This window comes from Mesocricetus auratus, unplaced genomic scaffold (assembly GCF_017639785.1).
Source record: "Mesocricetus auratus isolate SY011 unplaced genomic scaffold, BCM_Maur_2.0 Super-Scaffold_100004, whole genome shotgun sequence".
Taxonomy (NCBI): domain Eukaryota; kingdom Metazoa; phylum Chordata; class Mammalia; order Rodentia; family Cricetidae; genus Mesocricetus; species Mesocricetus auratus.
Window position 1 is genome coordinate 85,872,983 of NW_024429189.1, and position 66,423 is coordinate 85,939,405.

At 48.7% G+C, this 66,423-nt stretch overlaps 3 protein-coding genes and 1 non-coding gene across 5 annotated transcripts; 3 read left to right on the forward strand and 1 right to left on the reverse strand.

The window, feature by feature from the left end:
• The first annotated feature begins 3,821 nt into the window (after positions 1 to 3,821).
• Positions 3,822 to 15,867, forward strand: Spint1 (serine peptidase inhibitor, Kunitz type 1). Of its 2 annotated transcripts, none has more exons than XM_013118172.3 (11): positions 3,822 to 3,965; positions 4,184 to 4,726; positions 11,734 to 11,861; positions 12,073 to 12,211; positions 12,301 to 12,471; positions 12,604 to 12,630; positions 12,920 to 13,045; positions 13,160 to 13,210; positions 14,453 to 14,623; positions 14,789 to 14,836; positions 15,137 to 15,867. In XM_013118172.3, exons 2-11 carry the CDS (start codon positions 4,270 to 4,272, stop codon positions 15,343 to 15,345), a joined length of 1,527 nt encoding a protein of 508 aa, XP_012973626.1. In that variant the 5' UTR covers positions 3,822 to 3,965; positions 4,184 to 4,269; the 3' UTR covers positions 15,346 to 15,867. The 2 variants fall into 2 exon arrangements, with proteins under 2 accessions (XP_012973626.1, XP_005064782.1); XM_005064725.4 differs by having other exon boundaries at positions 3,879 to 4,039.
• Positions 15,868 to 29,063: 13,196 nt separating this feature from the next.
• On the forward strand, positions 29,064 to 29,171 carry LOC121140644. Its single transcript, XR_005877561.1, has one exon. It is a non-coding gene; the product is annotated as a U6 spliceosomal RNA (small nuclear RNA).
• A 3,876-nt stretch (positions 29,172 to 33,047) lies between these two features.
• Positions 33,048 to 40,912, reverse strand: Rhov (ras homolog family member V). The gene is made up of 4 exons (XM_005064724.4): positions 40,846 to 40,912; positions 34,795 to 35,119; positions 34,557 to 34,615; positions 33,048 to 34,350 (listed from the first exon to the last, which is right to left on the reverse strand). Exons 1-4 carry the CDS (start codon positions 40,861 to 40,863, stop codon positions 33,907 to 33,909), a joined length of 846 nt encoding a protein of 281 aa, XP_005064781.2. The 5' UTR covers positions 40,864 to 40,912; the 3' UTR covers positions 33,048 to 33,906.
• An 11,186-nt stretch (positions 40,913 to 52,098) lies between these two features.
• Vps18 (VPS18 core subunit of CORVET and HOPS complexes) lies at positions 52,099 to 64,050 on the forward strand. The gene is made up of 5 exons (XM_005064723.4): positions 52,099 to 52,493; positions 53,404 to 53,545; positions 58,316 to 58,407; positions 58,524 to 60,394; positions 62,871 to 64,050. The coding sequence occupies exons 1-5, from the start codon at positions 52,403 to 52,405 to the stop codon at positions 63,594 to 63,596; spliced, it is 2,922 nt and encodes a 973-aa protein (XP_005064780.1). The 5' UTR covers positions 52,099 to 52,402; the 3' UTR covers positions 63,597 to 64,050.
• Positions 64,051 to 66,423: the final 2,373 nt, after the last annotated feature.

Here is a 66,423-nt window from a genome sequence, read left to right on the forward strand (position 1 = left end):
CAGGTGGGTGAGAGGCGGGGCTGGGTTTGCCTGGAATATAACGACTACTGCAGGGAGACCAGGAGAGATCTCAGAGAGACCAGGAGAGATCTTAAAGAGGAGAGTGACTTGAGGCTAAATAGAATAATGGCATTCTGTGTCTCTGTCTTTAGTATGGACATCATGTTCTTAAAGGGAAACCAGGAATTTATTTATTTATTTATGGTGTTTCAAGACAGGGTTTCTCTGTGACTTTGGAGCTTGACCTGGAACTAGCTCTTGTAAACCAGGCTAGTCTCAAACTCACAGAGATCCACCTGCCTCTGCCTCCTGAGTGCTGGGATTAAAAACATGCACCACCACCGCCCGGCCCAAGAAATGTTTTTAAAGCTAGGAAAGAAGATATATGCATGATGGTAGAGGCCTGTATTCTAGTACTTGGGAGATAGAGACAGAAAGATCCCTGGGGTTGCTTAGCCAGTCGAATCTGTGAGTTCCAGGTTCACTGAGAGACACTATCTCAAAGAATAATGTCAATCGATGAAGAGATGACTCAGCAGTTAAAACACTGCTAAAGTGTGAGAACCAGGATTTGGATCCCCAGAAACCCACATAAGTGACTGGTGGGCATGGCGCCTTCCCTCGAATTCCCAACTCATAAAGAGACAGAGGGAATTGATCTCCAGAGTAAGCTAGCTAGCAACGTTCCCACTTCAGTGAAAGAGTAAAGGCGGATGACACGTGATGTCAAGTTCAAGCTGCAGCCAAATAACAACAACAAGGTCAATTAGCACATGCTTCCAGAGACTCGAAGATCTGACCCTCACATCTGGCGGGGGGGCCTGACACTGGGTCACAACAATGAGGGAAAGCAGGAGGGTGTGTACAGAAGAGGAAAAACAGAAGGGGCGGCCTCACTCTATAACCTGTCCTCATGGTAACTCATCCAGTCCTTCAAGAATCAGCCCAGTTCCTTAATGATCTAATTACCACTAAACGGCCCCACCTCTGGACGCTACAGCAACAGCCGCAAATTTCACCATGAGCTCCCAAAGGGACCAAACCTTATTGAAACCACAGCAGTAGGCACCACACACACAAAAAGGCTGCTCATCATATGAAAATGATTTTTTAATTTCGGGCAAGGCGAATCTTTAGTAAGAGTGGAACTCCCAGATGAAGTCAGAATTGCAAGCATAATGAAGTCCAGGGTGTAAATATGGAAGCAATGAAGTGAGCCTGCCTGGAGTGTGGCCCCGCTTGGCCACTTAGCTGCTATAAGACCCAACACGTTAGCTCACCTGTCTGTGTCTGTTTGTTCAACACGACAATGGAAATAAAAGAGAACCTGCTTCCTTGGTTTGGTTGGATTACACTGGGTAATTTTCTGGAAGAGCTCAGGAACAAGGTTTGGACGATTTCAGTGCCCGATAAACATGCTGGCTTTGTTTTTGCAGTGCTGAAGAGCCAAACTCTAAGTTTCCGGCAAATAAAGCGTGTGTCCTACTACTGAGAGTTACATCTCCAGCCAAAATACAAGGGTCTGGTTTCGTCTTTTTCTGCAGCAGGGTCTCATATAGCACAGGCTGGTCTCAAACTTGATTTTTGATCAAGATTGGTCTTGAACTCCTGATCTTTCCCGCCTCCTCCTACCAGAAGCTAGGATTATAACCATGTGCCACCACACCCAGCTTTAAATATAGGCATTTCTAATTCCATGTACATAATGAATGTAATCATAAACTTCTGGCAATGTAGTATTATCATAAGGTGATGCTCTTCTGTGGTAGTATATTCTCTTATGTATAAACTATTAGGGAAGGTAAGAATCAAACTGTGACAAACCCTTCCTTCCCAGCAACTACACAGCCATGCTTTCCCCCTAGCATACCATTATGGGCATCACCATGCCAGGGGCTGCGGAACCCAGAGTACCCAGACAGGAGTTGACATCCACTAGTTTTTTTACTTGTTTGTTTGTTCGAGATAGGGTTTTTCTGTATTGTTTTGGAGGCTGTCCTGGAACTGGTTCTGTAGACCAGGCTGGCCTCGAATTCACAGAGATCTGCCTGCTTCTGACTCCCGAGTGCTGGGATTAAAGGTGTGCGACACCAATGCCCAGCTGACATCCACTAGTTTTTGCTCCTAGTGTCTGTGACATGCGCAGCTGGAGGATTTGCAATTGACAAAGGAAAAATGACTCTTTTTTTTGCAAGTGCTCTTTTTTTTGTTTTTGTTTATTTATTACATATATAGTGTTCTGCCTATATGCCAGAAGAGGACACCGGATTGAATTGTAGATGGTTGTGAGCCACCATGTGGTTGCTGGGAATTGAACTCAGGACCCCTGGAAGAGCAGTCAGTGCTCTTAACCTCTGAGCCATCTCTCCAGCCCCGGAAAAATGACTCTTTAGCTCCAAAGTCTTCTATGTGAAACTAATGTGGGTGAGTGATGGAAAAAAATTGTCCATGATGGGGGTAAGATAAGACAGCATGAAAAGGAGGATCTTAAGCCTGGTGGTGGCGGCGGCACATGCCTTTAATCCCAGCACTCAAGAAGGGAAAGCAGAGGCAGTTGGATCTCTGTGAGTTCGAGGCCAGCCTGGTCTACAGTGATTTCGGTTACTCCAGTTCCAGTGGATACAATACCTCTTCTGTGCTCAGTAAGCACCAGGCACATAAATGGTGCACACACAGACGAGCACTTGTACAGTTTTTAGGGGTATGTGTGTGTCTGTGTGAGTAAATATCACAAGTGCACAGGTACTTGAGGAGGCCAGAAGAGGGCTTCAGACGCCTGGAGCTGGTTGCTGGGAGTTGAATTCCAGTCCTCTGCAAGAGTAGCAACTTCTCTTAACTGCTGAGCTACCTCTCCGGACCTCCTTTTGAGGGGGAGGGGGCATAAATAGGACAAATCCTGCCAGGGTAATGATTCCTCTTTGTAATCCCAACACTAGGACTCGAGGCAGAAGATCGTGACTTTGTGTTCCGAACATGAGCATGGTCTGAGCATTTTTCCGCTTCGGACATCAAGGTGTCCACTGCTGTGTGAGAGGCCCTCCAGTGAGCTGAAGCCTCCACGTGTCCAAGCAGGGAATTCATAGGCGAGTGGTGTGTACTTACTGGGAGTTCCCCTTCTCGGGATAAAGGAAACCTGAGATTCAGGGAAGGGGCCGCTTACTAATAAAAGGTGAAGAGTTCAAAAGGAAATGTTAACACAAAACCAGGGAGAGGCCCAAACAAAAGGGAATGAACTCCTGTGGGTGACACAGGGAAGCCAGGACACCAGGAATCACCTGTTCGTCAACTACGACAGAAAGGAGGGCTGTCCAGACCATCCACTGCAGCACGCATCCCTGAGGCTGGCTTCCACAAACGCAGCCTACCCAGCTTCGGGGGTTTCTTCCAAGTGGGAAACTGGAAATGATGTCCTGAGGGCAGGCCACAGGCAGTGAAATCGTTTGCATAAGTTTTCCCCAACATTTCTCCTCCAACCCCTTTCCAAACGCCTCCAGCCATGGGCAGGGAAGGCGAGCTCTAACCGGAAAGGGAGGCCGGAGGCAGCCGCACCCTCGCCACCTCACAGTGGCGTCGCGGTCCACTTTGGACTTTTGCGATGCACTTCTGATGCTCTGGGACCCTAAGAGTGTCTGGACTCCGTGGAGCCAGCGTAGAGCCGCCTTCAGGGCATGAGAGCCTCACCCACGCCACCGGGTGTCCGAACACCACAGGTGCTGCGGTTGGGTCTGGGGTGGTGGAGCCGCCGGGCGGGTCCAGCCGGAAGTTCTGCTGGGCAGGGCGGGAGGCAGTGCAACCGGCGTGGGCGGGGCCGGCGGCGCAGGGGTTAATGTCTGTCCCGCCCGGGCCGCTCTGACTCAGTTTCACCAGAAACTAGAGGAGGAGGAGGCTGCAGTTCTTCTGCGCACCCTGAGCCGGGCGGAAGCCGGGCGGGATCTTCGGCGGCTCCACCCCGTTCACCTGCGCAGGTAGCCCAGGCGGAGGGTAGGCGGAGGCCCAGCGGACTCGGAGCATGTTTGGCTGCAGTCCGTTCCCTGTTCGGGTACGCAGTGCTCTGCCGGACCTCGGCGGTCGGGTCCTCGGCGTGTGCGTGGGCGGATTGGCCAGCGTGCGCCTCCTTGCCCCCTTGCTCCGCTCCCCTACCCGAGCTGATCAGGTGTGTCTCCTCTGTCTCCTCCCCTCTCAGGTCACAAGCACCCTGGGAACCCGGAGGCCCGCAGTGTGAAGGTGACCCCCGCCCGGGGGAGGAGGGCGACGGCCCCTGGGAGCACGATGGCGGGTCGCCGCCTGGCGCAGGCCAGCATCTCTACGGTCGCCGTGTGGCTCCTTTGCGCGCTTGGTCTCCAGGGCACCGAGACCGCGCCGCCGTCCGCACCCCCTGAGCTTCCCGGGGGAACTGCCTGCTTGACCCGCTTTACCAGCGGGGTGCCGGCTTTCGTGCTCGACACCGACGCTTCGGTCAGCAACGGGGCCACTTTCCTGGGTTCCCCGACGGTGCGCCGCAGCTGGGACTGCGTGCGTGCCTGCTGCACCACCCAGAACTGCAATCTGGCGCTGGTGGAGCTGCAGCCAGACGGCGGCGAGGACGCCATCTCTGCCTGCTTCCTCATGAACTGCCTGTATGAGCAGAACTTCGTGTGCAAGTTCGCTCCGAAGGACGGCTTCATCAACTATCTTACACAGGAGCTTTACCACTCCTACCGCGAGCTGCGGACCCGAGGCTTTGGAGGTGAGGAAGGTTGCCCGCCTGAAGACATGGGCAGGTTATGGAGTCTTGGCTAAGGGATCAACAAAAAGGAGTGGAGGAGGAGAGTCCTTTATCGACGACTGCCTTTGAAGTAGGCAGTATTTAGTAAACAAAGGGGAGGGTTGAGTGGAGAGGGGCCACAACACAGCATCAGGTTGGTTCCTGAACTCAGGATGTTCGGAGCTGATTATAGGTGGACTGAACCCCTGGCCCGGGCTGTGCAGACTGGAGAAATGAGGTGACTCTCTAGGTTTCCCTACCTCTGTCACTGATAGGCCGAGTCGGGGAATATTGATAAGGCCCAGTGATTTCTAGAAAGGAACCCTGGGCAAGGATTGTCCTAGGCACTTTGAGGCCTCGACCACAGTCTCCTCCAGTGAATGGATAGGGAACAGGCTAGTGTCTCTAACCTGGGAATAGATTGGCCATTTGCAGGTGGACCAGTGACACAGCCAGGCCCCAGAAAGTACAGAACAAGGCCGTCCTGAGGGAGAGGGACAGTGTTGTGGGTACAATCTCCTAGAAGCACTCTCTGAGGGGTGAGTCAACCTGCTGGTATGTGTATCTGGTAGGTGAGGGATATCAGCTGCACGGGACAGGTGTGTGTACCTGTCCCGGTGAACCAGGCAGGGATGTGGTAGCCTAGCTGTCCTGCCTTTTTTCTGAGCTAGTTCACCTTGTTTACTTCCAAGGATGAGGGCAAAGTGGGGAACAAGGACTCTCCTCTCTTGTCCTGGGACTGACTGAACAGTCAGCTGTGAGCAGGGTTGTAGCAGTCGGCTTCATGGCTCCCCCTGCCTGTTCTTTTTGCCAAGTGGGGCTTCGGGGCAGGAGTGAGTGGGTAACTCCTGCTACCTCTTCACATTTTACTATTGTGCCCATCTCTCGTCTCCAGTCTCTGGGAGAGGTGCTACTAGTATCTGCTTTTTAGAGGAGGAAACTGAGCCTCCTGGGTTAAATTATTTGTTCATAGCTGGCGTAGTGGTGCACACCTTTAATCCCTGCACTCTGGAGATGAAGACAGGTGGGCTCTTGACTACGAGGCCAGCCTGGTCTACAGAGTGAGTTCCAGGACATCCAAAGCAACACAGAGAAACCATGTCCTGAAAAACAAATAAAGAGGGAAAAAAAATCATTTGCCCAAGATAACATCCCTAAATGGTAGCCTAGGCCTCACCTCAGGAATGGAGTCCAAAAGTCCTGCTGTGTTTGTATGGGATCACCATTGTAGTAAAATCATAGCATTTGAGTCCACCCAGCAGCTAAAAACTGGAGTGAGGAGAGCGGGGTAGGACAGGGTCAGTGCAGCAGGGCCCGTCCCCTCCTGCCTTTTTTCTGAGCTAGTCCTATTGCAGACTAAGGTCTGCTCTTCGCTCTGACCTTCCTACAGCCTTCCTTAGTCTTTGGGGAGAACTGAGGGAGGTGGGGATTCTGGAAAATAGGAGATGCTGTCTATGGGCTAGGCTGAACCATGGAGTCTTACTTGGCCAGGCCTGGAGCCTGTTCCACAAGGAAGGGCATTAGTGTAGGTGGTGACAACTCTACTCTCCTGCTCCAGGGCCACCTGAGTCTCTGGATCTGGGCCACTTAGTCCAAGGCCAGCCTTCCTCTTTTGGAAACCACCAGAAATGGATAGGATAGAATGGGGATTCCCTGTGATGATTAAGAAGCTGGGTAGGGCTCAGGTTGTATGTACTTCAAGCCATTCTAGGCCATCTGAGTGCTATAGTACTTTGGGAAGTACGAGAGGCTAAGTATGTTAGTGGCTTCTCCGTCAGCCATGTCTGGCCGGTAGACTAGAGAGGATATGTCAGGACACTTAAACTGTTGTGTCCTGTGTCAGTGGAAGAAATCCTTCCCAGGATGGGTGTACTTGATCCTTTTTCCCAGGCTGTGACCACGCCAGGCCAGATTCCAGTCCAGTACCTTGTCCTGTCCCTTGTACCTGTCTCTCCCACCCCCCAGTGACTCAGGAGGTGGAGTCTGCTTTCTTCCCTGAATGTGTCCTGAGGCCTAGTTTTATTGCCGTGGCAGCCCTTTGCTCTTTTGAGGGTAGGAAGAAGGGAGTGGTAGGTAGGGTAGGGCATCTGCCCCTTGGTCTTGGGGCTTGGTGAGAACAGATGCAGGGATAGGGGCAGCTCCTCATTCAGTCCAGAGTCTGAGGCACCACTCATCTGCCTCCTCCACTTATGGGGTGGGGGCAGGGGGCGGGGTGGATAGTTGTAGCTTGTCTGTCCCCTCCCCCTTTCCTCCTGGCAGTGCTGCCCAGAGAGAAGGGGTTCCTCCAGGTCTGGGCTTCGCTCAGGGTCTGGTGACAGCCAAGCCCCTGGCCAGGTTTGTTTTCAGGTAACCACTCTCTGCCTTTGTGCTCCGCTACCTTTTTGTGTCCCTCGTGTCCCCCACTTCCTAGTTGCCCCTTTTTTCTTCTACCCTAAATCCAACCTCGAGCCTCATGCATGTTAAGCAAGGCTTCCACCACCAAGCCACATCCCTGGCCCTTTTGTAAAGCTTTGAGCTGGGTCTTATCAGGCCAGCATCCATCTAGCTCTGTAGCCCATAGTTCTTGGACTTACATCCATCCTCCTGCCTCTGTCTTTCCAGTAGTTGCAATCACAGACCCGTGACACTAGGCCCGGCCAAGCCTGCCTTCTTTTCCCTGAGCCCCTGGAACCCAGTTGCCATTTTCTCGGTGCTGTTTGGTATGTGTCTGTCCCATTCATTATCCTGTCACAAAGTCTTCTCTCTCTCTGTGACTCAGCCCCTGCAGCTGTCCTTATCGCTTTGCTCTTTGAGCACTCTTATGGTCTATATAACCCTCTGTAGTGCCACCCTTGACACAATTCTACTTATACGTGTTTGAGAGCTGGCCAGCTGACTTCATTTACAATAATGACGAATTGGAAGCAACATTGGTGTATGTCAGCACATCTTTTAATTGAACAGTATGATGCTGTTTTAATATTACAGGCTGGCCTCCAGCTCACAGAGATCCACCTGCCTCTGCCTCCCAAGCACTGGAATTAAAGGTGTGCGCCACCACCACTGCCCGGCTGTAATAATAAAACCAGGCTGGCGACACAGCCCTGTGGGTAAAGGTGCTTGCCACCAAGCCTGGCAACTTGAGTTTGATTGCCAGGGTCTACTTGGTAGAAGGAGGGAATTGACCCCATAGGTTGTCCTCTGAACTGAGGACCCGTGCCTTGGCATGCCCATGCCCACACACACCTACATTCTAAACAAACCAACAAATAAATGCAAGATGATAATAATAAACCCTAAGGCAATATGATTTAGGAAGGAAGAAAATGAATTTAAATACTTTCCCTCAGCCTGATGTGATAGCTCAGGTCCATAATCGTAGCTTTCAAGTATGAGAGCCAGCTTGGGCTACACAGTAAGTTTCTGACCAGCCAGAGACCCTGTCTGAATCAGAGAAGAAAAAGCACTGTCTTTTGATAGATTCTCTTCTCCCCACCCCCCTCCCCACTCTAATGAAATATATGCCTTTACTTTAAGGAACCTTGGGTTTCGTTTTGGGGTTTTTGTTTGTTTTTTGATAATTGTTTCTGTTTGTCAGGGGGTGCTCTCTACTCATGGGGATCAAAGGGTAACATACAGAAATCTGTTCCCTCTTTCTACTGTTGTGTGGGTCTTGGAGATCAAACTCAGGTCTGGTTTGCTGGCAATCACCTTCCCCTGCCTGAGTCATCTTAATGACTCAGAAGTCTTTCCGATAGAGTGTGGGCAATGGAGGCTGAGAGACCTACGTTCAAATCCCACTTCTAACATTTAAAAACTGAGTCATGGGGCTCCATTCAGTCCCCAACACCTGTGCTGGGTAAAACTGAGCCATGTCCCTCCCCCAGGTGTCAATTCTCTCATCCAGTAAGAGTGACAATGCAGGCTTAGCAGGTTGGCTATGAAGGTAAGTGGTCTAAATGTAATAGTTTAGGCTTTCTGTGCCATATACCACATAGTAGGTGTGGTGACCACTCTAATGCGGCAACGGAAAAGCAGCCATAGGCAGCATATAGGCAGCCAAGGCTTTATTCCGATTTAGAGAACATACTCCACCCCCACTCTGCTGGGAGCAAGCCCGGGGCCTTGTGCACACTAGGGAGCACTGCCACTGAACCGCACAGATCGTATTCTATATAATTTTCACATCTCACAAAAGATGGCTTTCCTCCCCCCGCTTTATTCATTAAAAATAGGACAGATAGCCTGAATTCTGCCCACCAGTGCTAACCACTGATGTAGCCTTGGCATGTGAGCACGTGTGTGTTTGTGTAACTTGCCTCAAATTCACGTTTTCTGTGAATGAACCACAAGTTCGTTCTTAATCTAGTTTCTCTTCTGCTTAGACCTGGGTCTTCCTTCCCTGTTTCCAAAGCCTTTGATGAGAAAGTGGAGTGTCTGCCCACAGGTGTTTCCTTTTTTTTTTTTTTTTTTTTTTTTTTTTGGTTTTTCAAGACAGGGCTTCTCTGTATTGCTTGGAACTTCTCTGTAAACCAGTGTAGCCTTGAACTCACAGCGATCCACCTGCCTCTGTCTCCCGAGTGCTGGGATTGAAGGCGTGCGCCACCAACGCCCAGCACCCATGGGTGGGTGTTTTTTAATCTTTCTTTACTTTCCTTGGTTGCCCTGTGACTCAGACCCCTCCTGTTACATCTTTCCTGAGCCTCTTGCTCTTGTCCGTCACTCTTCTAAACAGATAAAAGTTGATGCCCAGAACAAGAGTGCCCGAGGGCCCTCCCACAGGACTCCTGGACCTCACTGTGCATTGCGGAGGTCAAGGTCTACGGTAACTCCTCTCCACTGCTCACAGCGGCTGTCTGCCTTCTTCCTGTATCATTATTTGTTTGATGTTTGAATGTTACTCCTTGTGTCTCCAAGCAGCTGGCCTCACACCCAGGAAACTCTGAAGTTTGTGTCAGGCTGGCCATCTCCTTACTGTCCACAGAAGTAGCCTTGCAATTTCCTAATTTATTTTTAGTTAATTCCTTGTTACCTCAGTGTGTGTGTGTTATGATGTAGTGTGTGTGCACATGTGTGTGTATTTAGGTGAACGTGCGTGTAGAGGCAAAGGTAGATTTTCTTGTGTTTGTTTTGAGACAGGGTCTCACTTTGTAGACTGGCCTCAGACTGACAGCGATCCATCTGTCTCTGCCTCTGGAGTGCTGGGATTAAGGGCAGTCCTGACACTGGACTCCACCTCATTTTTTGGGACAGCTCACTGATTCTTCTGTGACTCCAGGGATCCTGTTGTCTCTGCTGAGGATTTGAACTCAGAACCTCCTGCTTACATGGCAAACGCTTTACTGACTGAGCCATCTGCTCAGCAGTGTCTCGTGTTGTGTTTTCTACCATAAATCCAAACACCCCTGTAAAGGACTCCCTGTGCTCTGAATTGATTTAATAAGTTTAGTGATTGGTGACTTTTCTCATGTGGATTATTTCACAAACATCCCCTGTTCTTCCCCATAATCAAGTTAAAAAGAAAAATTAAAAACCCTGTCTTCCTTCAGTTGGAGTTTCCTCTCTCCCCGACAGCCTGCTCTCTGCTGCCTTCTGCTTCGATAGTTCATGACTGCTTATTTATATCACAGGTTACTGGTTTTTGTTTTTGTATTCATAGCCAGTTGTGGTGGCATACACCCTTAATCCCAGCACACAGGAAATAGAGGCAGTCTATTTCTGTGAATTCAAGACCAGTCTACATAGTGGGTTCCAGGCCAGCCAGGAGACCCTGACTCAAAAATAATTCATGTCTGTATGTGTTCATGTGGGTTTGTACACATGGACAAGGTATATATATTTTTCCTCTTTGGTGTTTGGTTTTTTTTTTTTTTTTTTGAGATGGGATATAAGCTGACATGAAAACAAAACCTTCAGTTGAGGGAAGCTTCAGGCTCAAGCTGTCAGATTCAGGAAGGGTGTGGTTCCAAAACCCCTTATAGCTGATGGCAGAAGTACCTTGTCCCTGGGTCCCTTCCCTGGGAGTGCTAAGGCCATCTGTTGTCCCCAGCACTCTTCTGAAGGTTTCTATCCAGATTGGTTTCTCAGTGTGGTCTAGAGGAGTGAGCTTTTTTTTCTTGTTGTATGTGAGTGTATTTGTCACCAATGTATGTCATGTCCTACTTTGAGTGCCTGCTGCTGCTGCCCATGGAGAGCAGCAGAGTTATAGGTGGTCTTAGCTACCATGTTGGTTAAGAACCAGTCTTAACCACTGAGCCATCTGCCCAGGACCACCCCTACTCGCCATGCACCCCCTTGTTTGTTTTTCAAAACATGATCTTATACATCTGAGTTCAGACTCGCTGTGTATCCTAGGACAGCTTCCCGCTCCTCGCGCCCCCAGCTCCTGAAGGCTGGGTTATAGGCGTTTGCTACCGCTCCTGGTTTTTAGCACTAGGGAATCTGATCCAGGTGTTTGCCAATGCTAGGCAAGTAGTCTACCAATGGAACTGTATCTGCAACCCCAGAGGAACGATGACTTTTTTATCATACATTTTCTTACTTGGCTTTTAAAAAAAATTACTTTATAGCGGTGACTCACACCTTTAATCCCAACACTCAGGAGGCAGAGGTAGGCAGATCTCTGTGGGTTTGAGGCCAGCCTAGTCTACAGAGCCAGTTCCAGGATAGCCAGGGCTGTTACACAGAGAAACCCTGTCTCAAAAAAAAATTAACTTTTTAAAGTAGTCAGCAGAAGTACCTGCTTATTATAGAAACTAAGAACAGCCACTCCCCAACCCCCCGTGTATACACACACAGGTTTTTTTTTCCTAAATGAGATCAGATATTATATTCAGTTATTTGCTTTAGACAATATACTACTCATAATGTGACTACATAGAGAACAAGGTATTGGCTTTGTTGTGAGCCTTCCCTGTGCGCTGTGCAGGCTACTGAATCCAAGGTTGACCACCACCCCTCTTATACCAAGAGAGCCTACCCAGTGACTTGATTTAACTTCCTTTTCTCAGGGTCCCGGATCCCTCGTACCTGGATGGGCATAGACTTGAAGGTGCAGCTGCAGGAACCCCTGGTACTGAGAGATGCAGACAACACAGAGTGGCACCTGGTGGAGGGTGACGACGGTGTCAGAGTAGAGGTGAGACACTGGGCTGAATACCTGATCCCCCCCCTCACCGCTGGAATACCTTTTATCCGGGCTGTCAGCCAACCACTGGGTCATTTGGTGCTGGATTCATTTGATACCAAGTCCCTGTGCTCTCCCAGGGGCGGGTGTATGGCTGGGAGGACCTGGGGCAGTCCAAGAACATCAGGAAGCCTCCAAGCTTGATGAACAGTCTTGTGTATAGAGAAAGAGTCCGGACGAAGTGGAGCTGTGGGGCCTTAAGGAAGGAACCTACATGTTCCAACTGACGAGAACTGACTCAGACCAGACAGAGGACACGGCCAACCTAACTATCACTGTGCTAACCGCCAAGCAGACAGAAGGTGACTGGGAGTGGGCACGAGGTGTCTGCGGCGCCCCTCGGCCCGCTGATGACCCTTCAACCCTAATTCACAAGCTCTCCTCCATCTAGATTATTGCCTCGCATCCTACAAGGTTGGCCGCTGCCGGGGTTCTTTCCCGCGATGGTACTATGACCCCACAGAACAGATCTGCAAGAGTTTCACTTACGGAGGTTGCCTGGGCAATAAGAACAATTACCTTCGGGAAGAAGAGTGCATGCTAGCCTGCAAGGATGTGCAGGGTGGGTCTCTGAGAGGCAACTTTGGGGTCAGGAGATGTTGCCTGGGGGTGGTTGGGGAAGTGGGCTACGGGTATCCCTATCCTCATTAGAATCTGGCCTTGCTTCCTATTAGTCCTCTGTTTTCTCCCCCAGGAATCTCACCTAAAAGGCACCATCCAGGTGAGTTCTACTTGCTTTTTTTCCATTTCCTTCCTGTGTCTTGGGTTTCGGCCAATATGATGCCTGTACCCCTGACTGACCTGCCTTTGCTCGGCTTACACCACCCCAGTAGTATACAAACACATGACCCTGCCAACCCAGCAGCTCCCTGTCAGAATCTGCCTAGTTTACGTACAGGAGGAGCTGGGCCTGGTAAAGAGTGGGCTCACCATAGAGAGGGCCAGGTAAGCGAGGGCCCCTTTGGCACCCACTCTGTGCCTGATCGTCGCCTCCCCAACCCCTCATCCAGTGTGCTCCGGCAGCTGCCACGCCACCCAGTTCCGCTGCAGCAATGGCTGCTGCATTGACGGCTTCCTGGAGTGTGATGACACCCCTGATTGCCCTGATGGCTCTGATGAAGCCACCTGTGAAAAATGTGAGCTGGGGAAGAGAAGGGCTGGGGAGCGGGAGGGGAGACCCCAACAGCTCTCCTTTATGCCTGTGGGATACCCATTGTTGGGCCCTGACCTCTGACCTTTCATCTCTGCAGACACCAGTGGCTTTGATGAGCTTCAGAATATCCACTTCACCAGGGGCAAAGGTGAGAGCCTACCCCGTCCGCCTGCGTCCCCGTCACCAAGTCATGTGTTCAGGAAATTTCATAGTGCTGTCACACTTGGGAAGCCACCATGACAGTCAGGGTTACACAAAGAAATTATCTCAAAACAACAATAACAAAAAACCAACAACAACAAACAAAAAACCTTAAGCCCAGTGATTCTTAATCTTCCTAATGTTACAACCCTGTAGTGATACAGTTCCTCATATTGTGGTGAGTCTCAACTGTAAGATTATTTTCACTGTTACTTTATAACTGTAGTCTTGTTACTTGTTACATTAGTGAATCTTAATGTAAATATCTGTGTTTTCTGATGGTCTCAGGTGACCCCTGTGAAAGGGTCGTTTAGCCCTCTGCCCCAGGAATTGACACACAGGTTGAGTCACTGCTTATGCCGGATACCCACTCTTGCCTAAGGCCCGCCCCTTTGGTGGTAGAAGTCAGAGACCTTGACACAGAAAGTTATACTGAAAAGAGAAGCTCGGGGCTGGAGAGACGGGGCAGTGATTAAGAGCACTTGTTTATGCAGAAGGCCCTGTTCCATTCCCAGCAACCATGTGGTAGCTCACAACCCTCCTTAGTCCAGTTCCAGGGGACCCAACATATTCTGGCATCCGGGGCACTTCATGCATGTGGTACACAGCCATACATCCACATGAAACCCCCACCCACAAAATAATAAAATGAAATTTAAAAACAAACAAGAAAACCCACTGTGGGCCAGCCCGATGGTTCAGTGAGATTAAGGCGCTTGCTACTAAACTTGATGACTGATTTTGAGCCTTAGACTCCAGTAGTTGTCCTCCAGTCTCCTGTGTACGGTGTGCCGTGGCACACGCGTGGAAATAAATGTGATGGAGGATGTCTTCTTTTGTTTTTTTTTCCAGACAGGGTTTCTCTGTATTGTTTTGGAGGCTGTCCTAGAGCTCGCTCTGTAGACCAGGCTGTCCTCAAACTCACAGAGATCCACCTGCCTCTGTCTCCCGAGTGCTGGGATTGATGGCGTGCGCCACCAACGCCCGGCTTGGAGGATGTCTTTAAAATGTGGGTCTAAGTAGCAGTTGCCTTGTCCAGAGTACCTTCCTTACATTTGATAGCACTGCAGAGTGGTCTTTGATGCCACGCTGACCTCAGCCTGCAGGAGGGGGCGGTGGACTGTCTCTTGGGACCTGAAGGGTGGCTACGTGGGTAGCTCCATGGACTCACTTGTCCCTTTGCATGCAGGGTACTGTGCAGAACTGCCAGACACTGGGATCTGCAAAGAGAACATCCCACGCTGGTATTACAACCCATTCAGTGAACACTGTGCCCGCTTCACCTATGGTGGTTGCTATGGCAACAAGAACAACTTTGAGGAGGAACAAGAGTGTCTTGAGGCCTGTCGTGGCATCTCCAGTGAGCGGAGTGGCAGGGTGAAGGGGAAGGTTTAGCGAGGCCCGGGCCGGTCACTCCTCTACTAAATGACTTGAGTGACAGTGGGAGAGGGTGGCGGGAGGGCTGTGGGGACATCCGGGAGTCTAAGGACTTAGTGCTGACTGGTTTCTCCATGTCACTTTGCAGAGAAGGATGTGTTTGGTCTGCGGAGGGAAGTCTCCATTCCCAATGTAGGTAAGCCCTGGTCTGTCTTGTTACCAGCGTGGAGACATAGGTTCAGGGACTGCTGGTGAATGCCTAAGCTGTGTTGAGAAGGATCCTGAGGTTACCCAGAGTGCACCACTGAGTAGTGAGGTCTGACAGGTGAAGGAGGGAGGTACAGTGAATTGCCTGCCAATTATCTGCCATCAGAGCCCCTCTGGGCTTCTGGAAACAGCTGTTTTGGGAGTCTTTGTCCATTCCATAGAGTGAGGGTGGTGGGTGTCAGAACTAGACAGGCCTTGGGAGTACCTCATGCTTCCCATTGTCTCTCAGGCTCCGTGGAGGTAGCTGTTGCTGTACTCCTGGTCATCTGTATCATAGTGGTCATAGCCATCCTGGGCTACTTCTTCTTCAAGAGTAAGAAAAAGGACTTCCACAGTCACCGTCGCCACCACCCACCTCCCACACCAGCCAGCTCCACTGTTTCCACCACTGAGGACACAGAGCACCTGGTGTACAATCACACAACACGGCCCCTCTGAGCCTGGGACTCTCCAGTCTCAACCAGGTCCCGATTGCCAAGACAAAGGCTAGAACCTGGGAAAACTTGGGGACCAGACACTTCCTGCCTGTTTCCTGGGCGTACTATGTCTCAGAAGCCAGGCCTCTGGGCCCCTTGGAGGAGTCTTGGCTGCATTCAGGTCCGTTCTGGAGAAGGCCCAAGAATCTGGGAGGAGCAGAGCAGCCTTGAGCCAGGAGTACTGTACATAGGAGGACCTGCTTGCCCAGGAGCCAGAGGAAGTTGGTTTTCGTCCTGTTCAGAGCTGCCCGTCCCCATCTAATGATGCTAGGGCCTGGAGTGGTGTCAGAAGCCAGCGGTTACAACTCTGCCTTCCACAGATGCCCTTCCACTCCACAGTCCGACACTGAAGGATGTCCCTTTGTAGTTTGTGCTGTAAATAGCTGCTTTGGGGGCACCAGGGTCATAGCTCAGTGATAGAGCATGTAGCCCAAGTTCTCTCCACAGCACCACAAAATGATATTAAATTAAAAAGTAAAGTGTTTTTGTCGGGTTCCCTCTTTCCCTTTGCCCCCCTGTCCACCCCGTGAGTGCTGGGCAGGTTCTGCACCCCGAGCTATGTCTCCTCAGCCCCGCTCTGTGGGGCTGCTGGGGGAAGGGCAGTTGAACTGTCCTGTCCAACCAGTTTAGCCTTTGGCCACCCTGTTCCGCAGGTTTTCCCACCTCTCTTGAAACTGCGCTGGCTCCTCAGGGTGGAGAAAAGTGTCACCTTTGACCACCAGAGTAGAGGATCATGGAGTGTAGCTGTGCATGTTTCTTGTGGTGCCCCCACTCAGGTGGGACGAGGCTTGACTGACTGGCTGGGGCTTGAACCCTGGCCGTCACTTCATGATACCAGACACTGGCCATTGGTTACCTCCCTGCCCACCTGAGAACCCTCGACTTCTTCACAGGAATGCAGCCCCTCCCCCAGGCTCCAGGCTCCTGCCTATACTAGGTGAGGTACGCCACTCCAACTCATGCCCCCTCCAGGACTCAAACCGCTTGGGGCTACCAAAGGTCTCAGACCTCACTCAGCAGATTGTAGTGTGCCAAGCACTGCCAGTTCTAACACAGTGGCTGTCAGGGGAGGCACTGCTGAAATGCCTTATGTGACACCTGTTGGCTCGGTACGAAACCCTGTGGTCCGTGCTAAGGCATTCGAAAGCCAGGGGTTTGCCAGCAAGGCTTGAGTTACCCAGTTCCTATTGAGGTTGGTATGTTAGGACTGGATTTGAACCCTGATGGGGTGGCTCAAAGTCCCATGTCCCCGGAGAGGTTAGAGACTAGTAAGCAAGCTCAACCTCCACAGACAGATGTGAGGAAAGTGGGTTCCCCAGCTGAGCACATGCCTCCCTGTCCACCTGGAGAGCCCTCCCTTTGCTGCCTCTGTTTCGTACCTGCTTGTCCTCGACTACCCCCACCACCACCACGGACCCCCCAACCCCCCGCTTTTAATCACTCAGCTACACTTAGAGCCTTTGAGCCCCGGCCCAGGTGGCTGGCACTCCCTGCTCCACCCTGGGTTTGCCAACAGGACCCTGAGCACGTGGTATCCCTTCTTTTGTTTATGTATCTGTCTCACTGCTAGATGGTGAGCTCCTGGAGTCACAGGTGGCATCTGAGTCATCATCGCCATCTCCAGCATGTCATGTTCCCTCTGTGACCTCAGTTAATGGCAGTTACTCAGCAAAGGTTGAGTACATGGCAGGGGCGGGGCTCATTCCTTTTGTGTCACTTCACAGGCACAGGATTTTCTCACCTAACCCCCCATTCTGCCAGTCTGTTTACCACTCTGAGACTCCAAATAGACATGTTCTCTCCTTGATTCTTTATAAGGCACTTATGAGGCCTGGATGATAAACGGCTCAAAGGCTATCCCAATTCTAGGAGAATGGTCAACACAGCAAGTGCCTAGCAAGTGTTGTTCTGAAATGAGCAGCCTGTTGGAGTGGTGGAGACCAGGAGTGGACAGGTAGGCAAAACACCTTCCCTATTAATTAACCGGGCTGCCTCATTAGAGGAGATGGGATTTCACAGAGGCCGCTAGGGGGCGTGCTTACCATTTGCTCCTCAAATCTGCTCCTTAGGTCCCTAACTCCGCTCTAAATAATGCTTTGTCATGACTTCCCAACTGCGCTTGGCACAGGCAGCTGCCGTAAGCAGCTTTGAGTGCTGCTTTGCCTCCAAAAGTCACCTTTACCCCATGTAGCACTTGTTTGAAAAAACTTCACAGATTGTCCCGCTAAGGTTGCTGCGGTCCTCACTGAAGCTACTGGTCACTCTGCCACATAACAGGTAAACCGTGTCCTTGTCTCGTGTTTGCCCTCGTGTTTGGAAGTCCTCAGGGCAGGGACTGAGTCTGAGGCCAGTGCTCCATGCAAGGTTCAGTTGTGTATGCTAAGTCTTCAGCTGTGAAGATTCAAAGATTGAGATTGGCTGGAGACAGCTCAGGTGCGGTGTGCCTGCCCAGCATGTGTAGCCTTGGATTTGATTCCCAACACCAGGGCAAAAAAAGAAAGTCAGTGAGATGGTTCAGCAGGTAAAAGTGACATTCCCACAAGTCTGACGACCTGTGTTTGATCCCGGGACCCCAAAGAGGAAGAAGAGCCAGACATGGTGACACGCCTTCAATCTGGCACTTGGGAAGCAGAGGCAGGTGGTTCTACCTCGGGAGTTTCAGGCTAACCAGGGCTACATAGTAAGAACCCTGACTCAAAAACATTAAATTAAAAGAAAAATGGAGGAAGAGAATCATCTCCTTCAGGAAATCCTCTGATCCCCACAGACTCCACGGCACTCTCATGGCCACAATCATACCACACACACACGGTAATAAGACAATGCTCATGCCCATGTTCATATCACATACACATGATAAGACAACGCTCATATCACACACACAGTAATAAGAACGTTCATCTCTGAAACAATACAGAGAAACCCTGTCTCGTAAAAACCAAAAAAAAAAAAAAAAGATAACGTTCATGCCCATGTTCATATCACACATATGTAATAAGACAACACTCATACCACACACATGGTAATAAGACAATGCTCATGCCCATGTTCATATCATACACACATGATAAGACAATGCTCATATCACACACACGATAATAAGATAACACTCATGCCCATGTTCATATCATACACACATGATAAGACAACGCTCATATCACACACACAGTAATAAGATAACGTTCATGCCCATGTTTATATCACACACACATGATAAGACAATGCTCATATCACACACACGATAATAAGATAACACTCATGCCCATGTTCATATCATACACACATGATAAGACAACGCTCATACCACACACATGGTAATAAGACAATGCTCATGCCCATGTTTATATCACACACACATGATAAGACAATGCTCATATCACACACACGGTAATAAGATAATGCTCATGCCCATGTTCATATCACATATACATGATTATACAATGCTCATACCACACACACGGTAATAAGATAACACTCATGCTCATGTTCATATCACACACATGATAATACAATGCTCATATCACGCACACCACAATAAGACAATGCTCGTGCCCACACTCCTATCACACACAGTAATAAGATAATGTTGATATTTATTTTAATTATCTATAGGTGTATATGTCTGAAGGCTGGAGGCATCAGATCCCCTAGTGCTGGAATTACAGGCTGTGTGAGCTGTCTGACGTATGTGCTAGGAACTGAACTTGGGTCCTCTGGAAGAGCAGCAAGTGCTCTTAGCCACTGAGTCAACTCTCTAACCATATTTTTTAAAAAGGGGGCACATATATGGTTGCACATGCTTTTAATCCTAGCACTCAGGAGGCAGAGACAGGCAGTTCTATGAGTTTGAGGTCAGCCTGGTCTACATAGTGAGTTCCAGGCCAGCCAAAGCCATGTAGTAAGACTTTGTCTCAAATAAAAAAATTTAAAAGGCAGGGTAGAGGGAGATTGCAGTATGGCTCTGGGTAAAAGCATTCGCCACCAAGTCTGACAATCTGAGTTCTGTACCCAGGAGCCACGCAGTGAAAGGGGAGACCCAACTCCTGCAGGTTTTTCTCTGACCCCCTACATGTGTCATGGGGCTTGCACTTACACACACATGCTACATTAATGGAATATAAAATTTTTTTTTTTTGGTTTTTCGAGACAGGGTTTCTCTGTGGTTTTGGAGGCTGTCCTGGAACTCACTTGGTAGTCCAGGCTGGTCTCGAACTCACAGAGATCCGCCTGCCTCTGCCTCCCGATAGGATTGTAAGCATGCACCACAGGGCCTGATGTCCGGTCACACACATACACACACACACACACACACACACACACACACACACACTGTCTCCTCCACCCCTTCCCCCCCCTGCTCTGGGGTCAAGTTCAGTTCCTCCAACTTGTATGGCAAGTACTTTATAGATGGAGCTATTTCTCCAGCCCTGTTTTTTTTTTTTTTCTAAGGTGGGGCTCTTGTTCTGAAGCACCAGCTGGGGCAGGATGAGGTGGTTTGTGGCTTTATTTCCAGTACTAGGGAGGGCTGAGACAGGAGGATTTCTGTGAGTTCAAAACCAGACTTGTTTACAGAGTGAGTTTCAGGACAGCCAAGGCTGCATATATATCAGAGAAGGCCTGACTAAAAAATAAAAAAGAACATGATGTAAAATGCACATAGAATAAATTAAAAAATAAATAAATGAAATAAAAAGGAAAGAAGAGACCAGTCAGGACTACAGAGGGAGTTCAACTCCAGCCTGAATAAGTGAGACCCTGTCTCAAAGTAAAAGGTAAAAAAGGGACTGAGAACAGATGTAGCCAGGTGGGAAGGCACTTCCCTAGCATGATCAAGACCTTAGAATCAATCCCCAGCTCCCCAATAAACAAACAAATAAGTAAATAAATAAATGTTAAATGATGTGCTGTTAGCTGGGCCGTGGTGGTGCACACCTTTAATCCCAGCACTCAGGAGGCAGAGGCAGGTGGATCTCTGTGAGTTCGAGGCTGGGCTGGACTGACAGCCTCCAAAACAATACAGAGAAACCCTGTCTCGTAAAATCAAAAAAAAAAATGATGTGCTGTTTTGTTTTTGTCAACTTGACACAAATCAGAGTCACCCAGAGATAGGAAGCCTCGGTTGAGGAACTGTCTCCATCAGCATGGCCCCTCAACATGTCTGTGGGGGCATTTCCTTGATCAATGATTGATGGGGAGGGCTCAACTCACTGTGAGCAGTGCCATCCCTGGGCAGGCGCCTGGGGCATGGAAGAAAAGTAGCCGAGTAAGCCAGTAAATGGCTTCCTCCACGGTTCCTGCTCCTGCTCCTCTGAGTTCAGTGACGACGGACTATGACTGGGATGTATAAGGTGTTTTTGGTCATGATGTTAGATCACCACAACAGAAAGCAAAATAGGACAAATAGCAATTGTGATGTGGTACAACACAGATGAACTTTGAGATTAGGATAAGTGGGAAAAAAGCTACGTTTTAAGGCACGTTGTATGACTCCAGTCATATGAGGTATCTTCTTCTTTTTTTTTTTTTTTTACGAGACAGGGTTTCTCTGTATTGTTTTGGAGGCTGTCAGTCCAGCCTGACCTCGAACTCACAGAGATCCCCCTGCCTCTGCCTCCCGAGTGCTGGGATTAAAGGCGTGCGCCACCACCGCCCGGCCATATGAGGTATCTTAAGAGTATTCAACACCATAGAGATGCAGAATGCAGTTGTGGTTGTGGTTGTAGGGGAAGGAGTGGACAGTTAATGAGTATTCTATTTCAGTTTTGGGAGGTGAAAAGAATTCTAGGAATGGATCGTGTCATTGTGTAACGGTGTGACTGCATTTAGTACCACTGAACTAGACCCCCAAGGAAAATTAAAGCCAGGCATGAAGGTATGCTCCTAAATCCCAGTACTCAGGAGATAAAAGCAGAAAGATTGTGAATTTGAGGGCAGCCTAGGCTGCACATTAAGACCTTGTCTCAAAAAGCCTTTTGACTTTTACCATACTAAAAATAATTGGAAAAGTGGGCAGTTGCGTTTGAATGTGTATGTTGGACTGGGGCGTTCCAAGCGTTAACAATATCACAGAAAGCCGGGCGTTGGTGGCACACGCCTTTAATCCCAGCACTTGGGAGGCAGAGGCAGGTGGATCTCTGTGAGTTCGAGGCCAGCCTGGTCTACAAGAGCTAGATCCAGGACAGCCTCCAAAGCCACAGAGAAACCCTGTCTCAAAAAACAAAACAAACAAACAAACAAAAAAACAATATCACAGAAGCTTGGCGGACAGTGGCCCCACTGCTGAGCACTTGGGGATTGATTAGGGAAGGAAGTGAGCCAGACTTTAAGGAGAGGACCAAGGCCACCTACCAGGAGGACACACCACACGGAGAGGGTCAAAGAGAAGAGGCATAACCAAATAAGATAACCTGAGTGAATGGCAAGGTATCTAAGGTATCTAGCCGGAGATGGCAGACTGACAGCCTGCTCATATCCTGTCCCCAAACAATTACAGTCTGTAAATAGGGAAGTTTATTAACCACATGTGTGCCTGCCCTTGACTTGGGAATCCAAATCCTAAGCATTCAGCTTAGCCTCCAATTGTCTTCTCTTCCAGCCCGCCCTGCCTCCTCCATTCTGAGGATTGTTCACCAGAAGTTATTGGTCCTAGAAGGTCAAATAAACAATGACAAAATGGCACTGCTGTCTGGTGTGGCAGTGCCTTCCTGTAATGCCAGGACCAGAGAGGTGGAGGCAGAGGGATCAGGAATTAAAGGTCAGCTTCAGCTACGTATCAAGTTGAGGTCAACCTAGGCTATATGCGATTCTATCTGAAAACAAAGCAAAACAAAAACAAAACAACAAAAACCTAAATAAATCAATTAAGATAGAAAACCTGTTATTTCCTCCCCACAGCAGCCCTACCAATAGAGCAAACAGCCCTGAGCAAGGACTGGTTTTGCCCTGTTGCACAAGGCCACTCCTGTCCTCAACGGAGCACTGAGATGAAGGCTGAGGAGGTGAGCTCCTCAGGAGGGATTGTCAGTAGCTACGCTGGGAAGCCTTGAACCCAGAAGGTGTGACTTGAGCCCAGGGAGGTGTCTAATCCTCCAAAGTTCTGAGAGCTGCAGCCTCCCAAACTGTGTCAGTGAGCCCAGAACCAAAAAAAAATAAAAACCAAGAGAAAGACCGGGAAAGAAAGCGGCTCCTTGTCATGGAGTTAAAAAAACAAAACAAAACAGAAAATCTGAAAACTGCTCAAATGCCCACAAATTCCCTCTCACTGATAAGATGACAGACTGTGTCTGCTCCATTTGCATTTTGTTGTTTTCCTTCTTTTAAACTTTTGTGTTGTGTCTGTGCATATGTCTGTGAGCTCTAAGGCCAGAAGAGTGCACTGAATCCCCCAGACTGGAGTTACAGACAGTTGTGAGCTACCAAGTGGGTGCTGGGAATCAAACCCAGGTCCTCTAGTAGAAAATCTAATGCTTTTAACCATTGAGCCATCTCTCCAGTCCCTGTTGTTGCCTGAGACAGGGTCTCACTATGGAGCCCTGGTTGGCCTCGAACTCAGAGACACCGGCCTGCCTCTGACTTCCGTGAGTGCTGGGATTAAAGGCATTTACCGCCATGCCCAGCTGTAAATAGAGTTCCTCTGGCCTTGAATTTCGCACTCAAGCAATCTTCCTGCCTGAGCCTGCTGAGGGACTGGTCCTCTAACATAGATGTACATCGCTCTACCTGGATTCAGCTGGCATCTTCAAAGTTATCTGCAATAAATAGCTATTACTTTTGTGGGATGAGAGGCGTGAAATAGGTCTCACATAGCTCAGGCAGTCCTAAATCTCACCATGTAACTGACTCTGGATCCTTCTGCCTCTATCTTACACGTGCTTGGATTATATTCAGGGTTACACCACTACGCCAGGCTAAAAATCCATCACTTTTGTAATAAGCAAAAGTTTTTGGATAGATCAGAAACAAATCGGGATGGAGGGAATGGGAATGGAAAAGAACTTGGAGCTGGGTCAAATGACAGGGCCCTGTTTGCCCAGTTCCTCGGGAGGCTGAGGTAGAGTAGCCTGAGCTTCAGAAGAAAAGAGCTGAGCTGCTGGAGGCCTCGGGAAGGGAGCCACTCCAAGACTTGATTCTGGGTTGGGCAGAGGGACAGCATAAGCCCTAAGAGTTTTCAGATCTGCAGTCCTGGGAGCTTGGCTGTGTGGCAGTGCCACCAACAGAAATGGATGAGTGGGGGGAGGGGGAGAACCAGACAGAAGGCTCAGGCACACAGTCAGCAAATAGAGATCTGTTTCTTTGGTTTTACCTATTTACTTCTACCTGGCCTTACGGGGGGGGGTGACTCAAGGATGCTCAATAGGGTCTGTGGGTTATAAGATAGCATGGCTATGGAGTAGAAACTAGACAAAGACAAATAAACAAAACCCAAGAAGGAATACAAAGCAGGGTCAGGAGTGAGGCACAAACACCGGGAGTTTACCGTGTCTGTGGACCATGCCGAGAAGCTGAGTACAGCTCTGCTATGGTACTGCGGCCCGCTCTGAAGATAAGGGATCTGGGCTTGGCAGAGGTAGTGGAGGCCTTGGGTCTAGGGGGCGGTCAGGGGGAAACCCAGGTGTAGGAGAGATGATTGTGAGAAAAATCAGAGAGATGGGTGGAAGGGTGAGAGAGGAGCACCAAAGAGAAGAACAGTGTCTTGGGAGGAGGGAGAGGATGGAGGAGGAGGACAAGGAGGGAACGGGAGGCATGATTGGCAGGAGCAATAGCCAAAGACTAAGGAATCACAGACTTCAGACCCTGCCAGGCTGGGGACAAGGAAGTCATTGTCCATCGCAGATGGTTGGAAGCAGGACAGGGGGAGGAGTCCTGGTTGGAGGCTGTCTTTGGTGACTAAAAGGGTGTGAGGAGGCCTTTCTGGTGGCTCCAGTGAGGGGAGTCCTGGGATGGCTGTTAGGGTGAGCATCAGGTTGAGGGCAGCAGGTTAGAGGTGCAGTGAGGGCTGCAGGCAGAAGAAGCAAACGCTGGCGGAGAAGGCACACGGTTAGTCCAGACTCACTTGGGTTGTGTTCTCTGAGACCTCTCTCTGACCCATATACCTTCTTCCACACAATCCCCTTTGCAAATGATTTATGGTTTGGAGTTGGCCATGTGGACCATGTGGTTTGCCTGTGGCCCCAACAGTGAGAGAAATACAGGAAATAAAGAAGGTAGATTTAGATGACAATTTTTTTTCCTGTCCCACATCAGTGACATTAGCATTCAATTACAGGCTCTAGGGTCCTCTCCTATCTCAGTCCAGAACCAGGAGGCTGTCATCATTGAGAAGCTAAAGCCCAGAGAGGGGCAGTGACAGGTCTGTGTTTGGGATTATTGCCAGGCTAAGAAGCCAGTGTTCCAACTGAAAGCCCCAAAGTCTACACTGTGGTAGTCTCAACGTTAGACTACTGGGTTCAGCTTCAGTTTCTGTCCTTGCTCTGGAAGTGGGACAAAGAAACCAAGAGCCAAGAAGCTGTCAGGGCTGGTCCCAAGCCCCAGGAGGCTGGGAACCAAAGCTCCACACCCATGTAAACACAGACCAGCTCTGATACCTCTTACTTGGCACTGAATAGCTTCCTCCAAATCAGTTCTCGGCTATTATCTTCCTTATCCTCACTGGTCCCCTGGGAGCCAGGGAGGGGCAGAGAGTATTAGCCCCGCTTCATAACTGCTAGAAACTCAGACAACAGGGAAGGCCGTAATTTGCTCAAAGTCACCCAGCAAGTAAGGATGGGGCTGGAACTAGAGACTAAATCTCCTAGGCTGTGCATAACGCCCGCGTGCGTGCGTGCGTGCGTGCGTGCGTGTGTGTGTGTGTGTGTGTGTGTGTGTGTGTGTGTGTGTTATTGGTGAGGGTAATGATCATCAAAGAATGTAGCCCATTGCCTGGCAAAAGGATGAGTGGGTTGGGCATACAGTCTCCAGAATAAAGAGCCTCCTGTTGTACAAGGACAACAAACTCAGCACTGCCAGAGGGACAGCTACTGGGAACACGGTTAGATGATTTGGGCTGAAGAGGAAGGCAGACAGAAACAGTGGAGTCTCCTCAGGGAACACAGGCACAAAGGAGGAAGCTACAACGGACAGGTGTCCCTGTGTGGGGTCCAGTCATCTTCTTTCCAGTTCCAACAGGCCCCTGGGAATCCCTCAGCACACAGAACCCAAACACTTTCTTGATGCCCCTCGATGTTGTCTGGGGGGGGGAGGCATCCTGTTGCAGGTTAAGGGTCAAAGAGGCATGGAGATGATGATGATAATGGAGTCTATCTTCCAGAGCGGTTACAAGTAGATTATTGTACACCCAGAGTATTATCCAAGACCCTATAGTTTGAAAGTGAGTCCCACAGTCACCCTAGGTGTCGGCCCATCCTTCAGCCTTAGTTTGAAAAGAAAGCCCCCCAAATGTTCGAGCAGCAGAGTAGATAGCTCAGTGATAGCATCTGCATTCTCACCCTCTCCCCAGCTCTGTCTCCCCTCCTTTTAATCCCCAGCCTAGGACTACCAGACTCCAGAGCCCTGGACTGTTCAGCTTTGCCCTCCAAGAGACCCGTTTCTTTTTTCCTCTCTTCTCCTCCCCTCCCCTCCCTTCCCCTCCCCTCCTCTCCTCCCCTCCCCTCCCCTCCCCTCCCCTCCCTCTCCTCTCCTCTCCTCCCCTCCCTCCCTCCTCTCCTCCCCTCCCCTCCCCTCTCCTCTCCTCCCCTCCCCTCCCCTCTCCTCCCTCCCTCCCCTCCCCTCCCCTCTCCTCTCCTCCCCTCCCCTCCCCTCTCCTCCCCTCCCCTCCCCTCCCCTCCCTCTCCTCTCCTCCCCTCTCCTCTCCTCTCCTCCCTCCCCTCCCCTCTCCTCCCCTCCCCTCCCCTCCCCTCCCCTCTCCTCTCCTCCCCTCTCCTCTCCTCTCCTCCCCTCCCCTCCCCTCTCCTCCCCTCCCCTCCCCTCTCCTCTCCTCCCCTCCCCTCTCCTCCCTCCCCTCCCCTCTCCTCTCCTCCCCTCCCCTCTCCTCCCCTCTCCTCTCCTCTCCTCTCCTCCCCTCTCCTCTCCTCCCCTCCCCTCCCCTCTCCTCTCCTCCCCTCTCCTCCCCTCCCCTCCCCTCCCCTCTCCTCCCCTCCCCTCCTCCCCTCCCCTCCCTCCCCTCTCCTCCCCTCCCCTCCCCTCTCCTCTCCTCTCCTCTTCTCTTCTCTTCTCCCCCTCCCTTCCATCCTTCTTTCCTGTCCTTCTTTCTCCCCCCTTCTTTTTGAGACAGGGTCTTTCTATGTAGGCTGTCCTGAAACTAGCTATAAAGACCAAACTGCCCCTTCCTTCCAAGTGCTGGGATTAAAGTTGTCTTTCCCTAGGTTCAGTTTGAGACCCATTTCTCAGAGCAGAACTGTCAAATCCCCATGCAGGCTTAGATTCAAGATTGGGAGACTCAGAACAGCCACTTGATAGACACGAGGTTGCCTAAGTATTGCTGCATCCAGGGACAGAAAGCAACAGTGCTTAGACCCAGGAAGTCACTCCCTGCTGTTCACAGTGACTCATGAGGCCCCTCTACTATATTCTGCTCACCTCACCATGGATCTGGCCCAAGCCCAAGGAAGGCACTGCTGGCGCAGCCTTGCTAAGAGCTGGGTTTCCTGGCAGCCAGGCACAGTGGGCAGGTCTGACCTGTGCAATACGATCTGTGGTTACAGCCTGGGGCCAGGGCTGGTTGCAAAAGGGGCCTGTGCTCCTGACGCAGTCTGGTCTCGGTCTCACGGTCTCACTTGTAAGCTGGTTCCCAGGAGAATGCAGAGACCAGGGCGGGTGCGTCACCTGTGCTCTGGGCACCATTCTGCTCTTATGCAGGAGCAAGTGCATAGCTCCTTTGGGTGTACATGCATTCACATTCACACTGGTCCAGGATGAGCAAGCACACCCAGCACAAAGATGCTCACAGAAGTCAATACAGATAGAATTGAGCTCTAGCACAGAGACACAGGCCCCAGGAAAGCAGACAGCACTGATGCTTAGACACGAGCACAAAGACCCTAGGAAAGCAGACAGCACTGATGCTTAGACACGAGCACAAAGACCCTCATGCTTTCCTAGCTGCAGATGCAATTAACATAACACACATTCTTGAGGACAGACCTGATGCAAACACAGACATATGCACACTTTAGGTAAAGATGGCCACCTATGGTTGGAGAGATGACTCAGCTGATAAGACCATTGGCTGATTTTCAGAGGTCCCAGTACCACATGAGAGCTCACAGACATCAGATATGCATGTAGACAAAATACCCACACATATAAAATCATTTAAAAATTTTTAAAAGATGGCCACCCACATTTGCATAGATGTTCCTATATGTAATTACTCAGACTTTTGCCTTGAAAAAATGTCCAAACCACAGCAAACAAAGTAACACTGAGTAAGGTGCACATGTGAAACTGTAAACTCTTACCATTTAATATTTACTGAATACTAAATAACTATTTCTCAACTTCCAACAGAGATAACCTCCCTCCCCCAATCACACACATATAAAGTCAGGCTTCCTCAGGATTCACTTCAGATATACTGGGGCCCAATCACCAAGCCAAAGATGGAGGACATGTTTTTCTGCCGTCAGTGACCCATAGCCTTTCCCCTAAAAAAGAAAAACAAACAAAAAACCCAGCATAGCTGTATTATCTCTTGTAGTAGTTGAGGAAGACAACCTAAATGTCCATAGATGGGGATCTTGCCAAGGATGTTGAAGTCAGGGTCATTCGGAGATCAGAAGACAACTTGCTGGCTTCCGTTGGTTCTCGCCTACCATGTGGGTCCTGGAGATTGAACAAACACCTGTCCTGAAAATACAAAGTGAGGAGAAAAGGGAGTGTTGTGTGTGTAGATAGGCAACTCAGTGGTAGATCACTTGTGTAGCTCACACAAGATCTAGGTTCAGGCCTAAGTACAGTCAAGGAAGGAAGGAATGGTGGGACTAATTTACTTATGCTTTGGAGGCAGAAGCAAGAGGCTCTCATGATCCAGGCCAACCTGGGCTATGTAATGAGAATAACTAGGTAAATAATAAGTAGATGGGTAGACAAATAAATAAATGGATGGGATGCAGCTTGGTAGACAGAGTGTCTTCCAGATAAACAGACTGACACATAAGAACTCACAGACTGAGCAGAACTCACAGCACCGGCACAGGTCCAAGCCAAATGGATTCCAGTGCTGAGAGGGAGAACTGGACGAGAGTTCTCATCCCTAACCAAGAAGCTATCTCTAACTGACATTCACTTACAAAGGAAAAATTAGCTTTCTTCAATGAAGTTTCATTGGGTATATTGACCACACTTTAGGGCATGCCCCAGGCCCAGCAGTAGATGGTCAACACAAAACAATCTCAATGGTGTTTTGTAGACTTTTGTCTCATATTACTTTGTTTGGGCATTTTTTGTCTTCCAGGACTTTTGCTTATATATTATGGTTACCGATTTTGTGCTTTTATGGGTTTTGTTTTTGTCCATATGTGTGTATCTTGTGGGTTTTTTGGCTATTGTTATTTGTTTTTTAAAGAAAGAGAAAGGGCACAGAGTTGGGTGGGTGGGAAAGATCTGGGAGGAGTTGGGGGGAGAGGAAACCATGATCAGAATATATTGAATGAGAAAATTTTTTCAATAAAAAAAATAAAGATGGTCTTCCTTTCAACACACACATACTAACATTGGAATGATACAGTAGAGAGATTAGCATGGTCTCTGTGCAAGGATGACATGCAAATCTGTGAAACATTTCTTATTTTTAAAAATATAGGGAAGTCAAGAGGTGGTGGCTCACACCTTTAACCCCAGCAGAGACAAGGGGATCTCTGTGGATTTGAGGCCAGCCTGGTCTACAAAGTGAGTTCTAGGATACAAAGAAACCCTGTCTCAAATAAAACAACAATAAAAAAATGGGGGCTGGTTCTATTAAAACAGAGAGATGGCTCAGCTATTTTAACTACAGCTCCATAGGGATCAATGCCTCTGGCTTCCCAGGGCACCTGCATTCATGTGCACACACCTTTCACACACACACTCACACACTTAAAACGATGAAAAAGCTTTAAAATAAATAAGCAAATATGGCAAAACTTTTCTTTTCTTTTGGGAGGGGTGGTTTTTTTTTTTTTTTTTTTTTTTTTTTGAGACAGGGTTTCTCTGTGCAGCCCTGGCTGTCCTGGGACTCACTCTGTAGACTAGGCTGACCTCTAACAGAAGAGATTTACTTGCCTCTGTCTCCCGAGTGCTGGGATTAAAAGTGTATGCACCAGCCTCCAAAACCACAGAGAAACCCTGTCTCGAAAAACCAAAAAAAAAAAAAAAAAAAAAAAAAAGTGTATGCACCATGACTGGCTTCAGACATTTTCCTCAGTGGTATATCCACTGCTCTTATGTATGTAGTACATGCTCCCAAAGACAACCTAATGACGAATTCATTGGAACACACACAGAGGGGGGGGGAGAGGAAAATAAAAGAGGAGCCCAGTGGGAGGAGAAGGGGGACAAGAAAGGGTAACTCAGTGTGTGTGTGTGTGTGTGTGTTTTAAATACAGTAAAAATCCATTGTGTACATGTATGAAAATGTCATAAAGAGTGGGACAGTGGTAGCACACACTTTTAATCCCAGCACTTGGGAGGAAGAGGCAGGCTAATCTTGAATTTAAGGCCAATCTGGTCTACAAAGTGAGTTCCAGGACAGCCAAGGTTACAGAGAGAGACCCTGTCTTGAAAAACAAACAAGCAAACAAACAAATAAACACAAAACAAAGTCCTAATGACATAACCAATTATTATTGGTTAGCAATATGTATAGTTAATATACATATATATTAATGTATAGTTAATACATGCTATTAAAGACATCAAAAATTAAAATAAATAAGCAAATACAATAAAAAATTTAAAAACCAACCTATGAGACTCTGTCTTAGAAAATTTATATTGACATGGACATTCTGTTTACATATACATTTGCACTCATATACATTTACATATAGTACGTGGTTTTATCCAAGTACTAATAAATATTCCCAGAAGTATAGATCCCTGTAGAGTGAGGTTAAGCAAAGCCCTGATTTTTATCCTCAGGACTGAAAATAAAAAACAAAGCAACAACAACAGCAACAATAAAAAAAAAACTGTCCCAGGAAGCAGAGAAAGGCCATACTACATGGAGACAGGATGAGAGAGAGCTAGAGGGATTTGGCCCTGGAAATCCTTCTTCTGCACAATCCTGGCTCCAGTCCTCAGTTTCTGGGTCTCAGTGACACAAACCTGGAGCTGAACATGATTCTGATGAGTTTAAACAGCTAAGGGACATGCTGCCCAAGCCCACAGGGTCTAAGTGCGGGTCTCCTTGGCGAATCTGGGAGTCTCTTAAGTGTGTCTCCCATATGTTGAGCCACAGTGAGTACACTAAGACACCCCCGCACTTTCTGGAGGAGGGAGGAACTGGAAGATGGCTGGAGGAGAAACAGGATATCTGGGAGGGGGCAGGGGACATTTTCTAAACTAGACCTTGCAAATTGCAAACCAAACCTTGGAGTCAAAATCAGGAGATAGTCGGGCAGTGGTGGCACTCACCTTTAATCCCAGTACTCTGGTGGATCTCTGTGAGTTTGAAGGCAGCCTGGGTCTACAGAACGAGTTCCAGGACAGTCTCTAAAGCAACAGAGAAACCCTGTCTTCAAAACAAACAAACAAACAAACAAACAAAAGAACCCAGGAGATAGCCGGGGATCACTGGAGCAAATTGGTCTGGTTCAGACTGCTGTTGGGGGCGGCAGTGTCATCTTTTTTTTTTTTTGGGTTTTACGAGACAGGGTTTCTCTGAATTGTTTTGGTGGCTGTCGGTCCAGCCCGGCCTCGAACTCACAGAGATCCGCCTGCCTCTGCCTCCCGAGTGCTGGGATTAAAGGCATGCGCCACCACCGCCCAGCGGTGTCATCTTAAAGGCCCAGTTGAAACCAGTAAGAACTGACTTCAGAGTCGGCCGGGGAGGAGCCAGAGGGAGGCAGTAGGGATGTGGAGTGAGTCAACAGGGATCCTGGCCAGGTTCAGCCACTGTCATGAGAGGAAGCATGAGGACAGAGGCTGAGACCTCAGTGACTCAGAGATGCTGGTACCATGAGAGAAAGCTGAAATTGTGTGGTGAAGCCAAGGTCATTTCATCAGGCTTCATGCCCCAAAGTTCCAAGGCCCCTTGGAATGGTTTGAAGATCAGTCCAGGTCCCAAATATCTCATTTTGCAAATATGGAAACTGAGGTACAAAAAGGGAAATGGGTGGCAGGGCATGATTTTAATTCCATCACTTGGAGAACAGAGGCAGGGGGATCTTTTTGAGTTCCGGGCCAGCCAGAGCTATGAAGTGAGGTCCTGTTTAAAAAAAAAAAAATCTGCCTGTGGTGCTGGGTATCAGGACTTGAACTTTTGAAGGTGAGCCTGGGTCTCTCTCTGTCCTAGAAAGAAGCATGTCAGGTTAGGTTAGGTAACAGCTGGTCCTGGATGCATCTGTCCTGCTGCAGCTTATCACCTCTACCTAAGGAGATAAGGAAACAAAAGAAGGTGGCCGGTGCTCCGAGGGATGGGAAGCAGTCTAGGCTACAACTACACTTGGGATTAACCTAAGGTTTCACTTGGCTAGTATTCCTGTCCTTCAATATGTGCGCACACACACACACACACACACACACACACACACACACACACACACACACACACACACACACACACACACACACGCCCCTCTGCAACTTCCTGGAAAGGGACCTGAGGATGGGAATGGATGCTCACCTGGCCCAGCAGGTGTCTAGTAGGTGTTGTAGGTGTGCACAGAAAGACTTCCATAGAATGTCATCCACACACCTGATGGTGTCCTCTGACCACCTGGTAGTATCTCACTTGACATGCGGCCTTTTTGTCTCCAGACAATGATTTCCTTAAGGCAAAATAAGCTTTGTTTTCCCCAAAAATGTTTTCTGACGTTCCTCCTAGTTCTAATCCTTGAATTCCTATTCCCCTTCAAGCCTTCTGCCAGTGAACCTCATGGACACAGGATTCCTGGGACCAAACTTCTATTTACAATGTCCACAGGCAGCACCTGACCTGCAATAAATCTTTATGTTTGAAGACAGGTCCAACCAACCCTAGGCTACACACTTTGGCCAGTGATTGAAGTGTAAAGCTGTATACCCTTGGTATTTAAGCTGGGGTGACATTCCCCAGCTACACCGTGGGTCCCGAAAACCGTTCAGAGGATGGGAGGATGGGCTTGAGACTGTCCTAGAGTCCCAGTCTGATCATCGTATTCTAGAAAGGAGGGGGAGTGGGGAGGGCCCCACCTACCTGGTGAGGTCATGGGAAAGCAGCTCTGGCGCTGACACCTGGGGAAACCCGTTTCCAGGCTGCTTCCCACGCTAGCTCTCCTGGGAACCAGCTAAGCCAAGCCCCAAGCAGGGAGCCCCACACCTGTTCCCCCTAGTCCAGTTCCCATCACACTGTCCCATCTGACCCAGCTCCCAGCCCCCACCCTTCCACCAAGCTTGAGTTCCTCCTCCATCTACCCAGGCTGTGGGGCCTTAAGAAAGGTTAGGAAGGGCATTGGGCTGAGCGATCCAGGAAACCACAGAGACAGCAGCTTCAGAAACAGAAGGCTTTATTTGCAAATTGCATTGTTCACCTTCTAAGCTATGACCTTGGGGAAAGGGATGGTCCCTACCCTTCCTCCTTCAGGCTCTTATTTGCAGCTCCTCCCCCTCCCTATGCTGGGCCTGGACTCTCACTTCCTGCCCCTCTGCTGGCCTAGCCAGTTTGGGCAGTGCCTAGGGAGCCCTGAGACCCAGTTCTTCCCAGGGAGCAGCCCCATCCTCCCTGGCCTTGGGGCTTGAGGGCAGCCAGGTGTCAGGCTTCTCAACAGCTGTCCACTCCTGCTGTCTTTCTTCCTCCTTACAGGCCAGTCCTCCAATCTACCTCCAGTGGAACACTTCAGGCCTTACTTTCCATTGCCCGACTCAATTTCTCACTGGCCTCTTCTTCATACTCAAACCTCTCCAAATCAAAGCTGACCACCTTCCAAACCTCCACGATGCCTCACTGTTTATCCTGCTTTGTCACACCTGTGCTCGGAGAGGGTGAACACATTCACAGGGGGCCTGCATTCAACCAAGCTGACCCGTGGCCCCGTGGTAAGAAACTGGGAATTACATGCATCCCAAACTGCTCAGAGACACCGACACTGATGTGAGTATCCCATGAAAAGCAAAGCACTGGGATTTTCCTTCGAGTCTTGACCAAAGAAATCCAAATCGAAACCAGCCTCCTTGCAAAGGACAGAGCTCTCACCCTGTCTTACCAGAGTGTGCGGCCAGAGGCCTGACTCCCCTGAGATCACCAGAGAGCTGAATCCCGGGAGCTGGCCAGGCTCTGCTAGTAGTACCCGATGTCCCAGGGTCCAGCAGTCTCGGGCCACCTGCCTACCTCTTGCACAGTCATAACTGCTCAAACAAAGCAGAAGAACTTCTTCCAGCGGCAGCGAGAGAGCGTGCGCACACCTTTTGCGTTCAGTTTCTTTTCCAGGCGGGCTTTGTGCTCTATGGCACTGAGAATGGCTGAGTCAAACACCTCCTTCAAGTTCTTCTGCGTCAAGGCTGAGCACTCAAGGTAGCAGCAGGCCCGGATCTTCTCGGCCAGACCCTGGGCTTGGGGTTGGGGTACTGGGCCCTCCCGGCCTCCCTGGTCCAGTTGAATTAGTACATTGACATCATCCCTCAGGTCAGCCTGAGTGCCCACCAGCAGCACAGGTGCTTGGGGGTTGTGAGTGCGGATCTCAGGCAGCCATTTTTCTGTGATGTTCTGGAAGGAGCTGGGCTGCACCACACTGAAGCAAGCCAGAAACACATCAGTATCCGGGTAGCAGAGGGAGCGAAGCCGTTCAAAATCCTCCTGGGGTGGCAAAGACCACTCGTTAGCAAGATCAGTCTTTAGCAAGATCATTTCCTTCCCATTGGAACAGAGATCTGCTTCTCCCTTGTGGGGTGGAGACCTAAGACTCCTAAAGACCAAGGCCCACTCTATTCCTACAGGAATCCATACAGGAATCTTCCCAACCTCCAACCCTCTCCAAACGAAGGCTACACCCAGCTTCTTACCTGCCCTGCGGTATCCCAGAGTTCGATTCGCACAGGGGATCCATCTACCAGGACTTGCACTGCAGGGGTGGGGAGGGGAAAGCATGAGTTAGGCACAGCATCTCGGCCCTCTAGGCAGGCCTCACCAGCGCCGCCTCTGGGCCTGCTCCCGGGGGTCTTCGGTGCCCTCCCGCCAGCACACCCGCCCTAATCCACAACCCCACCTCAGCCTTAGGGGTCCCGAGGCAGTAGAACATACCGGAGAAGGTGTCCAGTGCCGTGGGCCGGTAACGCGCGGGGTAACCATTACAGGTGTAGCTGACGATGAGACTACTCTTGCCCACCGCACCATCGCCCACTAACACGCACTTGATGCCCAGCTCGGGAGGTGCGCTGCGCCGCTGTGGAGGAGGGGTCGAAGCTGGGAGAGGCGGTGGCTCGGCCTCGCTCAGCTCCCGCGGCGGCATGGCCCGCTCCCGGGGTAGCAGAGGGGCCAGCCCGGACCAGGCTCCGCAGCGCTCGGGGAAGCAGGTTGCGCAGGAGGACGCAGACAGTCTGTCCAAGCTGGGCACGCCCGCTAGAGGCTAGCAAAGGGTATATATGTTGGGCCCCGCCCACCTCATCTGCATGTCCCAAGTGGCCCGGACCCCGCCCACCGACCTGGACCGCCCTCTGCAGAACATTCAGAGATAGCAAAGCATCCAGAGAAGAAAGGGATATGAAAACCTGGCACCACGAAGGTACAAGGACAAAGAGCGACATATGATATTTGATATATCCATGATTTATTGTTAGTAGGAAGACGCAAGCTACAGAACCCATAATACAGCATGTTCAAATTAAACACATCACATTAAACCTTTTATACACATGTTGGTATGAGCATTAAATGTCAGTACAGTAATTTTATTAATAAAGGATCTTTCAATCTACTGGGAGTGAGGCTGAAATTGTAGCCCCGAGTGCCTGCCTAGCATGTATAAAGCCCTGGGACTGATCCCCAGGACCACTGACCTGGTGGAGCATTCCTCTAATCCAAACACCCTGGAGGTGGAGGTAGAAGGATCAGAAGTTCACAAAGGATCCTCTGTTGCACAAAGACAGATAGAGACCAACCTGGGCTACAATGTGGGACCCTGTCTCAAACAAATAACTTGGCTGGCAGCCGCCCCATGCCTGTATTCCCAGCAGTGGGGAGGCAGAAGCAGAGGTAGAAGGATCTCTGTATGTTTGAGGCCAGCTTGGTCAACACATAGTTAAGTTCTAGACCAGTCAGGACTACATAGTGAAACCCTGTCTCAAAACAATCAAGCAAAAATATAATACATATAGGTACTGGTGATGTCATCTGTGACAGTGCTCACCTAGCATACATGAGGCCCCCTGTTTAATGTCTAGCACATAAAAAATACACAGGGCTGGAGAGATGGCTCAGTGTGGTCCATGAACTTCTATACAGAATAGCCATACAGAACAGAAGTGTGGAATTTCACACTGGATTTTATACTTTCACTATCAAACATATTTTTGAATACTTTAAAAAGATGTAATGTATGTAAAGTGTTTTGTCTGCATGTATGTCTGTGTACTGCATGCATACAGTACCCATGGAGGCCAGAAGAGGATGTCAGATCCCCTGGAACTGCAGGTCACGTGGTTATTAGCAGCTGTAAGGTGCTTAGAACCAAACTCATTCTTTACAGTGTAAAGAGTGCTCTTCACTGCTTGGGCATTTCTTCATCACCCCCCACGTGCATCCCAAAGTATCTACTGTTATCCTTTTTAAACTTTTTTATTTTTAATTAAATGTGTGTCTGTACATGGGTATGAATATGCGCATGTGAACAGTGCCTGAGGAGACCGAAAGAGGCCTCGGAGCCTCTGAAACTGGAGTTACACACAATTATGAGGCTGCCTATATGGGTGCTAGGAACTGAACTCGGCCTCTCAAAGGCAGCATGCACCTTTAACTACTGAGCCATCTCCCCAGCCCAGTACCTAATATGATCATTATCACGAAAGCACATCATAATTACCTATTTGCAGATACTGTTTCTGGGCCACCTACAGTCCTCACCCTAAAAGGAACTTACAGACTCAGTTAAGACTTCCCAGGTAGCCATAGGAAGGTCACCTAGCGAGCAAGTGAGAGAGGAGCCTGAGCCACAGCAAGTGACACTAGGCCCAGAATCCTTCCTCTGATTCCCCAGGCAGTTTTCCTCTGTCTGCACAAGGATCACCGAGACACTTTCACACAAGCAGGCAGGCGTTCGTGAGTCTGGGGAAAGCACAAGACTGCAAAGGGGGGAGGAGATGACCACTGAAGAGACATCTAGTATACTAGGACAGAAGTTTAGCCTGATACGGTGGCACTCCTCTATCTCGGCACGTGGGAATCGGAGCAGCAGGACTGCCAGAAAACAAGGCCAGTTTAGTTTACATGATGAACAACAGGCATCCAAGGCTACTCAAGACTACAACAAAATACAAACAAGCAAACAAAAACCTGGGTGTGAAAATGGCTGAAAAGTTGCTGGCTTGACCACTCTTGAAAAATTGTAGGCCTCCCAGGACCCACTATTATATTCCAGTGTCTACCTCCCCCATTACCTTTATCTAAGTATCTAAAGATGCTAATGATCCTAATTGTGGCCTCAAAAGCCCCTAAATCCTCAGACACATCGCCCTAAGTTTATTTATTGAGCTACTGAAAGGTGTCTAAAGCATTGTCCTTCCTTTATATTGCCCTGGAAAGTGTGAAGGCTGCTCACTTCGTCCTCCTGGAAAGGGAGGGGACTTTAAACTCAGTCTTCCCTCTTCTTCAGCTCATAAACTGAGTGACTCCAACAGTCAATCACTTCACCACTGTCAGAGCTATATAACGAAAGTCAAAGGGTATTTGTCTCTGAAAGCCCTTCTGGTATCCTGAGGATGCTGCACAGGGGGTCAGGACAAAACTACTCAACACGCACGCACGCACGCACGCATGCTCTCTCTCTCTCTCTCTCTCCCCCTCCCTCCCTCTCTCCCTCCCTCCCCTCTGGAATACTCTTGTCCTTTAACCTGGTTTTTTTTTTTTTTTTTTTGGTTTTACGAGACAGGGTTTCTCTGTATTGTTTTGGAGGCTGTCAGTCCAGTCCGGCCTTGAACTCACAGCGATCCGCCTGCCTCTGCCTCCGGAGTGCTGGGATTAAAGGTGTGAGCCACCACCACCCAGAGTTAACCTGGGTTTTAACAATAACTTTACTGGTTGGGATGGTGATATAGCTGAGTAGGTACAGTGGTATCACACATGAGGTCCTGGGTTCAATTCCCAGCATGACATAAATCTGGAATTATTTCAGCACACTCCTGTAATCCTGGTACCTAAAAAGTAGTGGCAGAGCAGTGCATGGTCTCACACATGTTTAATTCCAGAACTCGGGAACCAAAGGCAGGCAGATCTCTGTGCACTTAAGGCCAGCCTGGTCTACTTATTGAGTCCCAGGCCAACCAGGGCCACAGAGTGTGACTCTATCTCAAAATAATAAAATAAAGATGTAGTGTCAGGAGCATAAGAAGCTCAAGGTCTCCTTGGCTATATGGCAGGTTAAAGGCCAGCTTGGGACATATGAGGACCAGTCTCAAAGGGAAAAATAAAAGCTTTATTAGAGGTATAGATTTGAGGGCAATATTTTTTAATCCTTTCTGAAGGCATACGAATAACACACTAATGAGACAAACATGGAAGATGTCTCCTGGGCATGAGTAAATGTCCTGCCTTGGTCTGAGACTGGTCATTCTTCACTGGTCTCATGGGTGGAGACACTTTCTGACCAAGGCCCCTCTGTCTAAGCTGGTTTAGGTACAGTCTTGTCAGCACGAGGGGGAGGGAGGAGACAACCTGGGAGCTGGTGAGTCACCTGTTTCTCGGCTAAGGACTTGCAATTCTGGCTGCTGCTTCTGGGAAAGTCCTCTTCAAGGTGCTGGGGCCACGGCTGCAACTGCTTCCTGCCCACCTGCCAATGTGTCCCAACTTCCAGACATCATCTGCTAGGATTACAACTTGGGACCAACACTATGTCTAAGATAAATGGTATATTCTAGGATGGGGGAAGAAACAGACAAGAAGAGCCTGGAGCACCTGTGAATATCAAGTGCTAAACAAACAAACATGACAGAAAAAACACAGGTGGTTCACATGGACAAAAAGCCAGCCGGGAGAGCTTGTGATGCTCCAAACTGCACTTTGTGAACAAGGTAAAGCAATAATAACCTCTAAGACAAATATAAGCCAGCCTGGTCTACAGAGAGAGTTCCAGGGCAGGCTCCAAAGCAATACAGAGAAACCCTGTCTTAAAAACAAACAAATAAAAAACTGTCGGGCGCCTGGTCTACAAGAGTTAGTTCCAGGACAGTCTCCAAAGCCACAGAGAAACCCTGTCTCGAAAAACCAAAAAAAAAAAAAAAAAAAAAAAAAACTGTCGGGCATTGGTGGTGCATGCCTTTAATCCCAGCACTTGGGAGGCAGAGGCAGGCGAATCTCTGTGAGTTCAAGACCAGCCTGGTCTACAGAGCGAGTTTCAGGAGAGCCCCCAAAACCACAAAGAAACCCTGTCTCAGGGGGAAAAAAGCAGCTTTTTTTTTTTTTTTTTTGTGAGACAGGGCTTCTCTGTGTAACAGGTTTGGCGGTCCTGGAATTCATTTTGTAGACCATGCTAGCCTTGAACTCACAGAGATCTGCCTGCCTCTGCTCACCCCCACCAGCTCTTCAGTGATAGGACTAAAGATGGGTGCCATCACTGCCTGGCCAACAGACAGCTTCTTAAATGAACAAATCCACTACAGTCCTGATATTGAGTTATGGAAACAACATCCTGCTTCCAGAATGTTCAGTATAGTTGTATGGGGCTCTAGACTTGTAAAAATGCTATTATTTGTCTTGACTGATAACAATCATAAGACATGGTGTGTGTGTGTGTGTGTATCTTCCTGTTTTGTCAATGAATATACTGACGTCCAGAAGATGAGTTGTAGAATTAGGAGAATTTAAAGAAACTGACTATCTGTCCCTGGACAACAAGCCACGGGTCCATGCTAAAGTGTATAATGTTATCAGGCATTTTTGTTTATTCCTTATCATATTTAAATGTATTTATTCATTCTTTAGATTTATTTATTTTATGTGAACCCAGGTTCTGCTCCCAGCATCCACATGGCAGCTCACGAGTCTCACCACAACTCCAGTTCAAGGGATTTGGTACCTTGTGACCTCTGGGGTACCAAGCACAAATATGGTGCTCATGTGTACATTAAGAAAACCACTTACACCCGGCGTTGGTGGCGCACGCCTTTAATCCCAGCACTCGGGAGGCAGAGGCAGGCAGATCTCTGTGAGTTTGAGACCAGCCTGGTCTACAGAGCTAGTTCCAGGTCAGCCTCCAAAGCTATAGAGAAACCCTGTCTCGAAAAACCAAAAACCGACCAAACAAACAAAAGAAATTTGCTCATCCAGAGCTGGACGTCAATTCTAGCATTTAGTAGGCAGACACAGGTGGATCTGTGAGTTACAGGCCAGCCTTGTCTACAAAAGATAGCCAGGGATGTAACACAGAGAAAAAGTGTCTTAGAAAACACAAAACAAAACCAAACCCAAAATGCTTATCCAGCCAGGGCTGACTGGTCACACACTCCTGTGAAGCTGAGGAAGGCTTGCCAAGAGTTCCAGGCCAGCCTGAACTACAGAAGGGGCCCTGCCTCAAAAAACACAAATTCTCTGCGAGACTGAGGTCAACCTGGTCTACAGAGTAAGAACGAGTTCCAAGACAGCCAAGGCTACACAGAGAGGCTGTCTCAAAATAGAACAAAACAAACTGTCTCAAAAAAAGGTCAAAACAAACACAGAAAACCAAACCAAACAAAAAATAAAAAAACAACTCATCTTTCCTCCCCCCCCCAAAAGTCATCTTTCCTAGGCGGCTGCCGAAGGTGGCGGAGGGGTGGGTCCTAGGACCCTAGCAACAAGGCCATTCTGTGGTGGCTTAGTGGCCCACACAGTGGTGGTCACGCGCAGAGAAGCATCCACATTCCCAGAACTTTGTAGAGAAATGACTGAACACAAACCCTGGCCAGGCAGGGTCCCTACCATTCCTCAGCCAAGCTGTCTCTTCCCGTGGCCTGGGCGAGGGCTGCTGCCACACTGGACCAGGCAAAGGGCGCTGCCCAGAAGGTCCCACGGGATCCCCCCTTCTCTGACGAGAGAGAAGAACAAACGTAGTGGTCCCTGCTGCCTTCAGGTTATGCCGCTGGAGCCTGCTAAACAGTCGCTTACCTGGGGCGTCGAGCTCATGGCGCCGGAAGTGTCTGAACAGGTGATGACCGCCAACGTGAAGCAAAGCGGAAGGAAGAGGCTGTGAACCGGAAGGAGCCCTCGCTCTCCTGAGGAGGGCTCGGAAGAAACCCGCTGCTTCCTAGAGGTCCTCAAGACCAACCATGTGAGCCCAGTAAAGACCGCATGTGCCTAAAGACAGCCTCATCCAAAAAGACTCCCTTTAATTAACTGAGGTCCCCATTATCCTTATTTCTAGCGACTGATAAAGTCATTTATTTTCTCAATGAATAGGAAGGAACACACTGTAGCCCAGAATGATCTGGAATTTACTATGTAACCCATGTCAACAGCGAATTTATCCCGCGGCTTCAGCCTCCTGAGTGCTGGGCTTATACACATGGGCCACCCATCTGGCTCTTAGCCCTTTCTTTCCAAGTTGTCTGACTTCCTTCTCTTCAGCATTCTCTATCACGATACTCACCTCCTACTACCTTCTGGTCTTGGTTTCGTTCATCTCTAGTGTATCCAAGCTTCCTCAAACAACAGATCTGCCACTCTCCCACTCAAAAGCCTATAGCAAAGACTGTATGCTGGTCTCTGCTTGACATCACATACCCTCATGAAGGGAAATGAACTGACTGAGAGGGATTTGTTTTTATTTATTTGTATCTTCCTTTTTTTGAGACAGGGTTTCTCTGTATAGTCCTGGATGTCCTGAAACTATCTTTGTAGACCAGGCTGGCCTCAAACTCATCTGTCTGCCTTTGCCGCCTGAATGCTGGGATTAAAGGTGTACATCACTGTGGATTGAGAGGAACTTTAAAAACTGGGTATTGTACATTCCAATAATCCCAGAAATGTGGAGGCAGGAGATCAGGAGTTGAAGTCCAGCTTCAGCTTTAAGAATGTAATCTAAGCTGGGCGTTGGTGGCTCATGCCTTTATTGCCAGCACTCCGGAGGCAGAGGCAGGTGGATCTCTGTTCGTTCAAGACCAGCCTGGCTACAGAGCAAGTTCCAGGACAGTCTCCAAAACAATACAGAGAAACCCTGTCTCGAAAAACCAAAAAGAAAAAAGAAAGAAAAAGAATATAATCTAACTGTTTTTAGGGAGGAGAGGGATGGGGGAAGGACAAGGCCTGCCAGTCACATGCTTGAGCGGGCCAGTGTCCCTTCAACATATCTGTTCACAACCATCCTAACCCCACTTCCAGGGAATCTAATGCCCTCTTCTGGCCTCTACTGGCATCGGACATGCATGTGGTATACATTCATATGTGCAGGTAATCATCATACATAAATAATAAAAAATATTGCCGGGCAGTGGTGGCACACACCTTTAATTCCAGCACTCAGGAGGCAGAGGCAGGCGATCTCTGTGAGTTCGAGGCCAGCCTGGCTACAGAGTGAGTTCCAGGACAGCCACGGCTACACAGATAAACCCTGTGTCAAAAAGCCAAAATAATAATAACAATAATAAATAGAAATAAAAACATGTGGGTTGCATTAAACTAGATGGAGTGCTTGTTTGCCTAACATATATGAGGAACCCTGACCACACCTTTATCGAGTGATGTAATTGCAGGGATGTGTCTCAATAGCTGTCTCTGAACATTTTACTTTTAAAATAATTACACACATACTGCACAGTGGCACACGCCCTTAATCACAACACTCAGAAGACAGAAGCAAGTCGATCTCCATTTGAGGGCAGCCTAGTCTACATAGTGAGTTCCAGGAAAGACAGAGCTACATGGTAGAACTTGTCTCAAAATTTGTACATTTTGTGTGTGAGGGGTATATGTATGTGTGAATGCCTATGGGTGGGGGAGGGGTATATATGTGCTATGGTGCACATGTGAAGGTCAGAGGACAAATAAAAAGAGTGAGTTCAGCTGGGCGGTGGTGGCGCACGCCTTTAATCCCAGCACTCGGGAGGCAGAGGCAGGCGGATCTCTGTGAGTTCGAGGCTGGGCTGGACCGACAGCCTCCAAAACAATACAGAGAAACCCTGTCTCGTAAAAACCAAAAAAAAAAAAAAAGTGAGTTCAATACAGAGAAACCCTGTCTCGAAAAAAAAAAAAAAAAAAGAGTGAGTTAGCTCCTTCTACCATGTGGTGCCTGGTGCTTAGACTCAGGCTATCAGGTTAGGTGGCAAGCACCATCACCTACTGAGCCATCTCACCTGTCCATTATTTTAAATGAATGCCTTATTTTATTTTATTATGTGCATGTATGTGTACTTCTGGTTCTACAGAGGTAGAAGAGAAAATTGGGTCCCCTAGAACTGGTTACAGATGATTATGAACCACCATGTGGGTTCTGGGACTTAAACACTGGTCCTCTGCAAGAGTAACAAGTGCTCTTAATCAATGAGCTATCTCTCCAGCCGGTCACTTTAAAAAAAGTTCTTATTGATGCCGCGTTGGTGGCACACACCTTTAATCCCAGCACTGGGAGGCAGAGGCAGGTGGATCTCTGTGAGTTTGAGGCCAGCCTGGTCTACAAGAGCTAGTTCCAGGACAGCCTCCATAACCACAGAAAAACCCTGTCTCAAAAAGCCAAAAAAAAAACTTCTTATTGTTATTTAGATTTATTCTTATTTATGTGTTTGTGTGAATCCTCCTGAAGCTGGAGTTACAGCCAGTTGTAAGCCACTCTACGTGGTGTTGGGAGCCCAACTTAGGAGCAAGAACAGAATGCACTCTTAACCACTTAGCTGTCTCCCCCACTCCGGAAATTTTACTTTTGCAGATTAAAAAAAAGACCTGAAATTATTCCATATCAGAAAACAGAGGAAATGCACCATGTCAACAGTGGTGATTTTTTAAAATTGCTGAATGGCAGGATTATGAACAGTTCTCTGTTTTTTTTTTTAAGGTTTATTTATTTATTACATATAAAGTGTTCTGCCTACATGCCAGAAGAGGGCACCAGATTGAATTGTAGATGGTTGTGAGCCACCGTGTGGTTGCTGGGAATTGAACTCAGGACCTTTGGAAGAGCAGTCAGTGCTCTTAACCTTTGAGCCATCTCTCCAGCCCCTGAACAGTTCTCTGAACATACTGTCAATTCACTAGTTTAGAGGTCACTCCATGCCTCTATTAGCCTGTAAGCATCTTAAGAGCAGGGAGGTTCTGGAGTGATTTCTTCTCAGACCAGCTGCATCCCACGTGGTAGGAGTTTACTATGATGTAATAAAGGAATGGTGATGGCTTGCCAAATGGTGATAAGAGAGTCACAACTTTGATGCCACAGGCATTTGGCCAAACAGCCATGCATGGCACAGCCAAATCTGTAATTGCTTCTCCCCTAAAGACTGGCTCCACTGATCGAAGGCTTCTGAACTATGGCCCGTTACCACTGGAGTCCATTCAAGTATCTGGGGTTACCCTAAAATATCTGTTCTCATTGGATGGTCATGGTGAGGAGGAAGCTGAGTAGTGTGTGTGTGGTGTCCATGTATTCACATGGGTGTGTGCAGACATGCATGCAGGTGTATGCGCACCTGTGTGGGGGCCAGAGGTCAACTTTGGGTGTCTTCTTCTATTACTCTCAACCTTGTTTTTGTTTTTTGAAAAAAAAAAAAGATTCTCACTGAACCTGGAGCTCACTGATTGGTCTAGGACGCCTGCGCAGCAAACTCCAGGGATTTCCGTGTCTCCATTCTGCCAGCAGCACTGGAACTACAGATGCACACCACAGGGTCCAGCCCAGGGGTATTTTACTCACAGAGCTGTATCTCCAGCTTGAAAGTCAGCTATTTCATAAAAAGAGGGCCCAAGTTCTAGTTTGCTCTCTGTGGCTATGATAAACAACGTGGTCAAAAGCAACTTGAAGAGGAAAGGATTTATTTGACTTACACTTCCGTGTTATAGTTCATCACCATGGGAATCCAGAGCAAAAACTCAAGGCAGGAACCTGGAGCAGAGGCCATGGAGGAGCACTGCTTATTGGTTTATCCCCATGGCTTGTCCAGATTGCTTTTGTTTTCTTTTTTCCTCGGACAAAATCTCATGATGTAGCTCTGGCTGGCCGGCCTGCAACTTGCTTTGTAGTCTAGCTGTTCTCAAACTCTCTCTGTAGACCAGGCTGGCCTAGAACTCATAAAGATCTGCCTATCTCTGCCTCTTGGGGATTAAAGGCAAGCACCATCATTACCCAGCTTCAGCTTGCTTCTACAACCCAGGACTATTTGGCTGGTCTCTCCTATATCGAGCATTAATCAAGAAAATGTCCCCATAAACTTGCCTACAGGCTAGCTTTTTTATTTTAAACAAAGTCTTAATGTATATCTCTGGCTGTACTGGAACTCACTATGTAGACCTTGAAATCACAGAGATCTACCTGCTTCTGCCTCCCAAGTGCTGGGATTGAAGGAGTGTGGCTGGAGTAGTTTGTGAGGCTGGATCATCTCATCGAGCAGCTTTGAAGTTGTTCTGGATGCAGAATTTTGAGGAAACTGCAACAGAGGCATTTTGAGAGGTTGGATCACCTGGGCTACTTGTCTTTAGTGGTGTCTGGTCCTTTTTTCTGAAAACGCATAAGCTTTTTTTTTTTTTTCAAGAAAGGGTTTCTCTGTATTGTTTTGGAGGTTGTCCTGGCACTCACTCTGTAGACCAGGCTGGCCTCAAACCCACAGAACTACAACTGCCTCTGCCTCCCGAGTGGTGGGATTAAAGGCATGCACCACCAATGCCTGGAAAACACATAAACTTTTAAAGGTAACATATATATCTGCATTAACTCAAGTATGGAATGTAAAGTGTGTACAAGTCAGTTAAAGATTGTTTTATGCTTGAGCAAATAAAAGGCATTTGTTAACTTTATGTTTGTTTGGACTGTATAACAAACTATAATACAAACCTCTATCCATGCAGTATGAAAAGATGGCATGTAACAATAAGTCATGAGCACTCTGTAGCCAACAGGACTTATCAAGACTCATCCAGTCTTAGAATTGTTTACATGTCAGAGGATCAGCTTATACATCACCTGTCTTGTAGTTTTTCTTTTGTTCCATTTTTTATTTTTGTGGTCTGTGGTGATATTTTTTATGATCCAACAAATAAAGCTTGCCTGAAGATCAAAGTGCAAAGCTAGCCACACTAGGTAGCCATAAAGACCAGACAGTGGTGGTACATACCTTTAATACCAACACTCGGGAGACAGAGACAAAGAGATCTCTGTTAGTTCAAGGCCACCATGAGCTACACAAAATCAATCCAGCCTAAAAGAGAAACAGAGTTTACACAAAGGTGATCTCAGCACCTGGTATCACACACCTTTAATCCCAGCACTAAGGAAATGAAGACAGGAGTGATACAACTGGGCTGAGAGAGGAATATAAGGCTGGAGGAGACAAGAGAGAGATGCAGTCTGAGGAGCAGTGCAGTCTGAGGATGCAGTCTGAGGACAGGATCACCCTGTGGTTTGAGCATTGTAGAGATAAGAACTCTGTAGTGGATGGCTGCTTTGCTTTTTTGATCTTCAGCATTAATCCCAATATCTGACTCTGAGTTTTTATTATTAAGAACAATTAGATTAACTTTGTTGGAATCCATAGTTTTTTGATTCCTGTGGAAACAAGAGCACAACCTCTTCCCAAACGCAACACATTTTTTGACTTCCATTCTGAAGCCAAGACGTCCCTAAAGTATATAAACTGGTTTAATTCAGCAGTCCCTTCCATAGTCAGTTTCTCTCAGCAGCTGTCATTTGTTCATTAGCATTCAAAAATTTCAAAATCAACAAATTACCATATAGGATCCAGGCACCCTGTGTATTTTCATCCTTATGTGACTTATTTTTTAATTACTTTTTCTCTTTAAGATTTTATTTTGTTATTTTTAACTATTTTTACGACTGTCAATACCCATTTTCTTAAGTTATGCACATTTTTTAAATACACTATAACCTGTTTAGGGTTTTTTTCTAATCTGGATCTGTCTTTACTAAGCACCTGCAATATTCTCTGACCTGACTGCATGAGACAAATCTTAAACTGCCATGTCAGTCACCACACATCTCATCTTAGTCATGTGTGGCTCTGTGTTTGCATGTTTGGAGCTTTTAAAAAAGCTTTCTCAGGTCCTATGTGGAAATATGTGCCCCCACATTGGATGCCATAGGTAGTAAGATTGTTCTTTCACTACCAGCTCACAAAAAAACAACATGGAGACTTATTATTAATTATGAAAGCTCAGCCTTAGCTTAGGCTGGTTTCTAACTAGCTCTTATAACTCAAATTAACCCATTTATCTTAATCCACGTGTGGCTTTTATCTCTCTTTCTGGTGTCCTGATTCCTCTGTATCTAGCTAGTCACTTCCCCTTTCTGCTTCCCAGAGCTCTCTCTGTCAGAAAGTCCCACCTATACCTTCTGCCTAGCCATTGGCCATTTAGCTTTTTATTAAATCAATCACAGTAGCGTATCTCTACACAGTGTAACCAAATATCTCGTAACAGGCATGCAGCACTCTGCCTGGTTCTGCAGACCACTCTAATCAAAGCAATTCCTCAGTTGAGATTCCCTCTTCCCACACAAACTTCGTCTGACTGGGCCTCTAGTGGGTGTCAACTAAGAAGATGACGGCTTGGAAACAGTCAGCAGAAATTGATATAAGGGGACAGGTGACCTCAGAGCAAGACTCTACCCAGACAAACTTCCAGTTTGTGAAAATTAAAAGCCTAATGAGCCGGGCGTTGGTGGCGTTAATCCCCCAGCGTTAATCCCAACATTCGGGAGGCAGAGGCAGGTGGATCTCTGTGAGTTCGAGGCCAGCCTGATTTACAGAGTGAGTTCCAGGACAGCCTCCAAAACAATTCAGAGAAACCCTGTCTCAAAAAACCAAAACCAAAACAAAACAAAAAGCCTACTGAAATTTCTACACCTAAAAAGCAACAGCAAACTAAGGCTGCTGGAAATGTGATCCAAGGAGGACTAGGCTCCATTCAAAGCCAGCAGCAGAACATGGGAGAATTGTTCACATGGTTCTGACTTTGGAGGCACGAGGGATAGAGGATAAAGGGGGTTGTGGAATATCCCTCCACAGCTAGGGAGAGATGCCGAGGTCAGGTAGGCAGTAGGGCTACACTCATACTAACCCTGAGAGGCCATTGCATGATGCTGTGAAAATAGGGCCTGGATTATACTGGAGACTCCAAGATGTTGGATGCGCCAGAGCTCTAGGAGGCCTGCTAGGCAGAGTTGTGTACAGGGAATGGAGTCAGCCCAAGCGAGAGCAGCAAGGAGAGAAGGGTGGATCCACCTAAGCCCTTTGACACTGAGCAGGGAGCTTCAAAATGTGGAGTTTATCATGCTGGGTTTCAGTCTTGCTTTGGTCCAGCATTCCTCACTTTCACTCATCCTCTCGTTGTTGAGTGGTGCTGCATATTCTCTGCCTCGTATGTTCAAAGGACCTGTAAAAGGATGTTGGGAGAGTGTCCCCTTCACTAGACATGGTTCATGACTATAATCCCAGCACTTTGGGAAAGAAGCCAGAAGATCAGGAGTTCAAGTTCATCCTCCACTACACAGTCAGTGTGAGGACAGCCCCATTCATATGAGACCCAAACCTCTCCCTCCAACAAGAATAAAAACAGTGCCTAGTTCCTTATGCTTAGGATGAGATCATTTACTGGGAGTGTTTAAAATGGGGCCCACACACATGCTTTGTGAGCCTGGACTCATACAGCAGCGCCTTCTTGGTCAGGACTGCCTTTGTCAAATGAAGACTCTGCCTGAGAACGAATAAGCAGATTAGTCAGGTAAAGCAGCTTTCTGAGTTGTGTCTTCTGTGATCCAGATGAAAAGAAAATCCAGGGCCTGAAGGATGGTTCAGCAGGTAAAGGGGGGGAAAGGTACTTGCTGCCAAGCCAGATGACCTGAGTTGGATCCCTGGAATCCACATGGGCGAGGGAAAGAACTTGCTCCCACAAGTTGTCCTCTGACTACTTGAGCACACCGTGGCACATGCCCTGATCCATCCCACCCCCATTGCACACAAAAATAATAAATTAATGACATTAATTTTTTAGATTTAATTCTAATGTGTAGGGATATTTTGCCCAGATGAATATATGTGCAGAGGGCATCAGATCCCCTGGAACTGGAGTTACAGATGCTTGTGAACCGTCATGTGGGGGCTAGGATCTGAATCCAATTTCTCTGCAAGAGCAACAAGTGCTCTTAACTGCTTAGTCATCTCATCAGCTGCCAATTTACATCAAAAGCAAAGTAAAAGACAAAAAAACAAGCAATGAGCCAGGCGGTGGTGGCACACGCCTTTAATCCCAGCACTCGGGAGGCAGAGGCAGGAGGATCTCTGTGATTTCAAGACCAGCCTGGTCTACAGGGCGAGTTCCAGGACAGGCTCCAAAGCCACAGAGAAACCCTGTCTCGAAAAACCAAGAAAAAAAAGTGATGAAGAAGAGGGAGAAAGAAAAGTAAATTTAAGAAAATAGTACTAAGGCCTAAGGTTTGGCCTCGTGGCTCAGGCCTACAGGAGGTCAAGTGAGGAGAACTGCCATGCGTTTGAGGCTTACTTGGGCGACAGAGTGAGACCCTGTCTCAAACAACAACAGCAAGAACAAACAAACTGGGCATGATGCCACGAGCTTATATCACAGCTCTTAGACAGAAATATCAGGAGTTCAAGGTCATCCTCACTAGATACCTGATAAGTTCCAGGCCATCCTGGGCTACATAGTGAGTTCTAAGTCATCCTGAGACACACGAGACCCTGTTCCAAAAACCAAATATACAAAATGTATATATCTAAAGTAAAAAGGAATTTCAGGCCACACAAAGGTAATCGATTCATTGTTTTGCTATCTTTTCTCCACCACTTGCTCATTAACACTCTGACTTTTGGTCAGAGTTTTGCTGTGGTCCCTTTCTGTTTGTTTTCAGGGTTAAGGATTAGTGCAGGACTTCACACGGATACGGGCTATACACTTCCAGGCACTTTCAGGGAACTTTTCATGATTGTTCTTTGAAACAAGGTCTCACACGTAGCCCTGATTGGCCTGGAACTTACTATGTAGACCAGGCTGGCCTTGAACTCACAGAGATCTGCCTGCCTCTGCCTTATTTTTAAACTGAGGTTTCTCACTGAACTTGGAGATCATTCATTGCCTGATTGGCTGGCCAGCAAGCTCTGGGGAGCCACTTGTCTTGAGGTGCTGGGATTTCAGATTTCACAGTGCTTGCTGTTTTAATCACTCTGCCTCTGGCCTCCTGAGTGCTGGGGTTAAAGGTGTGTCATCGTTGTTATAATACAGTGTGAGGTGGGACCTTGGCGGATACCAAACATGCCATCAGGCAGAACTTACATGGGAAGGAAGTTTTATTAGAAAGGGAGTGGGGGAAGGGAGGGGGGCGAAACGAGAGAGAGAGAAAAGAAAGCAGGAGAGATAAAACAGACAGGGATCTGTCTGCCTCCTCAGAGATATGCGGGTGGGGAGCTATGCTGTGCCAAGGGTCTAGTCCTATGAAGCTAGACAAGCCTTCTACCAAGTAAGCTACACTCCCAGCCTCCAATTTCATTTAGATCTAAAACTGTTTCAAACGGAAACTCTAAGGCTGAGAATGTAGCTCACGATGCACCACTCACACAGTATTTATGTGAGTGTTTGATCTTTTTGGTCTGGATCTGAATTTAGTCAACAGTCTGATATCAGATACTAGTAATGTCTAAACACAAACTCAGACAGAACGATTTATATAATATCCAATTGTACACGCCACGTGATTAAGAGATTTTTCTCATTTTGTAAATGTAGGAACTGAGACATGATTGTGTTTGATGATGCAATTGTTAGTAAACATTCACTAGTGACTTGTTTTTGTTTTTCGAGACAGGGTTTCTCTGTATTGTTTAGGAACCTGTCCTGGAACTTGCTCTGTAGACCAGGCTGGCCTCGAACTCACAGAGATCCGCCTGCTTCTGCCTCCCTAGTGCTAGGATTAAAGGTGTGCACCACCAAGCCTGGCTTCCCTAGTGACTTATTGGTGACTGCTACAGAGCAGGTTACTGGTGGTGTTGGGGTTTCCCCAGTAAATTCCCTACAAGTGTCCCGAGCAACACTTAAGCTCGGTCATGTGACCTCCACCCCCTCACTCAGCTCCCTTACACAAGTGCTAAGTCTCCAGCTGTCCCTACACCCTTCCTTCATCTGCTACATCTAACCGTTGCTAAATCTACAATGCCTTCCTGAGATGCTCTCCCATCTTCCCTGCCCACTCTCTCTCAAGGACAGATACTCATGGCCTCTGTTCTGCTTCCTCTCACGTCCTGTTCAAATACCCCTGACTTTCTAGTATCACACCAGATGACCTTGTCCCCAGCTACAATCTTCGATGGCGCATACAACAGCGTGCCCAAGGCCAGTCCCTTTCTCCACTGTCCTTCTCAGTGCCAAGCATCACATCGTTTACAGATTTAGCTCTTTGTTTTCCTGATGACTATTTATGATGTCTTTTTCTTTTTCTGATACTAAGGCTTGAACCTAAGGCTTTCCAACATGCTAGACAAGTGCAGTCAGCATCATTCAATTGATCGAGTGCCTGGGAGCAGCCTGGGCACCCTACAGCTGTGCTTCAGTTTTCCTGATGACTCTTGCTTCTCCCAGGAGCCACGGAGCCACTGTGAGACACCCAGCACATGGCTTTCCCATTAGCTCTGCTACTTTGCCGATTTCATTCTTCCTACTTTGTTTTCTCAGGGTCTCACCTTGTAGGCCAGGTGATCCTCCTCTGCAATCCTCCTGCCTTAGCCTAGTGCTGGAGATTAAATTTTTGGGTGGTTTTCTTTTTGTGGTGACACTAAGTCACACTTCTGACCCATCCAGCTACATTCTGGAAGGTGATGGGCCCCTGGGAATGGAGGAAGGGAAGCTAAGACTGTTCTGTCTGTGCTTGTGAAGGTGGACAGAGACAGCAATGCTCTTGACAAACAGAGGTAGTCAGTCTGGCAGAAGCAGTACAGCCGGTCTTTAAGGGAAAATCTGCGAGAGAGCAAAACTTCTGCAGAAGCCTGTTGCTGGACACCGCAGGGAAATCTCGGGCTGCCCCCTAGCGCCGAGATGTGGAACTGCAGCAGGGCCGATCGCGATGGCTCGACTTGCTCCCGCTCCCGGCCCAGAGCTGGCTCCGCCCCGCCAACCCCCTGTCTCCGACACGCCTCACTGTAGAGGCTCCACTGCGTTCGGCTCCAGTTAGTACTCGCGTCTGAGATTCCGGAAGCACGTCATAAGTACGCGTCACGGGGGCGGGAGTCAGCTGAGCTGCCTGGGCGAGGTTGTGATCACCTGAGATCGGCTAAGGGGAGCCTATAATCTCTTGGGACTAGAACTGGGGTGCAAAACTGCAACAGATTCTAGTAGGGGTTCCTCGATCTTCTGGTCCTGTACAGCGAAAGCGAAAAGGGCCTCAGAATTTTTTAAAGGTTCTCAGGATCTGTCAGACGCTGGGGAGTCACAGCTTGCAAATCCAGAACGACGGGGGTTCCACTTGTGACCCCCAGACTCTAGACCAGAGGTCCAGAGCTCGGATACTATGGCGTCCATCCTGGATGAGTATGAGGACTCATTGTCCCGCTCGGCTGTCTTACAGACTGGTTGCCCTAGCGTGGGCATCCCCCATTCTGGTAAGTAAGAAGCCACCGCTGCCCCTTTCAGTTCCGCTAGCGTTTGCAGGGGAGGCCGGCTCAAGAGCTTGGGGCGTGCATACAGGATCTAAGCCCCAGGCCTCTTGTCACTCGTCAAAGTTTGAAAGAGCCACAGGAGCAGCCGCGTGATCTAGGCCCTACCACTAAGGTCCTTCAGAAGAGGGAACTGGGCTCAGATAAGGAAGTACTTGCCTACCAGGCTGCAGTTTGACTTTTGGGAGTTCTGAAAATAGGTTCCAGGCTTCCCTGGGTGTCTGGTTCCGTGTTTTGTTTTTCCCACCAGACTTTTCTCGGGAAAGCAGAGAGGGCGGGAATGAGCACGGGACTTGGTGGAATGTGAATGCTATAGGAGGTTCGATCCTAAATGGACGTGTGTCACTGAACAGGAGCGATTGGAGATGGCTACAGTTTAGCGTAGGTGTCGGTTTTAAGGAGCGTGGTGCAGAGTTGGCTCGGCACTGGGAACAATATTGCAGCCGACTAGTAAGAAAACAGCTGCTGTCCACAGAACTCTCCCCATATCATGGAGACTCGCTGAGCCGTGTTACTGTGTGGGCAGGGAGGAAGGGACAGCTTTACTTCTCTTGGGTTGGTGGGCTAAGGATCAATAAAGGAGAATTCCCAAACCATCCCCCCATTGCCCCTGGGAACAATCATATCACGGATACAGCTTCATCTCGGGTTCGGAGAACTAATTCCTCATTAGTCACAAGTGTGAGAAGAGCCCAGAAAATTAGTCTTGAGCTCTTCATTAACCAAGATCCCATGGGCAGGGTTGTACTTGGGAAGTAGAAGAGTGTCGGGTAACACTGTTGTTTCTTAGGGTTTTCTTGGCCGTCCCCCCCCCCCTGTGGAGGTCACAACTTTTTTCTTGGCTCCAAACCTACAGGGTACGTTAATGCCCAGCTGGAGAAGGAAGTGCCTATCTTCACGAAGCAGCGGATTGACTTCACTCCGCCAGAGCGTATCACCAGTCTTGTTGTTTGCTGTAATCAGCTCTGCATGAGCCTGGGCAAGGACACGCTGCTCCGGTAATACACACAGGGACTTGTAGCTGACTGGGGTCCTTCTCCACACTTGGCAAGTGAAACAATAGATGTTCAGGAGATACCCTGGTCCTTCCCAAAGAGAACCAAGCTAGTGGTTGAAGACAGATTCCAGCTAAACGTTCACATTATCAGCTAATGGTCTTGAACAAGTCAGCTAATCTTTCTGGTATTTGCACAGTTAAAGGTGGTCTCAGCCTCCAGAGTCAGCCACACAGATCATTGGAACTGTTTGGAATCGTGAAATATATCCACTAGCTGTCAAGTGTCGACAGAATTGTTTATCATGTGGGATAAGCCATCTGGAGTAAAACAGTTAGACCTCTATCTCACAAAGACAAGTCGCAGAATGAGCAGTTGTTATAACAACTAGTGCTGGGGTGTGGCTCATTGATAGAGTACCTAGCATTCCTCTGAGGCCCTGTGTTTGATTGCCAGCACTGCAAAATCAAATGCTTAAATATGAAGGCCAGGGCTGAAGCTCAGTTGGGAGAGTGCTTATGGAGCATACAGAGTCCTTGATTAGATAGATGCTCAGCACAGCTGAGCTGGGGTATGCCGGTGCACACCTGTCATCAAAATACTTGGGAAGGTGAGGCAGGGGTATCTGAAGTTCAAGGACATCCTTGGCTGCATAGTGAATTTGAGGCCAGCCTGGGCTATGTGAGACCCTGTTTCAAACAAACAGACTTCAGTGTGTGGCATGTGCCTGTAATCTCAGCACTAGGGAGGCTGATGGAGGAGGATATTGGGAGCTTGTTCTGGGCTGCATAGTGAGACCCTCTCTCAGAAAACCAAAGAATAAACACACAACAAACCCCTTGTACCCCAATAAGATGATTTAGAATAAAGGGGAGGGTAAACAATGCACACAAGCAGTGCACCCAGAAAAAAACTTCAGGGATGGGGTCAGCCAGTAAAGCGCTTGCTTTGTAAGAATGGGAACACAGATAAAAAGCTGCGCTTGGCAGTGCGTGGATGTGTAAACCCAGCTCTGAAGCAGATCAGAGAGGTGAATGCTGGGAGCTTGCAGGACAGCAGTATGGCCAAATCGGTGAGCTCCAGATTCAGTGAGAGACCCTGTCTTAAAAAATAAAGTGAACTGGACTTTGGTCCTAGCACCCACATTGAGAATCTCACAACTGCCTGTAACTCCAGGTCGAGGGGATCCCCTGCCCTCTTCCAGCCTCTGTGAGTACCCACACACACACACACATTATATAAAATGGATTTTATTTACCACCCACTATATATTTATTTATTTATTGTACACTATTCTAGGTGTGGGGGCACATGCCTTTCATCCTAGCATTGGAATTAAGGACAGTTGTGAATTGAACCTGGGTCCTCTGCAAGATTAAGTGCTGTTAACCAATGAGCCACCTCTGCAGCCCCTTTAACATATGTATATGTATGAGAGAATTTGTTTTGTTTTGTTTTTTTCAAGATAGGGTTTCTCTGTGAAGTCATTCTGGCTGCCCTGGAACTCACTTTGGAGACCAGGCTGGCCTTGAACTTGGCAATCTCCCTACCTCTACCCTCAAGTCCTGGGATTAAATATGTGTGCCACCACTGCCTGGCTTAACATGTATTTTTAAAATTTTAAGTTATATTCACTAATTGATTTGTTTCCTCCTAACATGTAGGGGTAGGGTATGCATATGCCATAGTGAACATGTCGAGGCCAAAGGACAGCCTTCTAACATGTTGACCCTAGGGTTCAAACTCATAATCAGAGCTGGCAGCAAATTACCCATTGGGCCATCTCATTGGTCCTTGAAAATAATTTTAACCTCTGAGCAAAAGGAGTTAAAATAGGCTAGGGATGGTGGCATACACTTTTAATCCCCACACTTGGAAGGCAGAGGCAGGTAGATCCCAGAGTTCAAGCCCAGCCTCACCTACAGAGTGCGTTCTAGGATGGCTAAAGCTTCAATAGAGAAACTCTCAAAAATTCAAAAAAGTAAAATAAAAATAAGATAGTAATAAGATGCTTTAGTCATTTATTTGGGCCAAGACCTTTGCTCACACTAGGAAAACAGTGCCGTGCAGCTACGTCTCCATCACAGATCTTTGTGTGGTGTTTTGTTTTGGAGACAGGGTCCTGTGTGGTTCAAGGCTGTGGCTTTCTAATCATCCTGTGCCCACCCGTCAGGTACAGAATTACCGGTGTGTGCCACCATGCCCAGCACCGAGAGATGTTGGTAAATTCAAATCTAGTAATAGACGGTGCTGCCATGCCGGACACACTTGAGTCCTAGCCTTTGTTTCCAGCATCCTAAGTGCTGTAAAACAGACAGACAGCTGCCACATATGCCGGCACAGCAGCACATTGCCGTCATCTTTTGAAAAGGTGGCAGTGTCCTAAAAGTTAAAACATCTGGGGAGGCCCTAGGCCCTGCCCTGAACGAAAAGACAGACTCTGGAGATGATCCATGGAGGGCCTCACCCTCCCTGGGGAACGGAGTGGGGGTTGGGTGGGGGGCTGGGGAGGCTGGGGGGAGCTGTCGAGGAGAGGAGGGAGAGGGATTCGGGACTGACATGTGAAACAAGCTTGTTTCTAATTTAAATATAAAATTTTAAAAAGTCATTGTTGCCAGATGGTGGTGGCGCACGCCTTTAATCCCAACACTCTGGAGGCAGAGACAGGTGGATCTGTGTGAGTTCGAGGCCAGCCTGGTCTACAGAGTGAGTTCCAAGACAGCCTCCAAAGTCACAGAGAAATCCTGTCTCAAAAAACCAAAAAAAAGTCATTGTTATACATAAATATGATGTCACACCAATGTATAATAAACCTTCCTGTCAATCAAAAAAAAAAAGTTAAAGCATCTGGACTAGTAAACTGACTTAACTGGGTAAAGGGACCTGCTGCCAAGCTTGGCTACCTTAGTTAGACTCCTCAGGCCCTCAGACCCACATGGGAGAAAGAACTGGTTCCTGCAAGTTTCCCTCTACCCTCAACTCATACCATGCACATGTGTGTGCACGTAATCCCTCTCTCTCTCTCTCTCTCTCTCTCTCTCTCTCTCTCTCTCTCTCTCTCTCTCTCACACACACACACACACACACACACACACACACACACACACACGAATGCACATGTGCACAATTCAATTATTTTCATTTAAAAAAAAAACTAGCCAGACAGTGGGTCTTTAATCAGGGGGCAGAGGCAGAGGCAGGCAGATCTTTGAGTTTGAGGCCAACATGGTCTACAGAGCAAACTCCAGGGCAGCTTGGGTACACAAACAAACAAAAAAAAATATCTAACAGGGCGTGATGGCATATGCATATAATCCTAGCATTTAGTGAGGCCAGAGGTCTCAACTAGGCTAGCCTGGGTTACATAGTAAGACCATGACTAAAAAAACAAGAGGAAAAGAAAAGTGTTCTTTAAAAATAAATCTATAAATTAAATTTAGTCATAATTTGAATGGATATGAATAAAAAGAAAAATAGCTATTGAAGGGGCACTGACTCATGAGTATTGATCATGCCATTATTTGTGATAATAAAAATGCCCTGAGCTAAATGCCCATTTACAAGGAAATAGTGGCTAAATTATAATTCAGCTATAAAGTGGAATGCCATGCAGTTATTTAAAACAGTGAGGGCTTGAAACATGGTAGGCCAATAAAGGTGTTTGCTGCCAACCCTTGCAACCTGACTTCAATCCTAGGACCTATGTACATGATAGAAGGCAAGAACTCACTCCCACAGGTTGTCCTCTGGCTTCCGCATGTATGCAGGAGTATGCATATACACCTCCTGCCACACTAAATAAATGCAATAAAAAATTAAAAGGTTAAGTGCAGGGTTCGGTGCCTGGTGCTTAGAAAGTGCTGAGTATTCTTAAGTAAGATTCTGTATACAGTTTATAGTTCTTGAGATTGTTTAAAGAATTTTTTGGGTTGAAGAGAGAGATGGCTTGGTGGTTAAGAGTCTCACTACTTCTTCAGAGGACCTGAGTTCGATTTCTGACCTCATGACAGACAGCTCACAATCACCTGTAACTCTAGTTTCAGGAATCTGGCTCTTTCTGGCCTCTGCAGGCATCTGCACACACGTGACATTTGTTCACATAGATACATACACATAAATAAAAGCAAATAAATCGCCAGGCAGTGGTAGCGCACACCTTTAATCCCAGTACCCAGGAGGCAGAGGCAAATGGGTCTCTGAGTTCGAAGCCAGCCTGGTCTACAGAGTGAGTTCCAGGACAGCCAGGGCTACACAGAGAAACCCTGTCTCAAAAAACAAGCAAAAGAATTTTTTTTTTTTTTTGGTTTTTTTGAGACAGGGTTTCTCTGTATTGTTTTAGAACCGGTCCTGGAACTTGCTCTGTAGACAGGCTGGTCTCAAACTCATAGAGATCCGACTGCCTCTGCCTCCTGAGTGCTGGGATTAAAAGCCTACTACCACCAACGCCTGGCACAAAAGAATCTTTTGTGTCTACTAGTAGTCTTAGTCTTTGAAATCTGTGATCTAAAAAGGAACTTCCCAGGTGCTGGAGGATAGCTCAGTGGTTAAGAGAACTTGCCGCTCATTCAGAGGACTTGGGTTAGATTCCCAGCACCCACGTGGCAGCTCTCAACTCTCTGTAACTCCAGTTCCAGGGGAATCTTCTGACTCCCATGGGTTCCAGCATACACTTACATACATTCATGCACAACACATACACATTAAATATTGTAAATGTCTTAAGAATGGGGACTTCCTTTCTTGAGAGTGACACTTTGACTTTTGCCCTTATAGCATCGACTTAGGCAAGTCAAGTGATCCGAACCGTGTGGAGCTGGGGCGCAAAGATGATGCCAAAGTTCACAAGATGTTCCTGGACCACACTGGTAAGTGTGTTGGAGATCTGAGGAGGGCTCCTGTGAGAGGTCACGCCGGAATGGGTGGATCTGAACAGGGAGGAGGACACAGTATCCACTCAGATGCCGCTTTCCATCCGCTCCAGGCTCTCACCTGCTGGTTGCTCTGAGTAGCGCTGAGGTCCTCTATATGAACCGCAATGGGCAGAAGGTCCGGCCACTGGCACGCTGGAAGGGACAGCTGGTGGAGAGTGTAGGCTGGAACAAAGCAGTGGGCAACGAGAGTAGCACTGGCCCCATCCTGGTCGGCACAGCTCAAGGACAGATCTTTGAAGCAGAGCTCTCCGCCAACGAAGGCGGCCTCTTTGGCCCCGCCCCGGATCTCTACTTCCGTCCCCTGTACGTGTTAAATGAAGAAGGGGGCCCAGCACCTGTCTGCTCCCTTGAGGCTGAGCGTGGTCCTGATGGAAGAGGCTTTGTCATCGCCACCACTCGACAGCGCCTCTTCCAGTTCATAGGCCGAGCAGTAGAAGATGCTGAAGCCCAGGGCTTCTCCGGGCTCTTTGCTGCCTACACAGACCACCCGCCCCCATTCCGTGAGTTTCCTAGCAATTTGGGGTATAGTGAGTTGGCTTTCTATACCCCCAAGTTACGTTCTGCCCCTCGTGCCTTCGCCTGGATGATGGGAGATGGCGTGCTGTATGGCTCACTGGACTGCGGGCGTCCGGACTCCCTGCTTAGTGAGGAGCGAGTGTGGGAGTACCCTGCGGGGGTTGGTCCAGGGGCCAGTCCGCCCCTAGCCATCGTCCTGACCCAGTTTCATTTCCTGCTGCTGCTGGCCGACCGGGTGGAGGCCGTGTGTACACTGACGGGCCAGGTGGTGCTGCAGGATCACTTCCTGGAGAAGTTTGGACCACTGAGGCACATGGTGAAGGATTCCTCCACTGGCCACCTATGGGCCTACACCGAGCGCGCGGTCTTCCGATACCACGTACAGCGTGAGGCTCGCGATGTCTGGCGCACGTACCTGGACATGAACCGCTTTGACCTGGCCAAAGAGTATTGTCGAGAGCGACCTGACTGCCTGGACACAGTCCTGGCCCGAGAGGCTGATTTCTGTTTTCGCCAGCATCGCTATCTGGAGAGTGCCCGCTGCTATGCTCTGACCCAGAGCTACTTTGAGGAGATTGCTCTCAAGTTTTTGGAGGCCCGGCAAGAGGAGGCGCTGGCCGAGTTTCTACAGCGGAAGCTGGCCGGCTTGAAGCCAACTGAGCGTACGCAGGCCACACTGCTGACCACTTGGCTGACGGAGCTCTACCTTAGCCGGCTTGGTGCCCTGCAGGGTGACCCAGACGCTCTGAATCTCTACCGGGATACCCGGGAGTGCTTCCGTACCTTTCTCAGTAGCCCTCGGCACAAGGAGTGGCTTTTTGCCAGCCGGGCCTCCATCCATGAGCTGCTCGCCAGTCATGGGGACACAGAGCATATGGTGTACTTTGCCGTGATCATGCAGGACTACGAACGGGTGGTGGCGTACCACTGCCAGCATGAGGCTTATGAGGAGGCCCTGGCTGTGCTTGCCCGCCACCGTGACCCCCAGCTCTTCTACAAATTCTCACCCATCCTCATCCGACATATCCCTCGCCAGCTAGTAGATGCCTGGATTGAGATGGGCAGCCGCCTGGATGCTCGGCAGCTCATCCCTGCCCTGGTGAACTATAGCCAGGGTGGTGAGGCGCAACAGGTGAGCCAGGCCATCCGCTATATGGAATTCTGCGTGAATGTGCTCGGGGAGACGGAGCAGGCCATTCACAACTACCTGCTGTCACTGTATGCCCGCGGCCAGCCCGCCTTGCTGCTGGCCTACCTGGAGCAAGCTGGGGCCAGCCCTCACCGTGTGCATTATGACCTCAAATACGCGCTTCGACTCTGTGCTGAGCACGGCCACCACCGAGCTTGTGTCCACGTCTATAAGGTGTTGGAGCTGTATGAGGAAGCTGTGGACCTGGCCCTGCAGGTAAATCTTGACCTCATCCGGGAGAGGGACCTGGGGAGTAGTAACCTAAAGAGGAAGAAAGGTCGGGGGTGGTAAGGTTAGCACGTGCCGGTTTCTCCGGCAGAGAAGTGCTGTAGTGTAGAGGTTGCAATCGGAGTTTGAGGTGTGCTTGTTACCTGTAATCCCTACACTTGGGAGGTTAAGGCAGAAGGATCATGAGTTTGAGGCCAGTTTTTGTTTTTAATTATCTTTTGATTTGTTTGTTTGTAATCCTAGCTGTCCTAGAACTCACTCTGTAGCCCGGGCTGGCCTCAAACTCACAGAGATTCACCTGCCTCTGCCTCCCAAGTGCTGGGGTTAAAGTCGTGCGCTACCACTGCCCAGCACGCATTTGTGTTTTGGGCATGTATGTCTGAGTGAGGATACCTTATGCCCTGAACTGAAATTACAGTCTTGAGCTGCAATGTGGGTGCTGGGAATTGAACCTTGGTCCTCTGGAAGAGCAGCCAGTGCTCTTAACCACTGAAGGCATCTCTCCAGACCCCAAGTAAGTCCCTGTCTTAAAAAAAAAAAAAAAAAAAGAACACAGGGGAAGGAGAAGGAAAAGAGAACACACTCTAGGACATCAGGGTTTGAATCCTGACTTGGTCATCTTGCTGTGTGATTTGGGGCTGCTTTCTGAACCCCTCTGTGCCTTAGATTATCCATTAGATGGTGATAACGAGCCAGCAAAGATGGCTCCAAAGGTGAAAGCCCTTGTTGTACAAACCTGATCACCTGAGCTCTACCCACAGAACCCGTGGTGGAAGGAGAGAGCTGACTGCCAAAAGTACACATGCACTGAGGCACACCTCCCTCCCTCCATAATTATACTAAAAGAGAAATTATAAAAGTTTCCTGTGACCTCCACACATGCACTGAGGCACACCTCCCTCCCTCCATAATTATACTAAAAGAGAAATTATAAAAGAATTTGTGAAGGTAATGTTAAGAGTATTTTGGGTTTTTTTTGTAGACAAACCTATAGCTACAAATCTGTGTAGCCCTGGCTGTTCTGTAACTTGCTCTGTAGATCAGGCTGGCCCTGAACTCAGATCTGCCTGCCTCTGTTTCTGAATGCTGCGATTAAAGTTGTGAGCCACCATCACCAGGGTAAAAATATTTTTTACCTTATAATATGAATCAGTACTGTATAAGTAATGCATACAGCAGCTGATTACATTGGCTACATAGTGAGTTCTAGGGCAGCCTGGGCTACATAGTAAGCCACTGCCGTCTCAAAAAAAAAAAATCAATCCACAGAGACTGGAAAGATGGTTCAGAAGTTAAGAGCAGTTGCTGCTCTTGTAATGACCTGGGTTTAGTTCCCAGCACTCACATGGTGGTTCGTAACCTGCTATAATTCCAGTTCAAGGGGATCTGATGGCCTCTTCTGGATGTCACAGGCACCAATAAATAAATAAACTAAAATAAGCACTCCTAAGCATGTGGTGCTGGATACACACATTATCAGAAGGAAAAGATGCTAAGTCACACCGCTCAGATCCTGAAAGATGGTGTGTGTGCGTGCGTGTGTGCGTGCGTGGGAATGCACGTGTGGAAGCTAGAGGAGGGTGTTTACTGGCCTCATTGCCATTCTCTGCCTTACTCCTTTGAGGCAGGGTCTCTCTCTGAACCTGAGATTCTGAGGTTTTGGTTTGTGTTTTAGATTTATTTATTTTTTTTTAGATTTATTTATTTATTGTGTATACAATATTGTGTCTGCATGTATGCCTGCAGGCCAGAATAGGGCACCAGAACTCATTACAGATGGTTGTGAGCCACCATGTGGTTGCTGGGAATTGAACTTGGGTCCTCTGCAAGAGCCACCAGTGCTCTTAACTGCTGAGCCATCTCTCTAGCCCCTGAGGTTCTGGGTTTTGGCTACACTGATAGTCCTCAAACCCTATCAACCCTCCTGTCTCCACTCCTCACAACTCTGGGGTTACAGGCCTGCCTGTGCTCTTGCCCAGCCTGTTATGTGGTTGCTGGGATCTTCCCAGAGTCTCACTCTATAGGTGTTATTATGTACCCCAACCTGATGGAAATCACTGTGTAGCCCAGCAGGCTGGCCTCAACCTGAGCCTTGACTCAGGATTTAGAACATTGTAGCAAGAGCTCAAATAGACTTGCTTTGCTTTTTGAGACAGGGTCTGGCATAGCCCAGGCTGACTTCAAACTTGGCAGCATTCCCGTTTCTACCTCCTGAGTGCTGGGTGTGGGTGTCAACACACTGCTTTGCCCATTACCAGCTAATCCTTAGATTCACTAAAACTGGAGGGCTGCCACCAAAAATAGCCTTCTCAGAGCGGTATAGGACAGGCCTCTTGCTGCCTGGGGTGCAGAGAATCCTGCCTGTGCCGTCTCCTCGGGCCCGGTTTTCTGTGGCCATCTCTTTCCAGGAGTCTGACTCCAGGTGGAGAGTGGCTTGACCCTGACTCACGCGGTTTCTCCGCAGGTGGATGTGGACCTGGCCAAGCAGTGTGCAGACTTGCCAGAGGAGGACGAGGAGCTGCGCAAGAAACTGTGGCTGAAGATCGCACGGCACGTGGTGCAGGAGGAGGAGGACGTGCAGACGGCCATGGCCTGCTTGGCCAGCTGCCCCTTGCTCAAGATTGAGGACGTGCTGCCTTTCTTTCCTGACTTTGTCACAATCGACCACTTCAAGGAAGCCATCTGTAGTTCACTTAAGGCCTACAACCAGCACATCCAGGAGCTGCAGCGGGAGATGGAAGAAGCCACAGCCAGCGCCCAGCGTATCCGGCGAGACCTGCAAGAGCTTCGGGGACGCTATGGCACTGTGGAGCCTCAGGACAAATGCTCCACCTGTGACTTCCCTCTGCTCAACCGACCCTTTTACCTGTTCCTCTGTGGCCACATGTTTCACGCTGACTGTCTCCTGCAGGCCGTGAGGCCTGGCCTTCCTGCCTACAAGCAGGCCAGGCTCGAGGAGCTGCAGCGCAAGCTTGGGGCCGCGCCTCCTCCCACCAAAGGCTCCGGCAAGGCCAAGGAGGCCGAAGCTGGGGCTCCGGCTGGGGGGCCCAGCCGGGAACAGCTCAAGGCTGACCTCGATGAACTGGTTGCTGCTGAGTGTGTGTACTGTGGGGAGCTGATGATCCGCTCTATTGACCGGCCCTTCATTGACCCCCAGCACTATGAGGAGGAATGTCTCAGCTGGCTGTAGGAGGGCGCCCCCTTGTGGGTGACAGGCAGGGATGCAGCTGCCAGACCCTCCTGAGAAGGCCACACTGTGGTTGGTGTTTGGTCCTTGAGGTTGCTGGGCCTGTGGTTGTGGGGGTGTGAGACCCAAGCTGCCTGCCTAAGAGCAGCTCATCCCCCATCCCCCAGGCAGCCCCTGAGCCCGGAGAGGTCACATGACCCTTCTAACCTGCATCTGTTAGCTCCTTTGTTCTTGCCACGCCCTGGCATGTTTACCCAGACTGAGTAGTGTTCCTTCCTGTGTCACTCTGGACCTCCCTCTGAGTCCCGCGGCACTTGTGGACAGGGTGGCCCTGAGGGTAGGCATGCTTGCGTCGGCATGTGGAGATACTAATGTGACTCTGGGGCTCCACTGTGGGGTGTCCTGAGGGCAAACCACGTGGTGATAAGTGGGGAACATTAAATTGTCTGCACTACAATGGTGACTCTGGACTCTGTGTTGATGCTGAACCTGACACGGCATGATGCCAAGAAGGACTGGGATGCCACAAGGGTGTGGTGGCACACTTCTTTAATTCCAGCATTCAGGAGGCAGATCTGTATACATTCAAGACAAGTCTGGTATACATCGTGAGTTCTGGGCCAGCCAAGTCTACATTGTATGACCCTGTCTCAAAATTTAAAAAATAAAAATAAAAAAAGACCTCCCTTACAAGCCTTCGCACACGGTCCTTCACCTTGGTGTGAAATAGGACACTCTTTCCAGATTTTACTTGCTTGCTGGATTCCCTCTATCCTCTGAGTATAAGGCTCAGTTAGGAATTATCCTGAAGCAAAGAGCTATTCTCCGCTCTGGCTGGCAGGTGGCGCTGCTGTGCACAGAATGCACCCAGCTCTGGCACCTTGGAGCACTGATTTCTCACGTTAGGCATATTAATGCCTCATTTGCTATTCCCTTCCTCTTGTTGCAAGAATATTCTAGAAGCCCCACCACCTGACCATGATTCTAAGCCCTTAATTATTTTCCCAGTGTTTTTATTAGCATGTTACATATAATAAATGGGTCCTAGTCACCTCCTCTACTGTTGCTTTCTCTTATCCTCCGGCCTATACTGATACCCTTCCTCTTCCTCACTAATCCTCCCTCCTTTACTCTCATGTCTGCATGGGTGTGCCAGCATGCATATGTTCAGGGGTAGCCATATGCCTGTGTCCCACTGAGTCCCATTAGGGAAGGATACAGGAGCACGGTCACCAGTGTTTGTAACACTAAGGAAAATGAGAAACTGTGTCTTCCTCCCCCATAAACCATCTTGCTTTTTGAGACAGGGTTTCACTGTGTAGCCCTGGCTGTCCCGGAACTCACTCTGCAGACCAGAGTGGTCTCGAACTCATGGAGATCCCACCTGCCTCTGCCTCCTGGGATTAAAGGTGTGCTGGAATTGAAGGTGTGCATCACCACCTCCTAGTCCCCCATCAACTGAGCATAAATCCTCAGGAAGGGGTGGGGCCCCGTGAGCCCTGCCCTCCCCCGTGACAGTGTTAATGTACAGGGTCAGTCCTGGACAGAGCTTGTATGGGTGTGAGATGAGTGCCCAGAGACAGTGTGCCACACCTCCACCTGTCCTCTCGACTCCCTTCTGCCTCTTCTGCAGTGTTTCCTGGACCTTGGAGCGGGTGTAGCCTCTAGATGTCTCCTGTATAGCTTTAAGTCCAGAATTCTTTCCAGTGGCTCTTACACATTCTGTATTCTGCTTACTTCTCTGGCAGGTTGGATCTCTGCCAGCCTGGGCGTGGCTTTGCCCTGGCTGCTCTCAGGCACTGTGGCATCAGATCTGTTTTCTCCTTATCTGGCCCCCGTGATTTTGCCTTACTCACCCCTAGACAGCACTTTCTTATTTGGGGCCCTAAGCTATATCCTAGGACATCCTGGAGTCAGGCCTTCTGGAGACAGCCTTTGCCCTCTGGACGGGCGTTTGTAGGACTTTGTCTGGCTTGATGGATGGAGCAAAGTGAGTGTTTCTGTCAGATGCAGGAGGCCAGCTGATCTGGCTTACAAGCATTCCTTCTCTCCTCCAACCTAATACTGTCTCAGAAATGTTATCTAGTCCTTACTGGATCTGGCCCTGCCAAGTTCCCTAACCCCTAGAACAACAGGACCTCCTATGGTCTCTGCCTGTCCAGTGACTTCCAAGCAAGAGTAGGAGCTGGAGGGGAGAGGTACCTGTGTCTAGTAGGCATCCTAATCCTACTGTCTTTCTATCCAAGGAAGATCTGGGAGAGTTGTATCTCTTCTCCACTGAATCAGGAGGCATCAGAAAGTTTCCACACGGTCAGCGGGCACTGAGTATAGAACCTTGCTTTCCCCACCCCCAAACTGATTGCTTACTTGTAGCTTAGATGAAACAGCTTGAGACTGCTGTCTTTGTACATAATGGGCGCCTAATACATGTTAGTTAAACAAACACTGCCCTATTGCTCCCTTCTCCCAGAGGGTTTGGCTAAAGCAGCCTGAGACGCCCCTACCCCTTCTGTCTTATCCTAAAGAACCCCATCTGGTCCTAGGCTGCTTCCTCTTTCCTGGGAAAAGGCCCCAGTCTTCCCTGGCACTGACAAACGGGGTTCCGGTGAGTCAGGACAACGGGAAGCCACAGCTCTCAGATCCCTGGAAACCAAGCAAGGCTTGGAATGGAGAGTAGAGAGAAGGCCCTGGGTCTCTGGCCCTCAGCCTGGGGAGGGGCCGGAGGGGAAGGGGAGAGAACAGTTGTGTGGGCAGGGGCCGAGATGAATGAGCTGCTTCTGGAGCCATCACTGGAAATAGGAGGAGTGGCCACAGGCAGTGACGCTGGAGC

Excerpts from the sequence above, each read along its gene's own strand:
- Rhov (XM_005064724.4), bottom strand. Across the intron at positions 34,616-34,794 it reads GGCACTGGACACCTTCTCCG|TGCAAGTCCTGGTAGATGGA; the intron begins GTATGTTCTACT and ends CCACCCCTGCAG. Across the intron at positions 34,351-34,556 it reads TCTGGGATACCGCAGGGCAG|GAGGATTTTGAACGGCTTCG; the intron begins GTAAGAAGCTGG and ends TTGCCACCCCAG.
- Spint1 (XM_013118172.3), top strand. The coding sequence starts at position 4,270 with ATGGCGGGTCGCCGCCTGGCGCAGGCCAGCATCTCTACGGTCGCCGTG. Across the intron at positions 12,212-12,300 it reads AACCGCCAAGCAGACAGAAG|ATTATTGCCTCGCATCCTAC; the intron begins GTGACTGGGAGT and ends TCCTCCATCTAG. Across the intron at positions 14,837-15,136 it reads AGTCTCCATTCCCAATGTAG|GCTCCGTGGAGGTAGCTGTT; the intron begins GTAAGCCCTGGT and ends ATTGTCTCTCAG.
- Vps18 (XM_005064723.4), top strand. The coding sequence starts at position 52,403 with ATGGCGTCCATCCTGGATGAGTATGAGGACTCATTGTCCCGCTCGGCT. Across the intron at positions 52,494-53,403 it reads CGTGGGCATCCCCCATTCTG|GGTACGTTAATGCCCAGCTG; the intron begins GTAAGTAAGAAG and ends CCAAACCTACAG. Across the intron at positions 53,546-58,315 it reads GGCAAGGACACGCTGCTCCG|CATCGACTTAGGCAAGTCAA; the intron begins GTAATACACACA and ends TTGCCCTTATAG.